General features: G+C 42.6%; 2 protein-coding genes across 7 annotated transcripts; one reads left to right on the top strand and one right to left on the bottom strand.

Moving 5' to 3' along the window:
- Positions 1-5,193: 5,193 nt before the first annotated feature.
- Positions 5,194-7,108, bottom strand: LOC127568547 (uncharacterized). Of its 2 annotated transcripts, none has more exons than XM_052012428.1 (2): positions 7,037-7,108; positions 5,194-6,639 (listed from the first exon to the last, which is right to left on the bottom strand). In XM_052012428.1, the coding sequence occupies exon 2, from the start codon at positions 6,516-6,518 to the stop codon at positions 5,754-5,756; it is 765 nt and encodes a 254-aa protein (XP_051868388.1). In that variant the 5' UTR covers positions 6,519-6,639; positions 7,037-7,108; the 3' UTR covers positions 5,194-5,753. The 2 variants fall into 2 exon arrangements, with proteins under 2 accessions (XP_051868388.1, XP_051868389.1); XM_052012429.1 differs by lacking the exon at positions 7,037-7,108 and adding an exon at positions 6,840-6,927.
- A 155-nt stretch (positions 7,109-7,263) lies between these two features.
- On the top strand, positions 7,264-60,160 carry LOC127568174 (retinol dehydrogenase 13-like). 5 transcript variants are annotated; one of them, XM_052011613.1, is made up of 8 exons: positions 7,266-7,346; positions 8,349-8,407; positions 28,118-28,236; positions 30,615-30,770; positions 42,702-42,806; positions 52,370-52,582; positions 55,509-55,610; positions 58,177-60,160. In XM_052011613.1, the coding sequence occupies exons 2-8, from the start codon at positions 8,403-8,405 to the stop codon at positions 58,401-58,403; spliced, it is 927 nt and encodes a 308-aa protein (XP_051867573.1). In that variant the 5' UTR covers positions 7,266-7,346; positions 8,349-8,402; the 3' UTR covers positions 58,404-60,160. The 5 variants fall into 5 exon arrangements, with proteins under 5 accessions (XP_051867569.1, XP_051867573.1, XP_051867572.1 ...); XM_052011612.1 differs by having other exon boundaries at positions 7,266-7,403; XM_052011609.1 differs by lacking the exon at positions 8,349-8,407 and having other exon boundaries at positions 7,264-7,403.
- Positions 60,161-60,948: the final 788 nt, after the last annotated feature.

The raw sequence follows: 60,948 nt of genomic DNA, 5'->3' as shown, positions 1-60,948 counted from the left end.
TTTGGACTGAACTACAGATGTTTATTTGGAGCAGTCAAATGCAATTATGGCTTCCTTCCCCAAAACCCATTTTGGAGTGCACATTCATCATATGCGTGCAAAATTCTGTCAAAGGCCTTTTCCTGATTCAAGCTGACCAGGCAAATATCTACCCTGCTACCCCAGTGCAAGGCAGTCAGAGATCTGCCTGTCAGGTACAATGTAGATCTGGTCCAGGTGATTCAGTAAGCTCTGCCCAATGTGTTGCAACCTTAAAATGCCTTGCCAAGGTCAAGGCCAACCTGTTGTCTTTGCAGAAGTGCAGCTTACCAAACTTCAATAACTATTGGCAGTAGTTGCAATGGTGATCAAACGGAACAACCAATATGGTCAGGAGGTCACAACTACTGTATCTTCAGCCTAAGTATTCTGCTGCAGGCAGGCAATTTCACCATTGCTGAGGTCAAGGAGGAGATTGGATTCCATCTCCTCACAGGAGATATAACATACGGGAATGCTCTACTGGGGATAACCAATGTGTACACCACAACTTTGAAGAAGCAATGGCTGGGCAACCTCCAGCAGTTCCTGCTGGAAGTATATGGTGCTACGCATCTTAGTTGTTCAGAATCCACGAGGAAGGATATCATCACTCTCATCTGCAAGCAGAAGTGGGAGAGGGAGGGAATCAGAAATTAGCAATTACCTCATGGTTAAACATGCATTATAATATTCTATCCAAGGCTACTGCCAATAGAGCCAAATCTGCCGTGGGGTAGGTAATTCCCCCCCACCAGACCTACGCCATTGCTGACAGTTTGTGTTGTTCAGGGATAACATCACCTACCTGTGGGTTGGGTGTTGGTGTGGCCGTTTTCATGGTTAGTTTGGACCAGGAGAAGGCCTTTGACAGAATATTGCACACTTACATGATGTACATGCTCTCCAAAATGAGCTTCAGGGTGGGAATCAGGAATTGGATCGACTGCTCTACAAAGCCACCAGTAGCACAGTGCAAGTTAAGGGGTTAACTTTTCCATCAAATCTGGAGTCAGGAAGGCTGCCCTCTCTCTTCTGTCTTGTTTATATATAGTATCAAGCCCTTTGCCAAATGTATCAGGAGGGACGGAGGCATGAGAAGGGGGATGATGCCACGCATTGGGGGAACTCAAGTTTAAACCTCCCTGTACCTCACCATCTTCTGCTCAGACCCACTGTCGGTCTGGATACTGATCAGCATATATGTCCAGTTTGAAGGGGCCTCAGGGGTCAGAGTCATTCAAAAGTGAGACCACATTCCCTGCAACTGGTTCAACTGATTTTTTATTCCCTTCATCATCAGGTTTGATTACCAGAAAGGGCAGGAAACTTCCAAAAAAATCCACTTGTCAGGAAAATAATCATACTATGCACATTCACAGCATTTATGAACTTGTAACATATTACATGAAGGAAAACAACTTATAAAGCTAGTTCAGTCATTCAGTACTTCTTATGATGCACTATCTTGATTGTCAGATAGTTTTGCCTCATAGTGCTGAAAAGTTGTCTTCTGGCTTCAAAGTGCCAGCAGATGAGGAAACAGAGTAAAAAAAGAAGCAGAAAGAATTAAGTCAGGAAGAGCAAATGGAGCAGAGGGAAGATATACAGAAAGTGTGAGAAGAAGCAGTTCCAAACAGAGAAATAGAAGCAATAAGGGGAATATGTAAGAAAAAATAATTAATTGAAACCCAAATAGAGAAAGACAGAAATAATGAAAGTGAAAAAGGAGCTACAAAGCGAGACTAGCAACAAGACAACTCTGTGAAGTGGGTAGCATAATTTATTGTATCTGTTTTATGTAATTTATTGCAATCAAGTAGTTTTATGTTTTTCAGTTTTGTCTGCAGATGGGTAAATACTAATGCTCTGGATTTAGCTTATATGTTCTTGAGGTAATAAATTTACTCAATGTCCATCCCAGGTAGTGAACTGGCCGTCTAATGATATCCGCAAAGACTTGTATATTGTGGGATTTGTTCTCCTCAACAACTGCTCTTTAGTCCCAACCTGCTTTGCTTCTTTTGACATAATTTTTATTGATGGCGTATCACAAGATTTAATTCACCAGAATCCTCAACCAGAAACATTAACTCTATTTCTTTCCTTCTCCATAGATGTTGCCAAATTTGTTAGATATTTCCAGCATTTTTGTTTGTTTTTATTTCATCCCACTCTGGAGGCTTGAACACAAAAATTAGGCTGAAACTAAGGGAGTGCCACACTGTAAATCTGACATTAAACAAAGCCCAAAGTGAATATAAAAGATTCCATGAATGATTACAAAGAAAGGCAAATTTCTCCATGGTGTCCTGGCTGACAGTAACTGTCAAAACAGATTACCTGATCATTTATCTTTGCTCCTAGTGCAATCTTCCAAATTTTATAAAAAGCACTCAGCTGCCAGCTGACAATGCTGAGGGCTTAGAAATCTACCTCAGGCTGCATAACTGAAGACGTGTGGTTCTGCAGTGATTCTCAGGTAGAATCTAACGGAGAATCTTTTATATAATTCTCAACAGGCCAGGCAGCATCTGCAGAGAAAGAAACAGAGTTTATGTTTCAGGTTGATGACCTTTCATAATTTCTTGGTTCTTACAACATCTGCAGCACTTTACTTTTGAATTACAGTAAAACTCCAATAATCTGCTATCCAATTTTTCAGAAATTCTGATGATTCAACATCTGGATCACCAGGTGCTGATTTTCATACTCCTATTAATGCACTGGGGCCCTGCTTCTTTTCAATTTCAAAAATAAACTTTACTCATGGAAAGTATATACATGAAATACAAAAAAAAAGTGCATGGCTTTCTTTACATTCATAGCATTGTTCAGTCTATACATTCGGTGTTTTTGGGTCTATGCATTTGAGCATTAGCAGATTCTATGTATAAAGCACCATTGCCACTCATGTGGCCTCTTGGTTGAGAGTGTTTTACAAAGGGTTTAGCCTTTCAATGTCTAGTGGCAGAAGGACCTTATCATCATTAAGTATCATAGAGAGATACAGCACAGAATCAGTCCCCTCAGCCCACCAAGTCCACGCCGATCATCAACCAGCCATTTACTCTAATCCTACATTAATTCCATTTTATTCTCCCCCAATTCCCATCAACTCTCCCCAAATTCTACTACTCACCTACACAATAGGAGCAATTTACAGTCGGCCAATTAACCCACCAACCTGCACGCCTTTGGGATGTGGGAGGAAACTAGAGCACCCAGAGGAAACTCACGAGATCACAGGGAGAACGTGCAAACTCTGCACAAACAGCACCCAAGGTCTGGATTGAACCTGTGTCTCTGGCACTGTGAGGCAGTGGCTCCACCAGCTGTACCACAGTGCCATGCATCAATAGAAAGTCTATCAAAACGAAATCTACACTTATGAGAATGTTCTGCATTGCCACCCCTGAGCCTAAAAATCAAACTATAACATAAGCCTACCTGTTCATCACTATCAAAACTATGCAAATATCTGGCTTCAACAACATTGGCTGTGGTCATTCCCCACAAAACCTTTGTGCTGGCTGCACAAACCTTCAGTGCATCCCTTAGCATGTACTCCTACATCCTGGGATGTGCCAGTCGGCAGCATTCCCTTATGGATATCTCGTTGTACTGAAAGACCATTAAGTTTCAGGCAGACCAAAGTGTGTCTTTCACCAAGCTGATGATCTTCCAAGAGCAGTTGATGATTGTCTTAATACTCATCTCTGGGAACAGCCTGTAGATCAGAGAGTTCTGTCTTATGCAGCTGCTCTGGATGACCCTCCACAAGGACCCTTACATCCTTCTCCAAACCATCTTTGCAAATACGCAGTCTACAAAAAGGTGGGTGATTGTCTTATCCTTATCACAGCTGTCCCAAGGGCAGCTTGCATTTGGAGTGAGACTCTGACTGTACAGAAAGGATCAGACGAGGAGGGCCTCTCTCACTGCCAGCCAAGTGAGGTCTTGGTGCTTGTTGGTGAGCTCTGGCAATGAGGCACTCTGCCAAATGGTTTTGACAGTCTGCTCAGGAAACCATTCCACGAGATCCATTGTGTCCTCCTCCCACAGGACCTGAAGGATGTTCTGTGCTGACCACTGCCTGATGGAATTCTGTTCAAAAGAGTTTTTCTGAAGGAACTTTTCCACGAAGGACACATAGCATAGCAAAGTCCAACTGAATGGGACATTGCGTGGCAATGAGGCCAGGCCCATTTTTCACAACACTGGGGACGTGGAATCTCAGCATGTAAGCACGTAGGTTTGGTGTTTGTGTACTTCGGTTCTACACACAGCTTGATGCAGCCACGCACAAAGGTGGCCATCAGGCTGAGGGTGATGTTGGCTACGCTTTTGCACGTTGTCTGCAGACTTGTGCTTCATGACCTATCAAAAATGCTTCATCTTGGATCCCCAGATGAAAACAGAAAATGGCTCAGGTGACTGCCAAGGAGCAAGGCCACACCTGCACCAAGTGTAGCAAAACCAAGAGAACCTTGCACCTGATGACGAAGTTCTTGCCAGTCATTGAGTGGGAGCACCGCTCCCACAGTCCCAGTTTTCCTTTAACCTTGCCTGTCTGCTACAGCCAATTTTCGTTGAACACTTCAGTCCCTCTGAACCAGATTCCCAGCACCTTCAGGTAATTAGACCTGATGGTGAAGGGGGGTGGTGGAACAGTTGGGCCAGTTCCCAAAGAGCACAGCCTCACTCTTCCTGCATTTGACTCCAGCCCCAGAGGCCAGCCCAAACTGGTGACGATGCTGATTAACCTTCAGACCTACCATAGTTCCAAGCAGAAGAAGGTGACATTGTCCATGAACAGGGAGGTATGTGCCTGGTTTTGTGCTTTCTTTAAACTCACCGGGGCCCTATTCCCTGTACTACCTTGAAACTCAACTAACCCTGTTCCCTGTGATCCCTTTAAACTTAGTAGGCCCCATTTCCCAAACTCCCTTTAAACTCACTGGATTTGCTGGAAAATTTATTATACTACTATGCAACATCTTAAAAAAGAGTGAATTAAAAGTGTGTTATGATATTAATTTGAAATAACATCTAATAATCCAAAAAAATCTGCCAGTCCAGCAGCACCAGCATCCTGACAATGTCAGATTAACAGAGTTTTATTGAATTGCAATGGAATCATTTTAAATACCATCATAATCCCATAATTTTGGTATTGGTTTACTATTGTCACTTGTACCGAGGTACAGAGAAAAGCTTGTCTTACAAACCGATCGTACAGGTCAATTCATTACACAGTGCAGTTACATTTGGTACAAAGTGCGTTGATGTAGTACAGGTAAAAACAGTAACAGTACAGAGTAAAGTGTCACAGCTACGGAGAAAGTGCAGTGCAATAAGGTGCAAGGTCACAACAAGTGACGTGAGGTCATAGTCCATCTCACTGTATAAGGGAACCATTCAATAGTCTTATCACAGTGGGGTAGAAGCTGTCCTTAAGTCTGGTGGTATGTGCCCTCAGGCACCTGTATCTTCTACCTGATGGAAGAGGAGAGAAGGGAGAAGGGAGAATGTCCCGGGTGGGTGGGGTCTTTGACTATGCTGGCTGCTACACCAAGACAACGAGAGGTAAAGACAGAGTCCAAGGAGGGGAGGCTGGTGTCCATGATGTGCTGGGCTGTGTCCACAACCCTCTGCAGCTTCTTGTGGTCCTGGGCAGAGCAGTTGCCGTACCAAGCCATGATACATCCAGATAGGATGCTTTCTATGGTGCATCAGTAAAAGTTGGTGAGAGTCAAAGGGGACAAACCAAATTTCTTTAGCCTCCTGAGGAAGTAGAGGCGCTGGTGAGCTTTCTTGGCCATGGCATCTACGTGATTTGACCAGGACAGGCTGTTGGTGACGTTCACTCCCAGGAACTTGAAGCTCTCAACCCTCTCAACCTCAGCACCACTGATATAGACAGGTGCATGTACACCACCCCCTTTCCTGAAGTCAATGACCAGCTCTTTTGTTTTGTTGACGTTGTTGTCATGACACCATTCCACTAAGCTCTCTATCTCCTTCCTGTACTCCGACTCATCGCTGTTTGAGATACGGCCTACAATAGTGGTATCATCTGCAAACTTGTAGATGGAGTTAGAGCAGAATCTGGCCACACAGTCACGAGTGTATAGAGAGTAGAGGGCTGAGGACGCAGCCTTTTGTGGGGCACCAGTGTTGAGAATAATCGTGTCGGAGGTATTGCTGCCTATCCTCACTGACTGCGGTCTGATTGTTAGAAAGTCAAGGATCCAGTTACAGAGGGAGGTGTTGAGTCCTAGGTCTCGGAGTTTGGTGACAAGCTTGCTTGGAATTATTGTATTGAAGGCAGAGCTGTAGTCAATAAACAATAGTCTAACATATGTGTCTTTACTGTCCAGATGTTCCAGAGCTGAGTGTAGGGCCAGGGAGATGGCATCCGCTGTAGACCTGTTTCGCTGATAGGCGAATTGCAATGGGTTCAGGTTGTCTGGTAGGCTGGAGTTGATGTATGCCATGACCAACCTCTCAAAGCACTTCAGTGGACATCAGAGCCACTGGTCGGTAGTCATTGAGGCATGTTTCCTTGCTTTTCTTTGGTACCGGGATGATAGTGGTCTTCTTAAAACAGGAGGGAATCTGAGATTGAAGCAGGGAGAGGTTGAATATGTTTGCAAATACCTCTGCCAGTATTTACATCAGTATTTACATCAATTTACATCAGTATAATTTAGGAAGGCCACACTCGAGGATCTGCTGGTCACTAAAATTCATTTTTTAAGACAATATTAGGAGACAATAAGACTCCTTTCAGGATCATGGAGGTACAATGAATTTACCTCTGAACTTTCCCAAAGACTTATCTGCTTACTTCCCTGCAAAGAACAAAACTAAATCGAACATCGTCACTTTAAATCTGTTTACAGTAACACACGGCGTCAAACAAAGAGGTAGAACTAATAGAAAAGCAAATAAGTAATGCACAATGCTTTAAATCTCAAGTAAAACCAACGAGTGCTAGAAATGCTCAGCAGACCAGAATAATCTGTGGAGAGAGACAAAGTTCATGTTTCGGGTCGGTGACATTTCAACCAGAGGTCGAGGTCGCGTTGCAGTCTGGGAAGTGCCCCCCCAACCGTGAACTACATCTCCCAGAGAGCCCCCACCTCAATACCTCACTGCGCTTGCGTCTTGGCTTTGGAGCGCCCTGATTGGTCGATTTCCAACGCCAACCTGTGCCTTGAATTTAATGTCCCGGCGGCGACTGATGATGGAGGTCGTTGGGTGCTAGGCCAGGAGAGCGTGTGTTTACTGACGGGGAACATTGGAGCGGGAGCTATGACCAAGTACATATTGCCACTGTCGATCGCGGGCACTGTAATTGGCGGGATGGTCCTAGTCAAGTGAGTAGTTAAGTGGGAGTTGACGTGAGGCGTGGCCGGTAAAGGACAGGTCTCTGATATGATGCCACTTGGTTGCCATGAGGAATGCGTGGAGTGTAGCTGTTGTACTTCGTTGAACTGTAGCCTGCAGGCCCCAAATGAAGAGTAAATACGACTTCACCAATAAGTCAGTGTCTGAAAGTAATTGGAGTTCACATGAAAGTCGGATGGAAGTTGCTCCCTACTTGGATGGCAGTCATCAGGAGAGTCGTCAAAAGCTTAGGTCGAGAGTAGGTTTTGAAGATGATCTTAAACCGTGAGTGTCTGGAGCCGTTAAGGTTGTCAGTTTTGGTTTCCTTGATTCAGATAACAAGGCTCACGATTCATTCTGGAGACTTGAGAACAGCATGTAGGTTTACAACCTGGTGTTGCACTGAAGAATTGCTGCAATAAATAGTGCCAGGTTTAGACAAAATGTTAAACTGGGACCCTTCCTTTAAAGTGCTATTAGTCAACTTAATTCAAAATGTCTAACAATCATTTCTTATATGGTAAATAATATTGTTTTCACTTAAAATAGAGCAGTTTACATAAAGTCATCATTTGTGCTATTCACTCTCAGGAACTCGTGCAACTTTCATTCACAAAGTTAGAATGCACCTAGCTTTATAACACATTATATTTACAGATTGTTAATGTGTCATGGTTATAAGTGTATTTGTTGTATGTCTATCTAAGGAGCTGCCAGCCTCTGTCACATAAAATGATAAGTAGAGATACCATTGGAAAGAGAAAGGCAATGATTCAGATTGATGACCTTTCATCAGAAATGATAAAATTAGAAATTTAACAGGTTTTAAGAAATGCTTAGAACTTTCCAATCTCTATTTTTCTTTTTTTATTACTAGTATAGAACTTTACCAATGGAGTAAAACAGGTTTCTTTTTCTTTTTTTTCTCTTTCCAGTGGGATCAAGGGTGACTTGCCCCCTCTCAAGTTTTGTGGGTTCTGAGGTGGCTGATGAGGTCAGTGTGGAAAGGGCAGAATCCTGCAGATGAGGCAGGATTGCCTGATTGGACTGGTGGGTGGGCAGTTTGTGAGGTGATGTGTTCCTTCTGTTTATACAGGGGTTCTGTGTGCTCACGGTGTATGGACGACATTCTTAATACAATCCCAAATGCTCCTTCTCCATTTTGGATGGTCATGGGCCTGATGTTCCCAATAATTTGTGTGGATATTGTATATTATCAAGGAGGCTTCGAGCACGTCCTTGAATCTTTCTCTCTGTCTGCCTCATAATCTATTTATATGACAGAACTTGAAAAAGAATGTCTGTTTTGGAAGTCTGGTGTCAGGTATGCAAACAATGTGGCCTGCTTAGCAGATCAAACTGAGTGTAATTAGGGCCACTCAGAGGAGTCTCTTGAGGAGGACCTTGGCAGTGACTTTCCCTGTGGCAGTCTGCAGGAGATCCTTCCCTTGTTGTAGATGGTCATGGTTCTGGCATCTCTGATGTCCCTGCTAATATACCTCTTCCCAGATGTAGACAATGGGATTATATATTTGTGACTGAAAATCCTCATTACTGAGGGTTTTTTTTTAGAACTTCAGCAGGGATACAGACTGTTTCCCAGACCTTGTTATTTTTTATTTGGAATGTGGCCTTTTTGACTTATTGTCATTCAGGAGTGGTGGCAAAGTGTGACCAAATAGCTTGCTGTGGGATGGAGTCAAGGGTGCTCGCTTCAGGGATGGAGTTGTAGTTGAGGAGGTCACTAAGCTATTCTTACTGTTGACTGCCTCTCTGTGCCTGATGAGCTCACCCCTATTCTTGGCTCTTGGTGGGATAGAGCTATTAAGGGCCTTAGCAGCGCTGAAAAACCTGCACATGTTATGGCTGTCAGCAAGGTACTGAACCACCTTGCACTGTCCATCCACCATCTGTTCTTTATGTGTTGTATAATCTTTAGATAATACTATAGTTGGTTTTAAAAACTTCAAATTGTAGAAGTGATACTGAGGGATGTCAGGGTTTCAGTTTTGGAGTCCAGAGGAAAAATGTACTAGTGTTAGCGAATGTGTAATGATTTGGATTTTGCCACATTAATGATGGAGAAGAATATGATAAGCTGGAGGTGAATTTGACTTTTTTTTACTTTACAATTTTTGTGCAAACAAGTGTGGGCTATAAACCCCATCTACTGCATTTTTGAAAAAGTATATATTTTCTCTAATCTTATAATACCATCGTCAAATGTAGGAATGACTAGATAGTGAGATAAAAGATGATGGAAATACAACCACCAGATGATGAGCTTTGCATTAGCTACTTATTTGCTTGTCATAAGTAGTTAATCACTATTTTCTAAGACACATCATGAACCTTAATTGTATGTTTTCATGTTGAATATATTACCAACTAACATTTTAGCAAATGTCAAATATTACAATTTTGTTGCTTAGTCTCATTTACAGCTTGGTCTTGGGTCTTAAGTAGGTCTTCACTACAACATAAAATATAGCTGAGAACTGTTAAGACTGTGATCAGAGTGGGAAATGGAAGTAGGAACGTTGATGAATGTGGGGGAAGGGGAACCCTCTGAAAATAAATTGGATGCCCATTAATGGAGGTTAGTGAAGGAAGTCTTGCTCTGCATTTAAGCAGTGTTGCACTTAACCCAGAAAGGCTTAATGTTCTTGATGGACATTAATAGTAATGCAAAAGCTCAGTTCCCAGAGTGACTACATTCTTGCAAGCATAGGCACAAAGAAAAGTAGTTATGCTTTCTGAAATATATTCAGTGAGAATGGGATGTAAAAACCATGCCTAATTTTTTTTTCATATGATTGGCACTTGAAAACCAAACTCAAAGCATACAATTAAAAAATGTTTCTTGTTTAAAAAGTGTATATTATACATCTATGGGTAAAGTGACTCATCTTGTATTATAGCAGTGCTCTTTAGGGAATAGCCTATCTTCTTACGGCCATTTAATGGGATCCTTTTTTAAATGATGGTGAAAAATAATTATTGGCTAGGACACAGGAAGGACTCCTTCACTCTTCTGTGAAATAATGGGATCTTTTACATCTACCGGAAAGAATAGACAGCCCTTGGCTTAATGACTCATCCATGGGTTTTGATGGTTTTCCTTACAATAACCTCATCAAAATCAGTAAAACGTTCCCAAAACCAAATCTTTATTGTATCAGGCTGAGTTTTTAAAAAAATTACCCTTTTAATTATGTTTTTTCAGTATGATGTATTCTTATTCATATTCACTTTTGAATTCTGGTGATAAATCACCACCATTTTCTATTTTGTCATTCATCTGTTGGGATGTAACAGGCCCAGCATTTATTGCCCATCCCTAATTGCCCTTGAGAAGGTAATGGTGAGCTGCCTTCTCGGACAGATACAGGCCTTCAGGCGAAGGTTCTTTCAATTTGCTTGTAAGAATGCTTGTGCAGAATTTCTTGTCTCTGTTGTGCTTAAGGAGTTTCACTTTGGTTTATTGATGTCATATTATGGAGTAGCAAGAAGGGAAAATATCAATAAATTGATCTCTGTCACTGCCAGCAAGAAGCAGAGAGTGGATGTTTTTCCACACACAGCATATCTCTGGATGATTCTCGGTCCAGTAGTTTAGACAGTGACACTGGCAAAATCTGGAAGAAGAGTATCAGCTCGGTATTGTGCTCAGATTTGGTATGTGGGATCAAAAAATTGAAACAGAAAAGGTAACATTAAAAGGTAGAAAATTAATATATTTGCACATTGACCAGTAGAGTGTTAGATTGGGAAGTATTCATTGCACTATAATTTGCATCCTCTTTTTTAAAAAAAAATGCTGTTGTATGGAAAAATTCTAAGTATGATTACATGGAAGAGCAATGCATTAACAACAGAAGAATTAGCAAAGTAGCCCTGCTGGGGCCTCTTGTACTTCTCCATTGCCATGCATTGCAACTTTAAGAACATCACCTTGTCTTTCAGTAGACTCTGCATCCTCACGGACTTCACATTGAGTTTAACCATCTCTGCTAATGACAACTATCCCAATTTCTTTGCGTAGGAGCCAGTTACTCATCCTCTGTACCCATCATCTGTTTTTTTATTGCTTGCGACGTTATCCATTTTGTCTTTGAATCTCTTCTGTCTTTGAGCATTTCACAGACCTTTGCACTTGCATTACACCCACTCCCGTTGGTTTTTTACTTGTTTAAAACCTGCTGGATCTCTAGCGTTTTCCATTTCTAATAAAAGGTGACCTGAATTGTTGACTTTGTTTAACGCTGCAGAGATGCAGTCTTGCTGGCTAATCAGGCCTCATTTGGAGCATAGTGTACCATTCCTGCCCCTACAGTTCAGGATGGATAGCAAGGGCTTGAAGATCCTATAGAGGAGCTTTACCAGAATAACATCAGTAATATGAGAGATTGGAGAAGCTGGGGTTCCTCTCCTTTGAAACTTAAGAGGAGAACTACTGAAGCTATTCCAAATTATGATCAGTTTTGATGGAGAAAATTTCATGAAAATGTTTCCTCTGGTTAGTTGGTTGATAATTAGTTGTCTCAGGTCTACAATGATAACCAAAAGAACTGAAAAATGAATTCTTTCACACAGTTTCTATAATTAGAAATTCATTACTTGGAAGAGCAGTAAAATCATTTTCTCTCTCAAAATTTCAAAAGGTAATTAAACAAATACTTGAAGTAAACAAATTTCCAGGATTATACAAGGAAAGCTGGGGTGTGAAGCTAAATTGGACAGCACAGCACTGATAAGCATGTCATAAAAATCCACTTTTTTTTCAAATTATTTAGTAATCCTGCTAATTGTCTTTAAATACATGTTCAATTCCCTATGGAACTTTTCTAACCTTATTTGAGGAATAAGGAATCTGAAGGTTACCAGGCATGCCAGATGAGTACATTATCATAAAGACAAAATGGTTGCTCAAGAAGCATGGGAAATAACATGGAGAAAACATTATGCAAGTCCATTGTGCCAGAGTTCCAACTTTCTTCATAGATTTGATTGCTTGAAGGCTTCCTCCCAATACAACATGGAGGCTAGCCATAATTGATCTGGATGGGGCAAATGGAGGAAATCCAGATAATCCAATTGATGTTCAGAAAGATAGTTTATGAATCCAAGAAGAACCATCTCAATATCTGATTAATTTTCAGCTCATGGTCCATCACAGTCAAGTGTCTCAGGGACTGCTTTCAGTCTGACAACAATGCACAGGTGAAAAAAACAACCATCCTGTTGCTTTGTTTATAAAATAAATCATTAGTTATCTAAATAATTCATCTTGTGTTTTCAGATAGGAACCCTTACTATCCTGAATCGGTATCAATCGGGTATTGCTTTTAAAGTTGACCAAATTTAAGTCATGTACTTTTCTCTGCATGGGAGAAACCATTTCTTCCACCATCTTCCTTCTCAAAACATCCTTTGTGATAAGAGAATAGTCAGATCTGAAATAGGAATGCTGAGGACTTAAAAACAAAATAGTCTAGTCTTGATTCAATGGGCTGCACGATTGGCACTTGTTTATCCAACCTAAGTCTGGGTATCAATAAGGCATGGTCAGTTTCCCGTTCTTATAGAAGGCAAATGGTAGAAATCAATCCATCATGCTAAAAAGGAAGGAGATCTTTTATGTTCTCCCCAGTTGTGATCAAGGCTAACATTAGAAACATTCAGGAGATTTGGTCTTCATAAGGGCTCATGCATTAGCAAAAGTACACAATTCAATCTTGAACCAAAGCAACTTTGAGCTCTCTTGTTACTGCAAGCACTATTTCTGCTCCATTTTTTGTGTGCCTCTAGCTTTTGAAAGCTTGCCTGTTAAGTCTTTTCAGCTAAATGCAAAAGAGAACTTCAACTAAACTGAACAAGTAGCTGACCTAACTCCTTGTACTTGTTGAAATCTTTGTAGCCTCCACCAGAAATGGCAGCTTTGATTTATTTCAGAAGTAATAAATGCTAACTTTGGAATAGATTGAAGGAGAAGTTGAGCTGTTTGGTTGTTGCACAGTGTGGCTAAGATATTAGGACAGAAAAAAAATCAATTCTGCCCTCCCCACCCCCCATCCAAAGTATGTGTAATACTACTACACAATATCTTTAAATCTCTTGGCTAGCATTTACTGATAAGATCATTCTCTTAGTATTTCTCTTTTTATTTCCTGTTTTAGAGGATTCTATATAAACAATAGTTATGAAAAGCCTTCTCATAAAATAAATTATTTTCAGCATTCAAGGCAGGTATAATTTTAAAACAAGTAGAACAAATTTTAACATATATTAATATTACACATAATTTAAGGATGTTTGAATTATGTTTTTTTTCTCCTAATATATTACTCCATACAGCACAACAACCAGACAATTCCTTGGTTGCTGAGCAAAAACATTCAATTGAACAATGTCTGTCAGCTGGCTATAAGGGAAAAGTATAAGCTATGCTTGTTAAATAAGAATAGTTTTATGTAAAATCCCAAGAAAAATAATACCTTGTACAATACAATATTAAATCAATACCAGATATTCTAACTGAGTCTTGCACAGCCTCAGTACCTGTAAAGTAGAAATCAGTATTTCTGTACATGAATCATTCATCTTTCATGAATAAACAAAATCTGTAACTATTGAAAATTCAAGTGAACTCTCTTTGCAATGAAGTGTTTGTACTTTGTGGTCAGTTCATAATATAACAGAAAAACTCCATCTTATCAGTTTACCCATCTATTCTTTTAGATAAACTCACCAAGCAAAGTGTTTAAAGAAAGATGCCTGTATGTGTCAAGGATGTATTAAAACACCAGTAAATTTGTTGGAATTTTTTAATAGTATTCTTTGGTATATCTTTACATTAGCTCATCTCTTCTTGTTTAAATCATTAAATTTGTTTTTCTTTAATCAATCAAGACACATGAAAGTTATTAGCACAGTTGCCATTTACTGTCAAACCCTAATTGCTCAGTGTACTGAGTAGCTTATTGGGGTGTTTTAAATAGCAAGGAAGAATCATCCATATTGATAGTTCTGGAGTTGCACGCAGGCCAGATCAGGGAAAGATGGTAGATTTCCTTTCTACACTATATTAGTGAACCAGTTGCATTTTTATAACAATCTGATAGTTTCACAGTAGCATTAGTGATACTGGCCTTTTATTCGGGATTCATTCATTTACTTGAATTTGAGTTTCCAGCTGCTATGTTGGGATTCAAACATCTGCAGATCAATAGTCCAGTTTTTGGCTATTAATTCAGTACTTTTACCACTACACTGCCATACCCCCAGAAGAAAATGCCCCTCTATCTCACAGATTGATTTATCTGAATTTGCCTTCATTAGTTTTTTCCAGGCAGGAAAGCTTGGCGCGTTGTCAAAGAATGAAAAATAAAGGTCATACCCGAAATTTGCATTTTGTAGTGTGCAGCTAATGACCACATTTGGGCAAGGTACAGTCTGGGATATTCTTCTATGAGAAGATCAGAGATGGACCATTACATGAATATAAGGGACGTGCTAAACAAACAGGACAACGTCCCAAAAAAATTTCATTTGGGTTGTCTTGGTCATGAAATAACTCCTTGCTGCATTGCAGGCATTATGACATTTAATAGCAGCCAACTGCTGATAGACTGAAACATTTTTATTCAGATCTAATAAGTGCTTTAATTTCACAAAGGAGAAAACTTTTATGAACTAATTTTAGTTATGTTCATCTATCGTTACATAGCAGTTTACTATTTAATAAATTTACTGATTTGAATCTCAGTTTTAAAATTCCTATAATCAGATCTTGGATCAGATGCTGTACTGTTCCCAAGCACTGAAATATGGTGTTATAACAAACTGCCTTCATAAGTTTTACTTCAGTTTAAATTGCATCAGTAATTATTAATTATTAAAAGGATCATGTACTCCATTGAGAACTGTTGTGAAACCATTTCTAGCTAAGACATCAGATGTTAAAGGTTAACTGAAAAAGTTTCCCATAATGCCAATGGATGGTATTATAATAGGATTTCCCCATGTTACTCTGATCAGTGAACTGCCACTGCTCTCATTCTCACTTGAGGTAGAACTTTGGAATGTGATTATCACATGTTATTCCATTCTCTAAAATAAGTAAGCATTTTTTATTAGTCCTTGACAATATTTAAATATTAATCATGTATGCCGAATACTCAGATTGCATTTCTCTGTTTAAAAGTGTGTTGAAATCTCCTGGTTCAGGCTTCAGCTTTGGCAGTGGTGTACAATGTAGGACTTGTGGACCACATCCAGCCATAGGGCTGTTTCTTTCCAACCTGCTTTAGTGGCAGTAATGTAGGGCTTGCTTTTCCCCTACTCATACTTGCCTGCAGCAACAAGGTGGTCTCCAGTGCCAGTTACTGATCTGTGAAACACAGGCCACCCTGTTGTAAATTGAAAGATCTTCTCCAGCAATACATTGACAGCTAAGCCATCAGGTTTACTGTCTGGAAAAATTATCAAAGGCACTTTAGGATTCCGACATTCACAGCTTTGAAAAATATTCAGAAACTATTACAAATGTATTGCTATTAAATTTAAATAAAGATGTTAAATTAAAATACTTCAAATCATCGTAAGATATTGGGCAATAATTAAATGCATTTAAATTAACTGAATTTTTATAAATGTACATTGCTTAAAACTTGCCTCTCTTCCTTTAGCATTAAATCTTGGTTCCTGAAGTTTAAACCTGGCACAGATTTGGTGAGCAGATTTCCCCATGAAACTGAGAAGTTGACAATCTGCTGCTGGACTCCATAAGAGTTCCGGTGTTAGAGCAAAGTCAGATGACAGTGGCAAGCACCTCTTGAAAAGATCAAGATTTCTGAGTTTTTATGAGTGGCCTTGGAGGTGTCTTGAATTGTCAATTTGGCGCTCCCCAACAGAAAAGATTGTGCATCACGGAACAATGGAAAACTGACAAGATCACAAGACAAGGGAGCAGAAGCAGGCCAGTCGGCCCATCGAGTCTGCTCCAAGGAAAGGGAAATAGAAATGAGAAATGGGGAATGGGGGAAGAAGAAGAAGAAGAAGAAAAAAAACTATTCTAATCCCAATTACCGGCCTTATCCTCATATCCCTTGATATCCTGACTATTTAGATATCTATCTATCTCCTCCTTGAACACCCCCACTGATCTGGCTTCCACTGCTGTACGTGGCAAGGAGTTCCACAAATTCACCACCCTCTGGCTAAAGAAATTTTTCCTCATCTCTGTTTTGAAACTGTACCCTCTAATTCTAAGATTGTGCCCTCTGGTCCTGGACTCACCCACCAAGGGAAACAGCCTAGCCACATTTACTCTGTCTTTCCTATCAATATTTTAAATGTTGCTATGAGGTCCCCTCTCATTCTTCTGTACTCCAGCTAGTACAGTCCAAGAGCCGACAAACGCTCCTCATACTTAAGCCCTTTCATTCCTGGAATCATCCTCGTAAATCTCCTCTGAACCCTCTCCAACGTCAACACATCCTTCCTAAGATGTGGGGCCCAAAACGGCGCACAATATTCCAAATGAGGCCTCACTAGTGCCCCGTAGAGCCTCGTCAACACTTCCTTACTTTTATACACTATACCTCTCGAAATGAATGCCAACATAGCATTCGCTTTCTTTACCACCGATCTGACCTGGTGGTTAACCTTTAAGGTATCCTGCACGAGTACCCCCAAGTCCCTTTGTACTTACGTGCTTTGGATTTTCTCTCCTCCTAGATAATAATCTGCCCGCTTATTTCTGCTTCCAAAGTGTACAACTGCACATTTCCCTACATTGAATCTCATCTGCCATTTCCTTGCCCATTCTCCTAAACTGTCTAGGTCCCTCTGCAACCTTCCTATCTCTTCAATACTCCCTACTCCTCCCCCTATCTTGGTGTCATCCGCAAACTTAGCCACGAAACCATTTATTCCATCATCCAAATCGTTAATGTACAAGGTAAAAAGGAGCAGTCCCAACACCGACCCCTGCGGCACACCACTAGTAACCGGTAACCAACCAGAACGAGATCCTTTTATTTCCACTCTTTGCTTCCTGTCAACCAGCCAATGCTCCACCCATTCTGTTATCCTACCCGTAATTCCATGACCTCTCATCTTATTAATCAGTCCATGCCAAAAATGCCAGCATCTGTCTATAGTACCTTTTTAGTGCTGAAGGACAGAAGTTTTCCAGAAGAAACCTGTCACTTTTATGTCAATTGGAAAAATAAAAAGATATAGTGAACCACATTTTGCTGAATTGTACAGTGCTTCCAGCAACTGGGCGCTTGGGTAATTAACTCTTCAACGAGTACTTTATCAGGGAAAAGGCTGTGAAGTGCCACAGGTTGATAGTTTTGTTTTCTAGAGCAGTACTAACATCAAAATCAGATTTACTATCACTGACATATGACATGAAATTTGTTGTTTTGCAGTAGCAGTACAGTGCAAAGATATAAAAATCTATATATTACAAAAATAAATAGTGCAAAAGAAAAGGAATAATGAGCTAGTATTCATGGGTTCATGGATCATTCAGAAATCTGATGGCAGAGGGGAAGAAGCTGTTCCTGAATCATTGAGTGTGGGTCTTCAGGCTCTTATACCTCCTCCCTGATGGTAATAACGAGAAGAAGGCATATCCTAGATGGTGAAGGTCCTTAATGATGGATGCCGCCTTCTTGAGGCACCACCTCTTGAAGGTGACCTCGATGGTGGGGAGGGTTGTGCCCATGATAGGGTTGGCTGAGTCTATAACCCTCTGCAGCCTCTTGCAATACTGTGCATTGGAGGCTCCATAACTGGCTGTGATGCAACCAGTCAGAATGCTCTCCGCTGTACATCTATAGAAATTTGTAAGAGTCTTTGGCGACATACCGAATCTCCTCAAACTCCTAATGAAGTAGAGCCTCTGGCATGCCTTCTTTGTGATTACACCAATGTGTTGGGCCCAGGATAGATCCTCTGAGATGTTGACGCACTGCTTTCCACCACTGACCCCTCAATGAGGACTGGTGTGAGTTCTCCCGACTTCCCCTTCATGAAGCCCATAATCAGTTCCTTGTTCTTGCTGATGTTGAGTGCAAGGTTGTTGTTGCAACACCACTCAACTAGCCGATCTCTCACTCCTGTACACCTCCTCATCGCCATCTGAGATTCTACCAACAAGATGGCAGGGAAGAGATTGTAATCATAACTTACCATGACAATGAGAGCTATAGGATCTGAGCATGGTGTACGGAGTGCTGTTCTTATTTGTGTGAAGTCTGTTGAAGATGCAACACCATGAGAGTAAGGAGTCTTTGTGAAGAAGGTGTTGCTTGAAGAATGTGGCTTCAGGCTGGAGCTGATCTTTGTGCTACAAGATTTCCTTCACTATGAGTACTTTGATGTAACTGTTAGGAAAGTGGATGGCTTCTTAAGGATGCTAAAATCCTTTGAGGAAACAGGTAAAGAAACACCCTTGTCACACCAGAGTGTGGAGGATCTCTTCCCAGTCCTAAAAGAAAAAGCAAACCCTGGTAGTCCAAATGTGCCTGTCCTCGATGTCATCCTGTTCCTCAGAAGATACTTTGAAGTGGACAGAGAAAAGTATAGATATATATCAAGGATATATTAAGACAAGTATTAAAGCCAAGCTGAGGATAGACAAGGATGGCAACTCATCTGCCAGCCATCAAGCATTTCCACTGGCACAAGTCCAGCTATGTAGTTTATGAAGGTCAAACCTGGGGTGAACCTGGGCACAAAAATGGCCTTCTGTGAAGTTATTGTCTGCTGAAACAGCAGAAAGGAGGGCCACTAAACATTTGACGGTAAGGAAGCTAAATGCTGCAACCCGCTAGGGGAGGCTGGTCATCTCTACAAAACTTGCCCAAACTGCAAATGCAGCTAAGCCCAGGCAACAAGACAGGAGGAAACTCAGAAGCAGAGGGTAATGGTCACAGCTATTCCAAAAGAAACTAGGTCTCTTAACTCCATTGTAATCCCTTCCCTCCCCACCCCGCAATGAGCACCAAGTTGAGGAGAAAAGGAAGAGAGCGATAATAGAGATCATGAAGGAACTATGGTACAAGCTTTAAACAACTACCACCAAAACTGGTCCAGAGGCAGCAGAGTAGATCAAAAGTGACCCCAGTGTAGGGAAAGGACGGATCATTCAAGTAAGAAAAAGAAAATATTGCTTGACAAATACAACAGAAATGAGGACATGTTCTTTGTTGGCTGGTCTGACCAATTCTTTGATCTCTTCACCATCTAGTCTGATTACCTGAAGATGCTGAGGATGTGGTACGGAGGAACAAGAACTGGGTGGTGGATCGTAGATACGGTTGGGAAAATACTAATGTACTGGCTCATTGTCAATCACAGGAAGGAACCTGGTTATTGGGTGCAAGGTTTTCTAGATGTTGCTGTCCCTGGTGTGGGTGTGGCCCATAACTTTCAACTGCACTGTAGCAATCATCTGAGACCCTTTGTTTCATCTGGTGTTCAAAAATGGAGTGAATTCCCAGAACATAAGTATATAAACCTCCAGAAAATGGGGTGGGGGTGTGGAAATTTTACACAATGCGGCTTCCATTCTGATGGCTACCTGTGTGTTGACCTTGGATCCACAAATACTAATTGTCTCTGAGATCTCATCTATCTCTAGAGTTGCAAAGGTGGGTCTGTGCAGTTTGTCTTGGAATGTTCCTTTTCTGATTGGACTGTTCCACACCACCTGTTCCTTGTTGAACATTTTATCCAGAATACCTTTGATCACAAATCAATCAAGCCGTAGTTTGATCAGAACCCTGCAGGACAGAGAGACTGTGGGTCTGGTGAGGTGATTTGCTGAGCAGACTGTAAAAGTCATCTTTGCAGAGTGCATCTTTGGTAGAAAGTTAGGGGAAGAGATGCAGGGGTTTTGGATGCTGCTTAACACTGGACTCTGCTGTATGCAACAAAAACAAACTGCTGGAGGAACTTGGTAGGTCTCTTGTGTCTCCTCTGTGCTGTATGGGCTGTTCCCTGGGACACAATTGAGACAAATAAATTCTGGTGGGAAATGGTCAACACAATGAAAGGCTCCCTCTGGTCTGCCCAAAACTTGCTGGTGTTTCAGAGCAAGGTGTTGTCCACAACCAAGTGATGTAAACTGGCAGGCTGTAAACTCTAAGACTAAGGAACAAGCTGAAGCTGAGTGCAAGGCCTTGGGGGAATGACTTCCATTTAAGACTTTGCTGCCACTGAACATAAATTAATTGAAATCTTCCCATTAACTACTTATATTAGAGTTGTAAATGAATGACAACTGATCATATGCTAATGTTAAGTAATGGGAATAAGATGATTTATTAAGAAATGTTGATGTGAGTGGTTTGTATTAGGTTTAATTTTTTTTAATGAATAGAATATATTTTGAAATTTCAAAAGAAAGTATTGTTTATTTTTCACTGCATAATCATTGTACATTTTCCATCACCTGGAAAATTCTATGTTCTATTTCCAAAATTGCTTCCTTGGAACCTTTGCACTTTTAACAACTGGATTAGATACAAATCCTCTTCTGGATTGAATGCTGCAATATACAACAACCAAGCTCAATATTGACACTTGCTCAAACCCTGTTAATTAAGACTATTAACTTCCCCACTCCATCAGTTTTCCATGGGAAACATTGAAGGTCTAATACAAAAACAGAAATGGTGGATTCACTCACCCAATCAAGCAGCATGAGTGGGGAGAGAAACAGGGTTGATGTTTTGGGTGATGGGCCCTTGACCAGATTGGAGAAGTAGAGAAAACAACATGTTTTGATTTGCAAACAGGGGGAGGGAAGAGCGAGAGAGAGAGTGCCATTAATGGGGTGTAGACCAAAGTTGCCAAGGTAACATTACTTTAAAGACCAGCTTTAGAAGTCAGAAAAGAAACACAGTGGTACTGTTACAGACTCAGTGAAAGTCCCTTTAAGATAGAGAGTGTGTGTATGGGGCGTGCTTACGTCAATAGAAGATAAAGGACGTAATGACGTTGTAGAAGTTAGAAGAAGGAGAGAGAGAAGGGGGAGAGACATCAGCCTGCTAGTTTTCTCTATTGATGGATGAGAAACAATAACTGTGTCTGCCACTGAAATCCATGTATGGAAGTTGGAAGTAATCCGGTGGAGTTCACTTTGTTGCTGACCTGTAGAAGGAAACAGGTATTTGTGTGTGTGGACGACCATTTTGTCACGAACCAGCAACAAAAGAAACACACTGAGCATGATTCAGTGTTTAAAAACTATTTTATTAATCACTACTTATGATAATATGTAAAATAAAAGTAAAAATGTTAGTATGTTAGAATTCAAAAATGTTAAACCTTGAACATTAACCCCAAAAACTAAACTGTGTGTGTGTGTGTGGGGCAAAGTCCCAAACTCCAAGTTCAGGAATGGTTCTTAAAGTTCAGTTCCACAAGCCATAAGGTGAAACATGAGCAAGGGCTTCTTCAACAACCACCGTTGTCTGAAGATAAGACGTAGACGTAGAGAAACAGAGAGAGTAAATACGAAATCCAAATGTTCCACGACGGAACCCAAACGACACTCCAGTGTTTACTCGGTAGTGACTTCCTCACCCCGAAAAGCATCCGAATCGTGGTCGTCCACACACATATACCCGTTTCCTTCTACAGGTCAGCAACAAAGTGAACTCCACCGGATTACTTCCAACTTCCATACATGGATTTCAGTGGCAGACACAGTTATTGTTTCTCATCCATCGATAGAGAAAACTAGCAGGCTGGTGTCTCTCTCCCTTCTCTCTCTCCCTCTCTCCTTCTTCTAACTTCTACAACGTCATTACGTCCTTTATCTTCTATTGATGTAAGCACGCCCCACACACACACATACACACACACTATCTTAAAGGGACTTTCACTGAGTCCGTAACAGTACAGAGCCGGATCAGTGGAGAGAGGGGAAAAGGGTGGTTATCTGAAATAGTAAAATTCAACATTGCAGCTCCCAGGTCTCAATATACCGAAGGAAGATGAGGTGCTGTTCTTCAAGCTTATGTTGGGCTTTGTTGGAGCAATGTAGGAGGCTGAAGACAGATCAGAGTGGGAACGGGATGGAGAATTAAAGAGAGGCAACTGGCAGTTCAGGGTTGTCTTTGCAGACTCTTATCTGAGTAGAAGGGTCTGTAATTATTTTTGTCACAAGGATTTCATTAAAAGTGTAAGGGTAAATTTGAGAGTCATTTAGAGACCCACCCCAGATTTGTTAAAAGGTCAAGTCATATAAATAAACATTTTTGTGAAAAGGTAACTAACTTTCATATAAATAAACATTTCTTTTTGTGAAAAGGTAACTAACTTTCTAGATATAGGTCCTCCCCAGCTTGCTAATGCCTGATACATATGAATGAGTGTTTGGGGGACCGGCAGGGTGGATTTGCTGGCTGCTATGAAGCTGCAGACATATTCTGGTATATGGGAACTGGGTTCATGGCCACATTGCCACTTGCAAACTGTTAGAGTTACAAACAGTTCACAAGGATGGGACCCTGCCATATCTTGGACCTGTCATGGAGTGTTTTTGGATGTTTGTTTAACTGGACTCGTGGCCAATCAGAAACACAAAGAGAAAACTAGATTACCCCTGGAGGCAAAGGGCATGGCTGAGACACTAATGAAGTAATTGACCTTGCCCTTCACCAAAGAAGATACCACTGAAGTCTCAGCTAGGGCTGCATATCGGTTGTGAGGGAAGTGAAGGAGGAAGTTCCAGAGACCCTGGCTGTAGTCTTCCAAACATCTCTTAATTCAGGGGTAGCTTCTCAGGATTTGAAAATTGCAATTGTTACATCCTTGTTTACGGCAGTCTGGTCAGTTTAACCTCGGAGGTGAGCAAAGTTCTAAGAAGAATAATCAGGAGTGGAAATAGCAGTTATTGGACAAGTGTGGATTGATTAGGGAAACCCAGCATGTATTTGTCAAAGTTAAATTGTGTTTAATTAACTTATTGAAGTAATGACATCAAAGTCAAGTGATCAAAGTGGTCATAATATTGCTAAACTCTAGTGGTTAGGGTTGTGCTGGTTACTTCAAAAACCAAATGGTTGAAGGGAAGTAGCTGTTCTTGAACCTGGTGGTGTGGGACTTCAGGCTTCTGTACCTCCTGTCTGATGGTAGCTGCAAGGAGATGGCATGGCCTGGATGGTGGGGACCTTTAATGGATATTGCCTTCTTGATAGGGTCAATGAGGAAAATCATGTATATATGGATATAAAGGTACTTAATTACATTTATAGGCTTGTCATAGAATTGAAAGGGCTATATCAGGGCGACTAGAAATATCGGCTAAGGAATAGAATACTGAGTGAAAGTGAAAGGTTGCCTATCAAATTGGAAGGAAGGGTACAGTTGAGTTCCCCAGCAGTCAGTATGAGGACTACTACTTTTCTTATATTAATGATTTGGACTTCGGTGTACAGAGCAGAGTTTCCAAATTTTGAAATGACACAAACTTGGAGGTGTAACGAATTGTAAGGACAGTAATAAACTCAAAGATGATATGGATAGGTGGTGAGGATGAGTAGTGGATGAAATCTGATGCTGGGAAATGCACAATGTTACAACTTGGTAGGAAGAATGAGAAGAGGTGACATAAACTAGAGGACATATCTAAGAGAGAGATGTCAGAACAGAGGTCAAAGGAGATGCATGCATAGTTAATTGTAAGAGGCATGGGAGACTGAGAAAATGGCTTTGCAAGTGAAGACTTGGAACACAAGAACCTGGAAGTTGTAATGAACCTTTATAATACACTGGTTCAGCCACCACTGGAATGTTCTGTCCAATCTACGTGCCACATTTAAAGACTTAGGGGAGGGTGCAGAAGAAATGTACCAAAATGATTCTAGGATGGAGGGACGTCTGTGTGTAGAATGAAAAAGGTGGAATTGTCCTGCTTGGAACAGAAGACATTGGAAGGAAATCTGACAGAAGTATTTAAAATCATACACTGTACCGAGCGATAGACATTAAGGTTGTCAGCCATTCAGGACTGAGGTGAGACAAAAATTCTCTATCAAATGGGTTATGAATCGCTGTCATTTTCTACCCAGAGAGCTATGATGCTTAGTTGAGTACATTCAAGATTAAGAGGGATAGATACTCGAGGACTAAAAGAATTGAGGGATATTAGAATACAGCAGAAATATGCAGTTGAGTTGTTCTCCAATGTTCTTAATGAAAGGCAAGAGCAGGTGAGACAATCCTAACAGCAGATCCTGTTCTTATTTCTCTTATTCTTAGATCCAGAGTGGATAACCTCTGACTTCACATAATTAAACTCCACAGGCCAGAGTCCCACCCCCTCACTTGACCTTTGCAACTTTCTGCTTCTGTCTACTCTATTTACTGTGCCACCTAAAGTATAGGTACTATCACTACTTTTTGCTTCTTCCCTCCATACGGATTCCCTATCAGTCCCAAAAAAAATTTCTTCCAATTCCATGTTTTCATTTTTGTTAACAAATTGGAAGGTAGCAAATGTAATCCCACTATTTAAGAAAGGAGGGGGAGAGAGAAAATGGAGTTGTAAAACAGCAATAGGAAACATGTTGGAACCCGTTATTAAGGAAATAGTAACAGGACACTTGGAAATAATGATAGGGTTGGGGAGAGTCAACAAGGGAAATCATGTGACAATCATGTTGAATGCAGAGGCTTTTGGGATGGAGAGTGAATACTGGGGAGCTCAATCATTCTGGCAGGGAGGAGAAGGGGTGAGAGCAGAGGCACAGGAAATAAATGAGATGCAGTGGTGGGTTGTGTCAATTCCATTAAAAGGGAAGCCATGGTTCAGGACAGAGGACAACATCTCAGAGGCAGAGGTGAGACAGATTCACCTGCACCTCCCTTAATATCATCTACTGCATTCGGTGCTCCAAGTGTGGCCTCCTCTACATTGGTGAGCCCAAACACAGATTAGGTAACCATTTTGCAGCCCTGTCCATAACCACGATCTATATCTCCCTGTTGCCAGTCATTTCAACTCCCCCTCCCACACTATCATTCGATATGACAGTCCTCTGCCTCCTCCACTGCCAGAAGAATTCCAAGCACAAACTGGAAGAACAGCACCTCATTTTCCGTCTTAGAACCTTGCAGCCTAATGGCATGAACACTGAATTCTCCCACTTTAAGTAATTCCCCCCCACCACCACCACCACCATGCTGCTTCTCTTCTTCCCTTTCCTAGCCTCTTTATTTCCTACCTTTTTTTCCCCCTCTCCTTACCTTTGACCCATCCCCCAGTGGATCTGCTCTCCCCTCCTCCCCTGGACCTGCCTATCACTATCTCTTACCTGCATCTGCCTATCACCACCTTGTGCCCACCCCACCTCCACTCTTTTGTCCACCTATCACTGCTCTGCTTTTCCCTCCTATGCATTGGGCTTCCCCTTTTCCTATCTTCAGTCCTGAAGAAGGGTCCTGACCAGAAAAGTTGACCGCCTGCTTTTTTCCCCCCACAGATGCTGCAGGGCCTGCTGAGTTCCTCCAGCATCATGTTTTTCCAATGTCAGGCAACTTTCCACATTTATAGGTATCATTTTTATTTTCTATCTGGATATCCTATTTCTCCCTAAATTATTTGACTTTCTAGCATACAGTCCACAGATATTAGTTACCTTCCATTTAAAAAGTCACTGTCAGTGTTCAAGTTTCTGTTGTTAGGCTGCCTGACGAGATTGGACAGCAAGCTGATCCTGTCCTTCTCTTTTTATATTTGCACTCGGAGCATGTTCCTCTCTAACCTAGGCGCACAGATGCCAGCTGTGGTTCTACTTAATGTTATGCTGGACAAAATCACTTTAAGTAGATGATAAAAATGTGTACTTTCTACCAAGAATTAATTATTCTCTGTGTTAACTTAATAAGATTTAATGCATTTAAGTTTGCCTCTTGCAGTTTTGCTACTTTTTCGAGCAGCGCTGATAGCTTGACATAAATATACCTGAGCATCTTCCCCTTTGGACATTTCATTAATTGGTCACTCATTCTTTTTCACCCCATGTTAAGGATTCAGTAACATTTACTGTTTTTCAGTTTTCAAACAGAGTGCCTGCAATTATGAAACTCCTAAGCTATTAGCCAGAGATGGATTTGTGCCATTTAAGAATTTTTGGGTGAATTGCAATTTTCCATGTATGCTTCTTAATTATTTAGTTCCTGGGCCTTGTGACATTTGCTTTAATGTTTTCCTTGTATTTTTTTCCCCTCCATTAAACATACTTTTCACTTTTGGTGGAAAAGACATTTTGCCGAGGTTTGGCTTCTACTAATATGATCCATGAATTCAGCTTTTTAGGCACCTCTGACAACTTCAAATTTAAATTTTTATTTACAGCGTGGTGACAGGCCCTTCCAGCCCAACAAGTCCGCGCCACCCATTTTAAACCCAAATTAACCTACCCATACGTCTTTGCAATGTGGGAGGAAACTGGAGCACCCGGAGGAAACCCACGCAGACACGGGAGAACGTACAAACTCCTTACAGACAGCGACAGGAATCGAATCCCGATCACTGGTGCTGTAATACTTCATTGACATTAACTACCAGGACCTGCTGAAATGTCATCAATTGATGATTGGGATAAATTAGAATGTGATCTTGGTATCTTGCTCAAACATTAGGGCAATGAGTTTTTGACTATCACAATTACCAATCCATTTTGCTTAAAACTTTTTTCATGTCTTGGTTGTTGATTTAAATCATCTCTTAAGGGAGTGCAGAAGGAGTATTATTTTGACATTCTTTTCCTATCATTTTATGAAGACACTGACTATTGCTTAGATGTGGTTCAGCAGCAGGCTTGTGATGTGAGTTTAGTAAATACTGAATGTCGAAGAGTTTTTTTTTGACCAGTTAAGACGTGCCCAGTCTCACCATCCTCCCATGTCCTCCACAAATTTGCACTTTCCAACAAGGTCACCAGAATGTATTAGCAAATGGAAACCATACTTTAAATTATTCTTCTTGTTAGCCAAAGGTGTTCAAGTCATTAAACAGCATTCCAACAACTGCTTCGGTGAGAATACTTGGATTTAAACCTGGGAGCTTCTGGTCTTTAATGCTGTGATGTGGTTTACACTTATTTACTTAGACATTGAAGGATCTCTGTCGAGGCTATTTAAATAAGCTCTCAGAATGATATAATCCAGGCAGTAAAGTACTTCATAGATTTAGGAAAGGAAAAGTTTGTGGAAGATTTCAACTGTACTTGAAATGGTAGTTGCAACCAGGGGAATGTGTACATTCATTCACCAATTCTATTAACCAAAGCAAAGTTTGAGGGGCAATGCAAAAAAAACAAAATTAAGTTTATATACATTTTAGTTAAAGATAGTGAAAAGTTTAAAGATGTTGTTTGTACCTTAGGTGAGGGATTTTAGGTCTGGATAAAGGAACTCCTATTTCAGACACTGACTGTGTGCCAAATGCGTAATTCCCCATTTGGGCTATTTGGGCCTTTACCATTGGTTCTGCTAATTACAATTAGTACTTACATAGATCCCCATCTATTAAAATCTTTACTTCAATATGAATAAAAATGTTCTGAAATAAACTGTGCACATTACTAATGGAATAAGTTTTCAAGTTATGCTTGTGTGATAGTACATGCCAGGTAATCATTCATTCTGTGACTTATTTGCATTTTAGAGATTATGTAACTGGTGGAAATTGTCCAAGTACAGCAACTGTCTCAGGAAAGACTATAATCGTAACTGGAGCAAACACTGGAATTGGAAAAGAAACTGCTCAAGAGCTGGCCAGAAGAGGTAAATAGAAGTGGGGAGAGTGGAGAAAAGGAAGCTCATTGTCTTGAATCATTATCATTGTTTTTAATCACTGTTAGTGCCATTTGTTAAGGTGATGTATTAATGAATGGCCAATATTTGTGTACAACATTTAACAGCTTATTTCCAAATCTTAAATCCCCAGTGTTAAGTGTTACATTAGAAATTAAGATGTTATAATGCAAAAACAATCTGTTTGGCCCACCTTCAAATTTAGTACCTGCAATTATGAAGCTCCTAAGCTATTAAACAGAGATTGGATTCCATTCAATAAGAATTTTGGGATGAATTGCAACTTTTCATATACACTTAATTTTATTTCCTGGACTTTGACTTTAATGTTTTCTTTGCATTTTCTCTCCCTTATTTGTTTCTACTTTATTTCTGTAATATTTTGCCATTTCTTTAATCCAATCTATTTTTGACAATTTCTGCCTCAACCACTAATCCTAGAAATGAATTAGTCTCAAAATTTGATGTGTAATACAGATTTGATTATCAGCTGGACAGCAATCATTCTTGTAGTCATGGTTGATTTATAATATAGTGGCATTTAAATTACCAGTCCCTCCATTACCAAGGGACTGTTCTCACATTACTACAGCAATTCTTAATTACTTTTTCACCACCTCCCAAACCCATGACCCAGGAAGACAAGGAACACAGATAAATGAGTCCTAGTTCCCCTCAGTTGCACACCATCCTGATTTGGACACATGTCACCTTACCTTCACTTGCACTGGGTCAAAATCCCTGTCAACTGGCATTGAGAGAGTACCATGACAAAACAGACCCCAATGGTTCAAGAAGGTCCCCCACTACCTTAGTGATGGGAAATAAATTCCATCCCTGCCAGTGCCCACATGTTCATCCTTGAGTCTTGGGTCTTCATGCTCATCATGTGCTTTTCACACATGTTGAGGGCTTTGTCCTCTTTCACCACCCCACAAGCAGCAAGCTGCAGTTATTGTTTAGGTGAATAACCATTTTGTCATCTGTTACTTCTACCAACTAACAAATTGATGTCCCATAGTTGTCAACCTCTGTCATAGAAAATGGCTTCTGCCTGTCCACTCAGCTTGGGTCTCTAATTTTCTATATCTCATTTAACTCTCCCTCCAGTCTCCTTTGTTCCAAAGAATCTCAACCTAGTTATTCTCCTCACAACTATGATTCTCCAGTCATGATGCATTCCCAAATCTCTTCTGCACACTCTTGATGTGATCCCCTGTAATGTGGTGACCATATCTGTACATTGCACTCACGGCCTAACTCTTGTGTTATAATCTCCCTGCTCTCATTCTTAGACTGGGGCAATAAATACAAGAATCTCATGACTTCTTAACCACCTTCTGTACCTGTCCCACTGCTTCAGAGAGTGGTTGAAACTGGGTCACTGACAGCATTAAAGCAGCATGTAGATGAGCACTTGAATTGCTTAGGCATAGATGGCTACAGACCAAGTACTGCACGAAGGGATTAATACAGAATGATGCCCACTGGTTGGCATGGACGAGTTGGGTGAATGGCCTGTTTCCATGCTGAATGACTGATTCTATGATGTGTGGACATGCTCTCCCAGACCCCTCTGTTGTTCTTTTCTTAGTATTGTACCATTCATCATGTATTCCCCTGCCTTGTTTGAGCCACACAAATGCATTCTCTCAGTTCTCTGGATCAAATTCCATTTGCCAATGTTGTGCCCATCTATCTGGTCCATTAATATTTTGAAGCAGCTGAAAACTCTATGAAAAGCTCTCTTCCTTGCCATAAAAATACATCCTTTTTCACTAGCAAATTTTAAAATCCTTTTGAGAAGTACCACAGGTAGTTGTCAGATAATATGCAGATTGAAGCTGACAATTATGTTCATAAGCAAAAAAGGTTGCCAAGACTGATTATCCATTTAAGCATGAAGAGTGGTCACTTGAATGGCTCACTGTGGCACAGCAGGAAGAGCCTCATAGCTCCAGTGACTAGGGCTTTCCCCTGGATGCACTGGTTTTCTTCCACTTACCAACAATGTGCTGGTTAGTAGGTTAGCTGGCCACTAAATTATCTGCAATACAGTTGGGTAATCAGACAATCATGGGAGTTAATGGGCAAGTGAGGGAGAATGGGTTACAGGGAAAGGGGTTGGTGGGATTGTTCTAAAAGCTGGCATGGCCTTGCTGGGCCAAACAGACACCTCCTATATCATAAGGAACTATGGGAGCTATGAGATATACATGGAGTGAGGGTGGGCTCCTAAGATCAGTAAAATTTTATCCAAGTAGGAGTTAGTACTTTTAGGAAAATAAAAAAAACAGTAATGGGCAAGGCCTAGGAAATTGTTTTACATGCCTTTTATCTCCATTTAGGTGGAAGGATCATTTTGGCATGTCGGAATATGGAGAAATGTGAAGCTGCAGCTCGAGAAATTAGAGGAGAAACCCTGAATCATCAAGTCTACGCCAGGCACCTGAACCTCGCATCACTTAAATCAATTAGGGAGTTTGCCAAGAAAATAACTGAAGGTGAAATGTTGATTGCTTCTGTTAGCTGTTTGGCACTAGTACGTACAGTGGGATTGAAGGTAGCTCAAAGTCAGCAATAGAGCACATTCAGGCCCTTCGGCCCAACCAGTCCATGCCAAACATGTTGTCCACCCAGCTAGTTCCAATTTCCTACATTCAGCCCATATCCCTCCAAGCACCACCCCTATGTGTGCCTGTCCAAGTGCTTCTTAAATGATGCTATTGTACCTCCCTCAACCACTTCCTCCAGCAGCTCATTCCATATACTCACCACCTTCAGCATTGAAAAACATTGCCCCTAAGGTCCCTTTTAAATTTTTCCCCTCTCACCCTAAACCTATGACCCCTAGTTTTGGACTCTGCTACCTTGGGGAAAAGACTGTTGCCATCCACCTTATCTATGCCTCTCCTAATTTAAAACACTCCCATAAGGTTGCCCCTCATTCTCCTATGAGAAGGAATAAAGACCTAGCCTGGCCAACCTCTCCCTATAAGCTCAGGTCCTCTAGTCCTGGCAACATTCTCATCTTTTCTGCACTCTTTCCAGTTTAACCATGTATTTCCTATAACAGGGTGACCAAAACTATACACAGTACTCCAAGTGTGGCCTCACCAGTGACTTGTACAACTGCAACATAATAAGACCATGAGATATACGAGCAGAATTAGGCCATTCGGTCCATTGAGTCTGCTCTGCCATTCGATCATGGCTGATTTATTTTCCCCTCAACCCCATGCTCCTGCCTTCTCCCCACAACCTTTGACACCCTTACTAATCAAGAATCTATCAACCTCTGCTTTGAATATACCCAATGACTTGGCCTCCACAGCCATTTATGGCAATGAATTCCTTAGATTCACCACCCTCTGGCTCAAGAAATTCCTCCTCATCTGTTCTAAAAGGACGTCCTTCTATTCTGAGGCTGTGCCCTCTGGTCCTAGACTCTCCCACTGCTGGAAACATCCTCTCCACATCCACTTTATCCAGGCCTTTCAATATTCAGTAGGTTTCAATGGGATCCCTCCTCATCCTTTAAACTCCAGTGAGTACAGGTCCAGAGCCATCAAATGTTCCTCGTGTGTTAATCCTTTCATTCCCAGGATCATTCTTGTAAACCTCATCTGGACCGTCTCCAACATTAGCACATCCCTCCCTAAATATGGGGCCCAAAACTGCTCACAATACTCCGACTGTGGTCTGATCAATGCCCATAATGCCTCAGCATTACATCCATGCTTTTATATTCTAGTCCTCTCGAAATGAATGCTAACATTGCATTTGCCTTCCTTACTACCGACTCAACCTGCAAGTTAATCTTTAGGGAATCCTGCACTAGGGCTCGCAAGTCCCTTTGCACCTCCGATTTCTGAATTTGCTCCTCATTTAGAAAATAGTCTGTCTTTATTCCTTCTATTTAAAATGCATGACTGTATCCCTACACTGTATTCCATCTGCCACTTCTTCCCCCATTCTCCCAACCTGTCTGAGTCCTTCTGCAGACTCCCTACTAACAATTTGAAAAGTAGCAAACCCAACAACCCCTGCGAAACCCCACTAGTCACCGGCAGCCGACCAGAAAAGGCCCCCTTTATTCCCACTCTCTGCCTCCTACCAGTCTTCTATCCATGCTAGTGCCTTTCCTGTAATACCATAGGCTCTTGTTTAGCAGCCTCACGTGCAGCACCTTGTGAAAGGCCTTCTGAAAATCCAAGTAAACAACATCCACTGACTCTCCTTTGTCTATCCTGCCTGATACTTCCTCAAAGAATTCCAATAGATTTGTCAGGCAAGATCTCCCCTTAAGGAAACCATGCTGACTTCGGCCTATTTTGTCATGTGCTTCCAAGTACCCTGAAACCTCATCCTTAATAATGGACTCTAACATCTTACCAACCACTGAAGTCAGGAAATTATAGGCCAGTTAGCCTGTCTTTTGCCTCCCTCTCTTCTTGAAGAATGGAGTGACATTTGTGTTGAAGCCAGGTGGGCAAACAGACACTTATGTCATAAGGAAACTACCTCATCTACCCTCAAACCTTTGTTTCCCAAGCACCTTCTCCTTAGTAATAATGACTACATTCAGTTCTGCCCTGACCCTCAAATTTCTGGCACATTGCTGGTGTCTTCCACAGTAAAGACTGACACAAAATGCTTATTCAGTTCATCCGCCTTTGTTATTTTCCAGTGGTCTGATGTCCACTTCTGCCTCTTTTACTCTTTACGTATCTGAAAAAACTTCTGGTATCCTCATGTTATTGGCTAGATTACCTTCATATTTCATCTTTTAAGACCATAAGACAAAGGAGCAGAAGTCAGCCATTCGGACCATCAAGTCTGCTACGCCATTCTATCATGAGCTGATCCATTCTCCCATTTAGCCCCATTCCCCTGCCTTCTCACCATAACCTTTGATGCCCTGGCTACTCAGATACCTCTCAATCTCTGCCTTAAATACACCAAATGACTTTGTCTCCACAGCTGCCCATGGCAACAAATTCCACAGATTCACCACTCTCTGGCTAAAATTCCTCCACATCTGTTCTGAATGGGCACCCTTCAATCCTGAAGTCAGTCCCTCTTGTACTAGACTCCCCTACCATGGGAAACAACTTTACCACATCTGTCCAGGCATCTTAACATTCGAAATGTTTCTGTGAGGTCCCCTCTCATTCTTCTGAACTCCAACGAGTACAGCCCAAGAGCCATCAAATGTTCCTCATATGTTAACTCTCTCATTCCTGAAATCATTCTGGTGAATCTTCTCTGAACCCTTTCCAACATAAGCACATCCTTTCTTAAGGAAGGAGCCCAAAACTGTGCACAGTACTCGCAAGTGAGGTTTTACCAATGCCTTATAGAGCCTCAACATCACATCCCTGCTCTTATATTCTATTCCTCTAGAAAAGAATGCCAACATTGCATTCGCCTTCTTCACCACTGACTCAACCTGGAGGTTAACTTTTAGGGTATCCTGCAGGAGGACTCCCAAGTCCCTTTGCATCTCTGAATTTTGAATTTTCTCCCCATTTAAATAATAGTCTGCCGTTCTATTTCTTCTACCAAAGTGCATGACCATACATTTTCCAACATTGTATTTCATTTGCCACTTCTTTGCCCATTCTCCTAGTTCATTCAAGTGTCTCTGCAGACTCTCCATTTCCTCAACACTACCTGCCCCTCCACCTATCTTTGTATTATCAGCAAACTTAGCCACAAAGTTATTTATTCCATAATCCAAATCTTTGATATACAACGTAAAAAGTCGTCACCCCAACATGGACCCCTGCAGAACACCACTGGTAACTGGCAGCCAACCAGAATGGGATCCCTTTATTCCCACTGTTTCCTGCCAATCAGCCAATGCTCTATCCAGATTCGTAGCTTTCCTGTAATTCCATGCGCTCTTATCTTGTTTAGCAGCCTCATGTGCAGCACCTTGTCAAAGGCCTTCTGAAAATCCAAATACACAACATCCACTGCATCTCCTTTGTCTAGCCTGCTTGTAATTTCCTCAAAAAATTGCAATAGGTTTGTCAGGCAGGATTTTCCTTTAAGGAAACCATGCTGAGTTCAGACTATCTTGTCATGTGCCTGCTGGTACTCTAACCTCATCTTTGACAATCTACTCCAACAACTTCCCAACCACTGATGTCAGGCTAACAGGTCTATAATTTCCTTTTTGCTGCCTTGCACCCTTCTTAAATAGCAGAGTGACATTTGCAATTTTCCAGTCCTCCAGAACCATGCCAGAATCTATTGATTCTTGGAAGATCATTACTAAAGCCTCCGCAATCTCTGCAGCTACTTCCTTCAGAACACGAGGGTGCATTCCATCTGGTCCGGGAGATTTACCTACCCTTAGACCATTCAGCTTCCTGAGTACCTTCTCTGTTGTAATTGTGACAGCACACACTTCTCTTCCCTGACACCCTTGAGTGTCCGGTATACTGCTGATGTCTTCCTCAGTGAAGACTGATGCAAAATACTCATTCAGTTCCTCTGCCATCTCCTTGTCTCCCATTACAATTTCTCCAGCATCGTTTTCTATCAGTCCTATATCTACTCTCGCCTGTCTTTTACTCTTTATATACTTAAAAGCTTTTAGTATCCTCCCCTTTTCTCCCCTTATTGCTTTTTTAGATACCTTCTGTTGGTTTTTAAGCTTCCCAATCCTCTAGTTTCCCCACTAATTTTTGCAATATTGTATGCCCTCTTTTGCTTTTATGCTGTCTTTGACATCCCTTGTCAGCCACAGTTGCCTCATCCTTCCTTTAGGATGCTGCTTCTCCTTTGGGATGAACTGATCCTGCATCTTCTGAATTACTCCCAGAAACTCCTGCCATTGCTGCTCTGCTGTCATCCTGTGAGGGTCCCCTTCCCGTCAACTTTGGCCAGCTCCTCTATCATGCCTCTGTAGTTACCATTATTCAACTGTAATACCGATTATGTCAGATTTTAGCTTCTCCCTCAAACTACAGGGTGAATTCTATCATATTTGATCACTGCCTCCAAAGGGTTCCTTTACCTAAGCTCCCTAATCAAATCTGGTTCATTGCACAACATCAGATCCAGAATTGCCTTTTCCCTAGTGGGCTCGACCATAAGCTACTCTAAAAAGCCATCTCATAGGCATTCTACAAATTCCTTCTCTTGGGATCCAGTATCAACCTGGTTTTCTCAATCTACCTGCATATTAAAATCCCCCATGACCACCATAACATTGCCCTTTTTACATGCCTTTTCTATCTCTTTTGTAATTTGTACCTCACATCCTGGCTACTATTTGGATTGGGACATTATTTTTCACCAGTTGCAGCAGCCAGAGCAGCAGAGGGGAGGAGCTTGTATACAACTCCCATCAGGGTCTTTTTACCCTTGCAGTTTCTTAACTCTACCCACAAGGATTCTACATCTTCTGATCCTAGGTCACTTACTGCTAAGGATTTGATTTCATTTTTTACCAACAGAGCCACCCCACCCCCTCTGCCCACCTGCCTGTCTTTTCAAAAGGATGTGCATCAATGGATGTTTAGCTCCCAGCTGTGATCTTCTTTCAACCACGACCCTGATGCCCACAACATCATACCTGCCAATTTTCTATCTGCGCTTTGAGCTCATCTACCTTATTTTGTATACTGTGTGCATTCAAATATAACACCTTCAGTCTTGTATTCACCATCCTCCTTTTCAAATTTGCCTCCATGTTGCCCAGTTAAATTCTTATCCCTTTCTCAACTTTGTCTTTTTCTTTATTTCTGGAGACTTTAGTAACCTCTCCTGCACTCTCCTTCCCTTTCACTTTATCCAATCTGTTGGAACCCACCCCCAACTATTTAGTTTAAAGCCCTATCCATAGCCCTAGTTATGAGATTCACCAGGACCCTGGTTCCAGCAATGGTTCAGGTAGAGCCTGTCCCATCAGAACAGCTCCCTCCTTCCCCAATATCCCACAAATTCAAACCCACTTCTCCCACATCAATCTTTGAGCCCTGCATTTACTTTCTGGTCTTATTGACCCTGTGCCAATTTGCACATGGCTTAGGTAGCAATCCAAAGATTATTACCTTCTTGGTTCTGTTTTTTAATTTAGTCCCTATCTGCTCAAATTCCCTCAGCAGAACCTCATTCCTTGTTCTGCCTACATCATTGGTACACAAATGGACCATGACAACTGGATCTTTCCCCCCATTCCAAATTCCTCTGCATGTCAGATGAGATGTCCTGAACCCAGGCACCAGGCAGGCAACACAGCCTTTGGGATTCTCAATCCTTGCGACAGAGGATTATGTTTATTCCCCTGACTATACTATCCCCAGTTACAACTACATTTCTCTTCTCTCCCCCCCCCCCCCCCCCCCCCCCCCCCCCCCCCCCCCCCCCCCCCCCCCCCCCCCCCCCCCCCCCAAGTGGCTCCCTGAACCACAGTGTTATGGTTCAGTTGCTCATCCTTCCTTCAGCCCCCACTCTCATCAACACAGGGAGCAAGAATCTCAGACCTGTTGGACTAACTCAAGGGCTGAGGCTCCTCCAGCACTACCTCTTGGATCCTACTTGCCTCACACAGTCACCCTGACCACAGACCAAATTTGAAGTTATTCTAATGGGTGCAACTGCCTCCTGAAACACAGTGTCCAGGTAACTCTCCCCCTCCCTGAGGTGTCAGTGTTTGAAGCTCAGATTCCAGGTCATCAACTTTGAGCCAGAGTTCCTTAAGCAACCAACATTTGCATTTGCTGCAGATGTGGTCACCAGGAACCACAATGGGGTCCACCAACTTCCACATCATGCAGCTACAACACATCACCTGATCCTGCATCCCTACTTCACTTAATTAGTTGTAATTTGGTGTCTTTTTATTTAACTTTTCTTAAAAAAAAATTAACTGTTCTTACCTGCTACTCACCCATGTCTTCTCATCAAAGCCTCAGATTCCCACTCACACACTGACCACTCTGCTTTACCCTACCTTACTTTTATTGGCTGAGTTGTCACACACTTAGCCAATCACACAACTTTTTTTTAAGAAAAGCTGCAAGCTCCTCCCCTCTGCTGCTCTGGCTGCTGCAATTGGAGAAAAATAATATCCCAGTCCTATACTCAGTGCCCTGACTGATGAAGACCGGCCTGCTAAGTGCCTTTTTCACCACCCTGTCTACCTGTGACACCACTTTCCAGCTCAGCCAGGATGGTATAGTTTTTCTAATTTGAGTGGAAAATGTTTGTCTTTTATTCATAAAACTAAGTTGCAAACTTAATTTAATTTGAGGAAACAAGAGTTTGTATAACTCTTGGGGAATTTTTTAAAATCATAGAATCTTTCAGTACAGAAGGAAGCCATTCAGCCCACTTAATCTATGCCAGCTCTTTGAAAGAGCTATTTGGTTAATCTCACCTTCCTGTTCTTTTCCTGTTGCCTTGCAACTTTATCAAAAGAATTTATCTAATTCCCTGTGAAAGTTATAATTGAACTTCCTGGTTCCATCCTTTGTTTGATCTTAATAATACTATTCTTTTGCCTTTAAATTTGTATCCCCTGATTACTGGACCTTCTGTCAGTAGAAACAATTATGCCTAATAATTTGAAAAGCCTGAATTAAATTTCACTAAACCCAACTCTGAGATCAATGCCAACTCTTCTAGTCCGTTCACTTAACATAACAGCAACTTTCACTTCCCACTGCACCTTCTCCAAGGCCTTGATGTCCTTCCAGAAGTGCGTGCCCCAAGATTGGCCTTCATGTGAAGCCTAACAACTAATCTTATAAAGGTTCATTATAAGTTAGTTTTATTCTCCTTGGAACCAGGAGAGAGCAGTTGGAAAGGGGTGATTTGTGGATCGAACATCTAGAAATGTTCTGAATTATCTCAGCATGTATATCACTCAGTGGGCCACCATATTCAAAAGTTGGCTGTCTATGGAGCTGGGAAGCAGGACTGGGCAGAGGGCCAATAGCAGTTAGTCCAGCTGGGGTGATGATGGGTGAGGGAGGGTTGGGCAAGCTATATGTTGATGTTCAATGATAACCCCATTCTCAGAGTGGGAGACAGCCAGTCCTGAGGGTGGGTCCAAGAGGGGGGAAGGCTTGATGACAGAGTAAGGATGGGAGAAGCAATCCTGCTTTGATCTGCTTGGTTTCCACATAAATCAGTCTGCAGAAGTGATAAATGAAAAGCTTTTTAAGTTGGAAGCATGGAGCCTTGTTAAATGTTTTGCTGATGGCCATCCCTTGGACAGGTTATTGTCGAGTTTCACTTTTCTTTATTTTGAGCTTCACTTGGCTGGGATGATGGGCTACAGTTAAAATTACCGCTTGCCTCTGTTTATAATGCCAAGGACCCATATGTTTTTAAGAGCCTTGTTATTTTGCCCTGCTATTAGTACGTAAATCCCAAAATCACTCTCTTTCTGTCCCTTTTCAGTTTATTTGCATCTCCTCTTACTTATCATCAAAATGCAAGACTTTACAATTTACTGCATTGAAGTTAGTTGCCCATATGCTTGCCAGATACCTGCGTGAATTCTATTCACTGTTTACTGCATTTACAAGTTTTAAAATTCAAAACTTGTAAATTCAAATCCAAAGACTTTGAAATTATGCTCCATGTACACATGTCTGATCAGCCATGATTTTATTAAATGGCAGAGCAGACTTCAGGGTCTGTACGACTTAGTCCTTCTGTTTCTTATGTTAGGTCCAGGTGATTAATAGATATCAAAAAGAGTTGTGCTCCCAACACTAGCCCCATGTGGACATTACTGTGCAAATTTAACTATTTCATTAAAAAAAATTCACAACCATATATTTATGACTGGCATTATTTTACAATTTGACAGTGCATTCATTTTTTGTGATACATAAAATTATTTTTAAATACACCATGTAGATGTCCTCTCATACAGTATGTGAAAAGGAAGTCTTGGGGAGTTCATATTAACAGCAGCCTTTCCCACTGGTCATTTATATAGTTGTACCCTCCTGAGTGCATTCTGCAGTATGTGCACAATGTATTGGGTAACATTCAGTTGAAAACAGGTCCTTAACCTGGAATGGATTTGAGGTGCACCACAGGACCTCCTTTTCACAGAGATGCTGATCTTTCAGCAGCAACTGGTATCTGTCCCAGTGTATGATGTGTAGAGTACAGATACCAAGAGACAGATACTGAGATAGATACCATGCATCTCTCTCCTTAGCTTCTGTGCAAAGAGGCATTCTAGGAAAAGTCACATGATGGACTCTCCCTGCTGCAGCTTCAAAGTCAGCTTATAGTGGCACAGAGATCCTAAGCATGTTGGAAGGATCACATGGAGCACTTCCTCTTCGACATCAGGACTATATACTAGTGCCTGCTGGACAGTTCTGGTAGCAGGGTGTTTTACTGAATAGCATCAACTAAGAGCTCAGGGAAGAGCCAATTGGGTCTACTCTGTCCTTTCATCTTTAGCCTAAGCACATTCTGGGATGAGCATTGCCTGACAGCTTTGTGGTCAAAAGGATTCTTCTTCAGGAACTTTTCTATCTAGAAAAGGTGATGGATGAGGAGACAGGTGTGGTTCAGCATCCCAGGGTGTCCTGTATCTGCTCAGCCTACTCGATGGGGAATAGGTAGATCATCACACTTCTTGTTTGTGTACCTGGGCTGTATACACCATGTCAGCCAGCCAGACACAAAAGAAACCATCAGGATCAGTGTGGGGATGCTCTTCACCCATTTCTCTGGAACCTTTTGCATAGTGCCCAGCAGAACATGTTCTAATTTGGATCTCCAGGTAAAATAAACAATTGCTCAGGTGATTGAGATATGGGGTTGCAGCATTGGCATCTGGCCAATTACTGCTGTCTGTCACCAGCAAGGTAATGGAAGGTATCATCAGCAGTGGTACGAAGCAGCATTTCTTCACGAATAACCTGCTCACCAATGCCCAATTTGGGTTTCACCAGGACAACATGGCTCCAGACTTCATCACAACTTTGGTCTATGTGTGGACAAAAGAGCTATTGCAGAGGTTAGATGAGAGTGACTGCCTTTGACAACAAGGTGGCATGTGACTGTGTGTGGCATCAAGGGGCCCTGGTAAAACTTGTCCAACACACCAATGGTTGGATAATACCTTGCACAGAGAAGGTGGTTGTGGTCATTGGTTATTCATCCCAGCTCCTGGACATCATTGCAGCACCTCCTTAGGGCAGTGTAGTAGGCCCTTCTGCCATAAGAAGAGAAGTTGAGATGTTTGTTGATGATTTCAGAATGCCTAATCCCATTTTGCAATTCCCCAGAAAATGAAGCCGTCCTCGCCTTTATGCACAAGACCTGGGCAACATTAAGGAGATGGGTGGCAAGTAATGTTCAGGCCACAAAAGTACCTGGCAATGGCCACTTCCTACAAGAGAGAATCTAACATCCACACTTTACAGTGCCAGTGACCCAGGTTCAATTCCAGCCACTGTCTGTAAGGAGTTTGTATGTTCTCCCCATGCCTGCCTGGGTTTCCTCCTGGTGCTCCAGTTTCCTCCCACATTCCAAAGACGTATAGATTAGGAAGTTGTGGGCATGCTATATTGGCGCTGGAAACGTGGTGACACTTGTGGGCTACCCCTAGAACTCACTACACAAAAGATGCATTTCACTGTGTGTTTTGATGTACATGTTACTATCTTATCTTATATTCAGTGGCATTAACACTGAATCCCTCACCATCAACATCCAAATGATCACTACTGACCAGAAACTCTTGTAGACCAGCCACATAAATACTGTGCTTACAACGACAGTGACTCTGCCATTGACTCACTTTGTGACACCCCAAAGCCATTCCACCATCCATAAGGCACAGATCAGGAATACCATCCATTCCCAGGATAAGTGAAGCTACAAAACTCAAGAAGCATGATAGCATAGAGAACAAAGTCACCTTCATGTTAACAATCCATCCAGCAACCTAAATATTCACACCCTCCATCACCCTCATACCATGACTGCAGTGGGTGCAAGCTACAAAATGAACTGCATTTACTAGCCAGCATCTCCCTAACCCATGACCTCCACCATTAAGAATAACAAGGGCAGCAGCCATCATGGAAACACTGCCACCTGCAGGTTCCCTTCATTATCACTGCATCTGAATCCTGCAGTTCCCTGCCCAGGATCCCTGTGGGAGAGTCTTCACCAGAAGGACTGCAGCAATTCAAGAAGGTGGCTCACCACAGCATCTCATAGGTAATTTGGGACGGTAATAAATGCCTGCTTTACCAGTGACTCCTGCATTCCAAAAAAAAAAATTATTAAATAAAAAGGAGCAGACTCGGACCACTCAGAGTAACATTGCGAGATCTCAACCTTCCCAACAAGTTCCTGCCACTTGTTATATAGGGTGCCTTACTCACTTACTGAGCTTCTCTTTGGCTTTGAAGACTTGTTCCTCCCTGTTGTAGAGGGAGCTCTAGGACCACCCCATACTAAATCCCCTCTAGCTTCAGGACCTGATGCTAAGGGATTCAAAGGATCATGTCACACCTCCACCAAAAAACATGGCTTTACTCTTGCCCAAGTTCATTCCAGCTTAAAGTGGTCACAGATGGTCAAAATGGTTAGCTCAAAATGGTCACAGATAACCTTGAGCAAAAAAGAAAATGCTGGAAGAACTTAGCGGGTCAAGCAGCATCTGTGGAGGCAAAGGGATGGTCGACACTTCGGGTCAAGAACCTGCCTCAACATCAACACAGAGTGTAGTGGGAAGATGGCCAGTGAGAGGGAGGGGTGAGACAGAGGCTGGTAGGTGATAGGTAGAACCCGATAAGGGAGGGGTGATGGGCAGGTGGAACCAGGTGGGGGAGGGGGATCGGGAAGGTGAACCAAGGGAGAAGAAACCCAGGTAGATGGGTATGTGAGTGACGGGCAGATAAAACCAGGTGAGGGAGGGTAATGAGTCCAGGTATTTGGGGGGGGGGGGGTTGGGGAGGAGGAGGAATAGAAAAGGTGAACCGAGAGCCTGGGTGAACTGGTGGGAGTGTGAAAGGAACATGAGAGGTCTGGGTTACCTGAAATTCAAAAATTCAGTGTTCATACAATTGGGCTGTAAGCTACCCAAGCAGAATATGAGGTGTAGTTTGCATTTGACCTCAAAATGGCAGTGGAGAGGGCAAAGGACAGACAGGGCTATGTAGGAAGAGGAGTTGAAATGACCTGCAAGATGGCCACCGCTGATAGATCACAGATTCTGGCATCTGCAGTCTATTGTATCTCCAGATTACCATGAACCTATGGAGCAAATGTGGAGTTAACATTAACTTTCAGCTTAACGTTTATACTGAATCACATTTAAGGGCATAGTTGCATTCCAGGGATTTCATTAGAAACTGCTGCAGAGTACATCTGTTATAAGTTTGTGTGAAGTTTCAAAGCCTGATACTGTTTTTTTGTTTATTTAGAGGAAGAGAATATAAATATCTTAATTAATAATGCTGGTATTATGAGGTGCCCTCACTGGCAAACAGAAGATGGATTTGAAATGCAGTTTGGTGTAAATCACCTTGGTAAGTCTGCACTTTTTTTCTTTTCAGCTTTGTATTGATGAACTTGTTTTATTATTCCTTGTGAAGATGTAAATAAAAATCTACACCTGCGTTATGGAATCAAATAGGTCATGCATTTTGCACCCTCAAAATTTTAAATTTTTTATTAGCTTTGGGATAAAATTATTCTCTTTTTAATGATTTTATTTCCTTCCATTTCCTCTTTGGGTGCCCCTGCAGTGATCCCTGGTTGAAAGACAGGCTCTGCTGCTGCTTTGTGAAGAACCATCAGAAAATATGCAAGAATTAGGTTGCTTATTAATATTTCCCCCTGTCCTGGCTAAAGCCCAGCAAATGCTGGAAACACACTGTGTGGGAAACTGTTGGTAGTTTCCTACGGCTGGCAAGAATTCCATTTCTCCAATTGTGGAAGTGAGAATTTCACACTTTAAAAAAGATTTGATGCTTAGTCAAAGATATGCAAAAATGCTTGGATAATTTAGCTTTGAACTAATGCTGTTACCTAACAATGCTGAAATTAATGATGAACTCAATAAGGTGGTCTGGATTTTGTGATCAGCAGTGAAAGGAAGGTGTCATCATTGACTTCAAATAGCCTGTTGACAAAATGTAGTGGGCTTGGAGCATAGATTTGGTCCAAGTTGGTGATGTGGCCTGGAACCAAGAGGTCCTTGCAAAACTTAAATAGGCTATTGATGAGGCGATGCCAGTTGAAAGCACTGTTGATGACACCCTATATCACTTTTAAAATGTACTGGGTGAGTGGATTGGATTATCCATTTTATAAACAGGATGTACCTGGGCACATTGTCAGGTAGATGTCAGTGTTGTAACTGCACTGGTGCAGCTCGGCTAGTGCCACAGCTGGTTCTGGAGCATAGGTGCCCAGCATCCCAACACTTCAGCTGGGATGTTGTCTGGTCCCATGCCCCTGGCTGTGTCCAGTGCTCTCAGCTGATCCATGATATCATATGGAGTGAATCGAATCAGCTGAAGACTGGCATCTGCGATGGTGGGGATCTCAGGAGGAAACAGAGTTGGCTCAACCTCTCAGCACTTCCAGCTGAACATGAATGGGAATGTTTCAGCCCTGCCTCCAGCACTCACGTGCTGGGCTTTGCCATTGTTGAGGATGGGAATGTTTTTGGCACCACCTCCTCCTGATAGCTGTTTAATTGCCCCCCACTATTCATGACAAGGTGTGCAAGGAATGCCAAGCTTTGATGTGATCTGACGAATCTAAGATCACTTAGCTCTGTTCTTTCCATGCTATTTTTGTTGTTTAGTGAATATGTCGTCCTGCATTGGGTCTTCACTCATCTTAGGTATGTCTGGTGATGCTTCTGGCATCATCTCTATGCTTATCATTAAACCAGGTTTGATTCCCTTGGATTAATAACAATGGTAGAGTGAGGAATGTGTCGGGCCATAATGTTACACATCGGGGTATCACGTTGTCCTATCCAGGGAGGCTTAACAGGTTGGGTCTATATTCTTTGGAGTTTAGAAGAATGAGGGGGTGATCTTATTGAAATATATAAGATCCTCAGTGGGCATGACAGGGTAGATGTTGAGATGTTTTCACTAGTGGGAGAATCTCAAATGAGGGGACACAGTTTCAAGCAAAGGGACCAGTGATTTAAAGCTGAGATACGTCAACATTTCTTCCTTAGAGCACTGTGAATCTCTGGAATTCTCTACCCCAGAGAGTTGTGGAGGCTAAACCATTAGAAATATTTAAAATAGAGGTAGATAAAGTTTTGAAAGATTGGGGGATTGAGGGCTGTGGGGAACTGGCACGGAGAACAAGTAGAGGCCTGGGGTAAATCAGTACTGATCATATTGAATGGCAGGGCAGGCTTGAGGGACCAGACTCCTGCACCTATTTTCTTGTGTGCTCTTCTTGTGTGTTGTGGTATACATTAATGAGGCAGTATAAGCAAAGTACTAATGTATTAATGCCCAGTTTTGATCTGCCTGATCTCTCCCAAGTCTACTTAATTTAGAACCATTTGTCTGCCACATAACATGATGGAGAGTGTCCTCAAATTTTATCTCCACATAAAACGTGTGGTAATTAGTTCCACCAGTACTGTCATCTGTGGATTGATGAGGATGAGGTCAAATAGGTTTATCCCTCATGGTGGTTCACTTATTACATGTCACAGACCCAGTCTGGCAGCTATGTCCTTCAGGACTCGGCCAGCTTAGTTTGGGTTTGGTTTGCTCTTTGGTTGCAGTTACATTTTAGTTTTGGCCTTTGGCTGATTTAATATTTGCATGTTTTCTGAGGAAGTGCCCTCCTTTGCTGACTAAAGTAAACAGTCCTGAAGTAAAATGCTTTAGCATTCTTAATTTCACCTGAAGCCTAGGTGTAATCTGAAATGATTGGCATGCATTCTGCAAATATCCCTTATGTTCCTTCTTCCAGGCACCTAGTCATAAGTTGGAATGTGTTGTTCTGCCGCTGTTGTTTTTGTTTGAGTTTAGGCAGATGTATCACCACACCAACAACAGGTGCAGGCAGCAGCTAAACCCAGTCTTCCCCTTACCTTAATAACCTGCAACAAAGATTTTTTTTATTTCAAAAATAAACTTCATTCATAATAAAAAATATATACAAAGGAAGAACACAGTGTAAAATACAAAAGCTTAACATTCATGATTGTTACATTCAGTAGTGTAAAACTTTAAGAAAAAAAACACACAAACAAACGTAGCACCATTGCTACTAAAGTGGCTCCCTGAGGTGATATCCCTTTCATTGTTCAAGGGGCTTCCCCACCCAATTCTGCCCCTCCATGTGCAGTAGCAGAAGGAGCCTAGACTGTGGTCCTTCCCCACCGAGCTTCAGTGCGTCCCTCAGCACATACTCCTGCAGCCTGGAATGTGCCAGTCGGCAGCATTCCCTTACAGACATCTTGCTGTACAGGAAGACCAACAAGTTTCGGGCAGACCAAAGGGTGTCTTTCACCGAGTTGATGATCCTCCAGCAGCGCATAAGATAAGATATCTTTATTAGTCACATGTACATCGAAACACACAGTGAAATGCATCTTTTGTGTAGAGTGTTCTGGGGGCAGCCCGCAAGTGTCGCCACGCTTCTGGTGCCAACATAGCATGCCCACAACTTCCTAACCTGTACGTCTTTGGAATGTGGGAGGAAACCGGAGCACCTGGAGTAAACCCACGCAGACACGGGAAGAACATACAAACTCCTTCCAGACAGTGGCCAGAATTGAACCCGGGTCGCTGGCGCTGTAATAGCGTTACACTTGATGTCTGTCTCGGTGTGTTTCCCTGGGAACAGCCCATAGATCAGAGAGTCCTCTGTTACGCAGCTGCTGGGGATGAACCGAGACACAGACCCTTGCATCCACCTCCACACCCTCTTTGGAAATCCACAGTCTACAAAGAGGTGGGTGACCGTTTCTTTCCCACTGCAGCTGTCCCAAAGACAATGTATATTAGGGGTGATATGTCGTCTATAGAGGAAAGCTCTGACTGGCAGGGCACCTCTCACCGTCAGCCAAGCAAGGTCTTTGTACTTGTTGGTCAGATCTGGTGATGAGGCATTCTGCCATATGGTTTAGACTGTTTGCTCCGGGAACAAACCCACAGAATCCATAGTGTCCCTGTCCCGCAGTGTCTGCAGTGCATTCTGCGCTGACCACTGTTTGATGGACTTGTGGTCATGGGTGTTTGCTTGGAAGAACTCTCCCACAAAGGACAGGTAGTGCTGTAACCTCCAGCTGACTTAAATGTTGCGCGATAGAGGGGCCAGGCAATCCTCCGCAACACCAGGGACAGGTAGGACCTCAGCATGTAGTGACACTTGGTGCCCACGTGCTTTGGGTCCACACACCAGCTGATACAGCCATACACGAAAGTGGTCATGAGGATGAGGGCAACGTTGGGTACAATTTTGCCCCCATTCTCAGGGGACTTGTGTAGTGTGATACATCGGACTCGCTCCATCTTGGACCCCCAGATAAACTGGAAGATGTCCCGGGTGATTACCGAGGCAGACCAGCAAGGAACAGGCCATGCCTGCGCCAAGTACAGCAGCCCTTAGAGTACGTAGCACCTGATGACCAAATTCTTCCCAGTTATTGACAGAGAACGCCATTTCCTCAAACCCAATTTTTGTTTTAATTTCCCAGTCCACTCCAGCCAATACTTGTTATGCACCTCAGCCCTTCCAAACCAGATCCCCAGCACCTTCAGGTAGTCAGACCTGATGGTGAAGGGGATGTTGGATCAGTCAGGCCGGTTACCGAAGAGCATGGCCTCACTCTTCCTGTGTTAACTCTGGCCCCCGATGCCAACTCCAACTGGTCACAGATACTAAACAATCTGCAAACTGACCGTGAGTCCGAGCAGAAGACGGCAACATCGTCCATGTACAGTGAGGTTTTGACTTGTGTGCCTCCACTACCTGACAACGTCACCCCTCTTATGCTCTCGTCCTTTCTGAGGGATTCGGCAAAGGGTTCTATGTAGCACACAAACAAGACAGGGGAGAGTGGACAACCCTGCCTGACCCCAGACTTGACGGGGAAACTATCTGTCTCCTGCCCATTGATCTGACCTGCACTACAGATATCTGTGTGGAGCAGCTGGATCCAATTTCTGATTTCCCTCCCCAAAACCTATTTTGGAGAGCACATCCATCCTGTATGTGTGGGATGTCCTGTTGAAGGCTTTCTCCTGGTCCAAGCTGACCAGGCAGGCATCCACCCTTCTGTCCTGCACGTAGGCAATGGTATCTCTGAGTAACAGAAGGCTGTCAGAGATTTTCCTGCCAAGTACAGCACAGGTTTGGTCCGGGTGGATCATCTGTCCCAAAGCAGACTTGACCCGGTTGGCGATGGCCTTGGGCAGGATCTTATAGTCCACATTCTATAGTGAAATGGGTCTCCAATTCCTAATGTCCTCCTTCTCTCCTTTCTGCTTGTTGATGAGGGTGATGATGCCTTTCCTCATGGAGTCTGACATCCTGCCAGCCAGAAGCATAGCATTGTACACTTCCAGCAGGTCCGGGCCCATCCAGTCCCACAGAGACAGGTACAACTCAGCCGGTAAGCCGTCATGAGTTTTACTCGTGCCAAGGGAATGGATGGAGCCAGTCATCTCCTCCAGGGACAATGGCTGATCCAGGCTTTTCCGCTTGCTCTCGTCTAGCACCTCCATGATAGAGGACAGGAAATTTTGGGAGGCTATGCTGTCTGTGGTCTTACTGTCATACAGACCGGCATAAAATGATCTGCAGATCCTCAGTATGTCCGTCTGTGAGGATCTTCCTTAAGGCTGTAGATCACAGAGCTCCCCCTGTGAACCTCTTGGAAGAAGAAATGAGCACATCTCACCCTTTTCCACAAATTGGACCCTGGATCTGAAGATGATCTTCAAGGATTGAATGAAAGGGCTTACCTGGAATGAAAGGGCTTACTTATGATGAGCGTTTGTCAGCTCTTGGACTGTATTCATTAGAGTACAGAAGAATGAGAGGGGACCTCATAGAAACATTTAGAATGTTGAAAGGAGTGGACAGAGTAGATGTGGTTAAGCTGTTTCCCCTGGTGGGTGAGTCCAGGACTAGAGGGCACAATCTTAGAATTAGAGGGTACTGGTTTAAAACAGAAATGAGGAGAAATTTCTTTAGCCAGAGGGTAGTGAAATTATGGAATTCTTTGCCACGTACAGCTGTGGAGACCCAATCATTGGGGGTGTTTAAGGAGGAGATTGATAGGTATCTAATTAGTCAAGGTGTCAAGGGATATGGGGATAAGGCCAGAAATTGGGGCTAGATAGGAATAGTATTAGTTTAGCTCATGGAGCAGACTCGATGGGCCAAATGGTCTACTTCTGCTCCTTTGTCTTGTGATCTTGTGTGATCTTGTGATTCAGAGGCAAAGGGCACAGCTTGCTGGCTCTTCACCTCTTGGAGTTCCTCTCTCACATCCACCCCCTCAACTGCAGAAGGAGAAGTTGCTGGAAGTCTGTCTGGAGTTGGCCCAGTTCCCTCTAACTCTGTCTTGCGTTCTGAACACGTTTGAGGATGAAGAACCTGTTGATGTTCTCCTTGGTTCCTTCCCACCAGTGAATTGGGGAGTCACAGGGGCTTCCCAGTTCTCCAACCTGAGTACTTCCTCTTTAGTTCCTTGATGTTCTCTGGAGTCAGCAGCTTGACATTCAACTTCCACATCCCCCTGCCTGCCTTCAGGTCCTCCTGCAGGTGACAGGAGGCACGAAGGAGGCAGCGGTTGGAGAAGAACACTGGCATGATGTCGGTGAATCTGACTGTGACCGTACTGAGCTGTCCATTCCAAGCCAAGTGTATTGTGGCTGTGCTCCACCTGCAGGGGTCCTGAAGGTGCCGCACAACTTTGCACCTTTAACCGTTTCCATCAGCCACAAGGAGTGGCCCCACCACCTCTTTGACTTCAGTGATAGAGAAGTTACTTCCCCACAGCAGAATCCCCAGGCCGGATGCATGACTATCATTCCACCCCGCGCCCCCCCCCCGATCATACAGACAATCCCTGGGGCCACCATCGCAGCCACCTCCAATAGTTACGGAGGTGAGGCAGCCCACACTCCTGTAAAAAGGTTACATCAGCCTTGACCTTGGCAAGGTATTGCAAGCTGTTCACACATTGCACAGTGCTCTTCACCCTGCGCATGTTTAGAGATGCCAGTTTTATCTCTACAGTTGTTTGAGTTCAGGGATCACAAATACTGTGTGTTGTCAATCAGCCTGAGCTCACATGCCAACAGCCTTGGTGAACTAGAGAAACAAAGGACTGCAGATGCTGGAATATAGATGAAAAACACTAGGATGCTGGAGGAACTCAGCAGGCCAGGCAGCATCCGTGGAGAAGAGCAGGCGGTCAATGTTTCGGGTCAGGGCCCTTCTTCAGGACTGAAGATAGGAAAGGGGGATCCCAATATATAGGAGGGAAAAGCAGAGCAGTGATAGGTGGACAAAAGAGGGGAGGCAGGGTGGGCACACTGTGGTGATATGTAGATGCAGGTAAGAGATAGTGATAGGCAGGGGTGGAGGAGGAGGGGAGAGCAGATCCACTGGGGGATGGGTCAAACATAAGGAGAGTGATGGGAAAAGAAGGTAGAAAAAAAAGAGGCTAGGAAAGGGAACTGCAGCACTTTTTTTGGGCTCAGGTACTGGGAATGGTCCTCCCCAGGGTGTGGCGATGCTGGTGGTGTCACTGGGGGGAGATTAGTCTCTGTTCTGCCCTCTGGCTCTGTTTGTTCTGTACCCCCCACCTCTCGGAGCTGGAGTGCACCAGACATCATGCTGCTCCTGGAGCTGGGGGTGGGCAGTTTCTGTGCTGCTCCTGGTCTCCCAGAGCTGGGGTGCACTGGTGGCCTCTGTGTTGCCCTCAGTCTCCCGGCATTGGGGGGTAGCAGGCTGAATTTCTTCCTCACCTCTATTAGTCTGTGGCCTCTCCTCCTCCTTTCCCCTCCATTTTGGCACTTCCTCTGCTTGCATCGACGGTTTTGCATGTTGGCTTCATCCTCTGACGAGGAGAGGTTGCTGGCATCTGTGTGTTATATCGCCCTTTTCTTCCCATTACCTTTACTCTCTGCAGCCCGTTGTCTCTCTGTTGGTCTGTTCTGGGACTTTTTTCTTTTCACCACCTGCCATTCGCCTTCTTATCCCTCTGCCCTCCCCTCTTCCATTAACTTCTCCTCTTGGGAAAGGGCCTAGGGTTTTGTGGCTGGTGTTTGGAAATGTCTGCTTGTCATGATGAATAGTGTCCCTATCCCGCAGTGATCATCGATGATCAGGAGGGCCAAGGTTCCAGGGCGGTAATCACAGAGATAGATTTGCGGGTGAACCCGAACATTGACATTGAAGAAGAAGGAAAACCACGGTGACTCTTCATGATCAAATGGCTGCCTGATGAGAGCTTAACCTGCTGATGTAGGGGTGAATCCTAATGCTGATTGGGAAACAAATCTAACACCCCTTTCCAGCAAATTACGTGCTATAACCATTCAGCTTCATCAGGATGGCGGCAGTGACGAGTGCCTCAGGAGGAGCACACTGGATCCAAAACACTGTCAGGGTCACGATGAGGGACCTCACTGAGGGAAATCCCTTCACCAGGGACCTCTTCATCAAGAGGGTTCTCCTGGAGTGCTGCAAGTTTGAGGTGAAGGACATCTACTGCCTCCAGGATTTCCCAGGTAACGGGTACTTTGACGTTACCTTCAAGTACCTGGCGGGATGGCAGAAGATGCTACATCGAGGGAGCAGGAAGCTGCATGGATATCAAAGACCTGTTTGGGATCTGGACCAGCAAGCGCCAGGTGAAGGTCAAGCTAAGGGTGGATGCTAATGGTGCCATCATCCACTCTCCCTCAGTGTTTGCCATCGGAGGGAACCATGGTTACACGGTGTATATGCAGGACAACCCAGACTGCGCCGTAACTGCAACAAGTCTGGACATGTGGCAGCCCAATGCAGTGCAGTCATCTGTAAGAACTGCCCAAAACGTGCCTGTACCTATGCAGAGGCAATAAGAGGGAGAGCTGGTACCAACAAACCCCAGGGGAATGCCGACATACCCCCTACCAGTGCAGTGGCCCCAGCAGAGACTGAGACCAGGGCTGAGGAAAAGCCAACTGCCTTGAGCTCCCTAACCTGCAACAAAGTGCTTTTCAAAAAAAAAGGGGCCATGATCAGAAATGCAGTATGGCATCTGTAGGTGTGTTTATCCCTCTACTCCAGTCCAGTTACCCTGGTTCAGTATTTGGACCATTGTGCTGTTTTGGCTGGGATTAGATAACATAGATCAGGGGTTGAACTTGGAGCTTTCTGGTTCATATAACTTAATGTTATAACATATGGTGTGTTTAATTACAAAATCATCAGGGACTTTCCATAGCTCCAGCCTCGGTCCCAATGTCTTATCTACATTCTTATTGTGTGGAGTTCTGTTGCACTCTTGCTAGAGGTGCTTTCTTTTACTGCTAGCTGTGAGATGGTTGCCAACCAACATGCATGTGGATCCTAGCAACAGGGTGAATGGACACAAAAACTGATGGAAAAATTGCAAGGAATATCTTGTTTGTCAAAGGCATGTCCCTGACCTGTTCTGAGGTTGCTGGTAAAGTGCTTTCTAACTTGGTGCTAAGGTTGAGTTCTTGCACTTCAGTTCTTAACTTCATGCAAAAAGAGTGTCTTTAACTTAAGGATGTTTCCTTACCTTAGACAGCTGTTTTTGTTTTAATTGTTCAAATCTTTCCAAAAACAATTAGGAGTGAGGGTGCTCAGAAGTATCCAGCTAATACTATTAGTCCCAAAATCAAATGAGCCACTGTTCCATGGTTTTGATCATTTCAAAATTAGAGCTTTTTATAAAGCAAGATAACAGTGTACACAAAATGTTCCAGGTACCAGAGTTAGGGGAAACATTTTTTTTTCGAAAAAGGCAAAGAAACAGGTAGTGAAGCCTGTAAGCAGATTAATGATCTTCATTTGTGAAATCATTGTTCATAACATTTAATGATGATGGATTTCCTTTATTATACAGGTCATTTTCTGTTGACAAACCTACTGCTTGACAAGTTGAAGAACTCTGGAAACAGTCGCATCATAAATGTATCTTCACTGGCTCATGTTGTGGGGGAAATTGACTTCAATGATCTCAACTGGGAGAAGAGAAAATATAACACAAAGGCAGCATACTGTCAAAGTAAACTTGCAAATGTGCTATTTACAAAGGAGCTGGCTAAACGGCTTGATGGTAAGATGGGTTGAATTGTAATTTGTTAGCCCCTGAAATATATGAGGTCCGGCCACGTAATGCACATATAATAGCTTATTCAATTCAATTCTTTCTAAGCAACAGATCTGACGGAAGCAAGCATTATTGTTTATTTTAGATAGATGAATTAGCAGTATAAAATGACGTTACATGTTGAATACATAAAAGTAGTAAATATGCAATTTTATTTTTCTCTGGAGAGGAAGAGGTAATCTCAAACTGAGCACACTAGTTAGTAAATTAAATTTGTCAGGTTTTCAACTGTTGGCAGAGAGATTTAAATATGTATTGAGAACATGACCATCACTACTGTTCTGTAAGAGGTATAATTAGACCACTCTCTACCTGTCATGGAAGGCTTAAGCCAATCAATGTCTATACCTCTCTTAAAAGGTCCCTGAAGCTAGTACATAGCCTTTGATCTGTGACCGAGTGACATTTGAACATCTTTGTGGATAGTGCTGAAAACTGGCACACTGGAAGGTCCAGGACTATGTGCTGAGGGGTGCACTGAAACTTAGTGCTGTCATTGCAAAGGCCCAGTTTGGAAGGCCATAGTTTAGTGCCCTCCTGCCACTAGGTCAATGCAATCTGTATTACAACCCCATGAACTATTTGCTCAACGGTTACATGACAACTGAATACCGTAACTTGTGAGTAAAATGTTGAAATGTATATTCCACAGTATATACATCTGAAAACTTTGTGAATGAAGTATATTTTGAAATATAAAACAAATCCCTAACGGCACAGACCACTGCATCCTTGCAGGCATATCTAACTTGAAACTTGAACTGTCCTCCACCTAACAGTCCATGTTAATGAAGAATGTTCTTCCCAGCTTGTAAGAAGTGGAACTAACATGTTCACCTTTGAGGAATGATCTGTTTAACTCAAATACACCATCTCTATTCAAATGAATAATGAATTAGGTTGAGCAGCATGTTCAACCTGAATTTAGGACCCCTGGAAGCTCCTCATTAAAAAATATCTGAACCACTGTCCACAATGCCAATGGTGAAAAAACTGAGATTGAAGAAAAATGTTCACATCTGCCTGGAGAAGCAGTGATCAGGTAGTGGGGGTTATTGGCTTTTTCAGCAGCGAGGCACTGCCTTGACTCAATCTACAATCCCACCAATACTGCTCTACCTGTCAGTATGTGCTTAGTAACATATGATACTCAAGTTCCAGTTGGAGGGGGCCAATATGCTGAGAGAGGTGAACGTTTCTCTTTAGTACCACACACCATTCACCTATGACTCTGTGCTGGGAATGGGAGAGAGGATTTCTTTTGAAGGTTGGTGGTTTCAGTTTGAAGCAAGAGGCTCACACAGGACCAAAGTCAGAGTATGTCTGGGACTTACAGCAGACTGTAACTTCTTGAAGGCTCATCCCTTGGCATTTAGCAGTGTGTTGAGTGATGTGTTCCACCACGCATAGGTGTTATTGAATTAACCCAACTACCTGATGCTCTTGCCTCTCTTCTGATGCACCTCTTTGCAAACATCAATTTGCAAAAACAAGCTGTTGAGAAATAACAAAGGCAATAATAAAAATAGGAAAAATAATAAAGTAAGAAGAAATAGAACTGGAGAGCAGAGACAAGGAGGAATTTGAAAAGAGATGGGAATGATAAAAGCGGAGGAGAGATTCCATAACATTATAACAAATAAATGCCTTTGTGGTACTGACCAGCATTTTCTTACACCAAATAAAGTCTGGATGAATATTCTGGCTATTCCCAAAAGGTCTCAGTTAGTAAGTGGGTGTTACACTATACTATATCACCTGGAATGATACCAGTCTGTCAATCCTTTGCAATAGGGATAATTAATCTGCATGTCCTGGGGAAATAGCAGTGATCTCTATCTTCCCATCTGCTTCTGAGAACTGGACTGTCTATTGCAGGCACCTTGAGGCTTTGAACCATCAACACTGTCCCAGCAAAATCCTCTAAATACACTGCAAGGTTATTAGTCACATGTACAGTGAAATACACCTTTTTGCATAGTGTTCTGGGGGCAGCCGCAAGTGTCGCCACGCTTCCAGTGCCAACATAACATGCCCACAACTTCCTAACCTGTACATCTTTGGAATGTAGGAGGAAACTGGAGCACCCAGAGGAAACCCACGCCGATGCAGGGAGAACGTACAAACTCCTTGCAGACAGTGGCCGGATTTGAACCCGGGTCACTGACGCTGTAAAGTGTTATGCTAACCGCTACACTACTGTGATAAGCAAACCAATGTCAGGTGTCCTCTTCCAGGACTAGTGTTGAGGTCCTACTTATACTTGGCCAGATGTGTTGGGCAGGCTATGTCACTTGTCTGCCCAACCAAAGCTCCCAGAACGCTCCATTTCGAGCTCTGTCATGACAAGAGATTACCAGGCAGACAGAGGAAAAGGTTCAAGGATGTGCTCAGAGCTTCCTTGGGGGAAATGTGCAATATTCCCTCCGACTTCTGGGAATCTCTGGCCCATGAATGCTCAGAGTGAAGGACCATTGAAGATGCTATTGAGAACTTGGAGTCCATGCATTAGGAGCACACAGATGCGCTGCAAAAATAGCAGAAGCAGTGCACCACCTCACAAACTACCCACCTGCCCACCACATCAGGCACCTTCTGCCCATGGAAGAGTCTGCGGCTCCCACATTGGTCTCTTCGGCTACCTTATAACCCACCGAATCAGTGGAAGCAAGTCATCCTCAATCTTGAGGCACTGCTGAAGAAGAGAACATGTGACTCGTGTGAGCCTCAACATAACCATAATGCCTTCTGAACAGATCACCATGCAGATATCCCAGCTGTTCACTAAATTACTTAACAATTACTTGACAAGGTCATTTCACTTTTGATACTCTAAATTTAATTTCATGAATGACCTTTTCTTTAAATCAAGGAACTGGGGTAACCGTCAATGCTGTGCACCCAGGCGTAACTAACACAGAGCTCGGCAGACACACAGGAATGCACAAATCAAGCTTCTCTAGCACAGTACTGGGTAAGTGAGGTCAACTGCTCTTGTCTCACCTTATAAGTAAGTGTCTTTCCTGATAAACAGTTTGAAAAATGGGTTGTTATTGAACACAGCTTACCTGAACACTAATATGTGAGATATTCCACAGCCTCTGGTAAATGTTTTCTTGTGAGCTTTATTGGAAGGATCTGCAGAGCAGCATAGTAGTGGCAGGCAGGGGAGAGACTGCATCAAGAGTGGTTCTCCCAGGGTGTGGATACATAGCTGGCAGGGGAAAGACTGATCTCCCAGGAGCCACTCAATCAACTGAGCATAGAATATAGAACAGCACAGAATATAGAACAGCACAGCACAAGACAGGCCCTTCGGCCCACCATGTCTATGCTGATCATGATGCCAAATTAAAGTAATCCTATCTGCTGTATCTCTCCTTCTCTTTCATGTTCATTTGTCTGTCTAAATGCCTCTTAAACACCACTATCATATCTGCTTTCACCACCACGCCTGGCAGCATATTCCCACACTCTCTGCATAATTTAATAAAAAAATTGCCCCACACATCTTCCTTAATTTTTCCCCTGTCACTTTAAAGCTATGCCTGCTCGTATTTGAGATTTCTACCCTGGGAAAGAGACTCTGACTGTCTACCTTATCTATGCCTCTCATAATTTTGTAAACTTCTTTCAGGTCTCTCTTCAGCCTCCAGTGCTCCAGAGAAAACAATCCAAGTCTGTCCAACCTCTCCTTATAGCTAGTGCTGTCTAATCCAGGCAGTATCCTGGTGAACCTCCTCTGCACCCTCTCCAAAGCCTCCACATCCTTCCTGGCATGGTGTGTGGAACGCCATGTAACTGCAAGTAAAGTGAGCTGAAGCCAATGCACTGTAAGACTGAGACATTTTTGTAAAGAAAAGAAGATAAATACATTGACTCAATTAATCCGAGAAAATATAAATTGCTTGAAACATAGAAACATAGAAAACCTACAGCACAATACAGGCCCTTCGGCTCACGAAGTTGTGCCGAACATGTCCCTACCTTAGAAATGACTAGGCTTACCCATAGCCCTCTATTTTTCTAAGCTCCATGTACCTATCAAAAAGTCTCTTAAAAGACCCTATTGTATCCGCCTCCACCACCATTGCCATTCCACGCACTCACCACTCTCTGAGTAAAACCTTACCCCTGACATCTGTGTACCTGCTCCCCAGCACCTTAAACCTGTGTTCTCTTGTGGCAACCATTTCAGCCCTGGGAAAAAGCCTCTGACTATCCACACAATCAATGCCTCTTATCATCTTATACACCTCTATTAGGTCACCTCTCATCCTCCGTCACTCCAAGGAGAAAAAGCCGAGCTCACTCAACCTGTTGTCTTAAGGCATGCTCCTCAATCCAGGCAACATCCTTGTAAATCTCTCCTGCACCCTTTCTATGGCTTCCACATCCTTCCTGTAGTGAGGTGACCAGAACTGAGCACAGTGGGGTCTGACCAGGGTCCTATATAGCTGCAACAATACCTCTTGGCTCCTAAATTCAATTCCACGATTGGTGAAGGACAATACACCGTATGCCACCTTCACCACAGAGTCAACCTGTGCAGCTGCTTTGAGCCTACTATGGACTCTGACCCCAAGATCCCTCTGATCCTCCACACTGCCAAGAGTCTTAACATTAATACTATATTCTGCCATCATATTTAACCCTACCAAAATGAACCACTTCACATTTATCTGAGTTGAACTCCGTCTGCCACTTCTCAGCCCAGTTTTGCATCCTATCTATGTCCCGCTGTAACCTCTGACAGCCCTCCACACTATCCACAACACTTCCAACCTTTGTGTCATCAGCAAACTTACTAACCCATCCCTCCACTTCCTCATCCAGGTTATTTATAAAAATCACGAAGAGTAAGGGTCCCAGAACAGATCCCTGAGGCACACCACTGGTCACCGAACTCCATGCAGAATACAACCTGTCAACAACCACTCTTTGCCTTCTGTGGGCAAGCCAGTTCTGGATCCACAAAGTAATGTCCCCTTGGATCCCATGTCTCCTTACTTTCTCAATAAGCCTTGCAGAGGATACCTTATCAAATGCCTTGCTGAAATCCATATACACTACATCTACTGCTTTTCCTTCATCAACTCATCTTTCTCCCTTGCATCAGTTCCATTGAAAATAAGGGAGCTGCTGAACCTTCATCAGGTCCAACCAGGCACAGACTCAATCGGCAAATTTCCCCAGTGTAATTGCTGGTGGATTGGAGGAAGTTGGCACTCTGTTGCTGCTCCAGTGTTAGATCACAATTGGGAAGTCATCAGTGCACAGGTCTGAGGAGGTTTGGGACTTCTACGTTCGTTTGCTAACAAGTAGTGAGAGAAATGCTGTCAGTTCCACGTGGAGCTGCTGACATCTCTCTGGAAAGTTCAGCTTTGTGTTTCTTTTTGCTTCTAGAAGCTCAGTGGATGTTTTCTTAGACCCGCCACCGGTATCTCATGCAGGGAAATGCTTGACCAATTGCACTAGAGCTAAAATTGTAAAGATTTACCTGTAAATGTAGATGTTCAATAATATTTGTTCTCTTTCAGGGCCTTTATTTTTCCTTCTTGTGAAATCCCCCAAGCTGGGAGCACAACCTTCCGTGTATTTAAGTGTGGCAGAAGAATTGGAAGGAATATCTGGAAAATACTTTGATGCCATGAAACAGAAGGATCCAGCCCCACAGGCAGTGGATGATGAGACAGCCAGGCGCTTGTGGGAAACCAGTGCCAGATTAGTGGGGCTGGAAACCAATGAAGCCACAACACCTCATTAATTCCACTACTAATATAAACACTGTCGGAACACTCAAATGCCATTGATAGCAAGGCAAATGAAGAGTATATTACCTTTCAATACATGATTATATATACTGTGCATCATATGCTAGTGAATTTTTTAAATTATTATTGCTTTTCATTACCTTATAAATGTTCACAATATTTCACTGTGGAGCATTTTGTTTACCTTGTCTCCATTTCCCTATCCATCTGTGCATTTATCCAGATAAAGTGCAATTTACCATGAATTACACAATTCCTTTTTGGAGTTATAGAGAGTAATACAGTACAGAAATGGGCCCTTCCATCCAACTCATCCATGCAGACCAAGATGCCCATCTAAGCTCATCCCATTTGTCCGCCCATATCCCTCCAAATTAGAATGAAATTCAAATGAAATATTACTCCAACATATTGATGGACTGAAGAGTTCTTCCCGAGTTCTCCAAGTTTTGAACAACCAATTCTGCCAGTGTTACGATAACCACAGTACTGGTGGCTTCCTGATAGAAAGGAAGTAACTGAAGGATGAGTCACTCTTGGTTGCTTTTGGTAGCTTTCAGTAGAAGACTGGGTGCAAGTCACATGCATGCCCTCCGACTCCTTCAGAGGATTATACATGAAGAAAGTTAGTAGAAATGAGGAAATGTTCTCTAAACTGAGTTTAAATTGCTGCAATGTTTTTCCAACATTGAAGTGAGCTGCTGTCGTTCTAAGCATAAACGTTGTTACAGTTACTAATTTTACCAACAGGTGTCTCACTTTTTGATCTTTGTATGTTTTTTTATTAAAAGTGAAAGTGCCCAGGTATTCTGTTTATGAAATAAAGTATGAATGATCTTGTATGTTCTGGGATCAGGCCAATTAGACTGCTGCAAATGAAACATAAAGTGATTTTCCAACTCCAAAAGCATGTTTTCATATTGGTGCTACATTTCTGTGATTCATCCAGTGGAGAGGTTTAAATTCTTGATTTCAAATTCTGATTGCTTCTCTGAAGTTTTAAAGATCTTTAAATGACATAGCAAGGCACAGTATAAATGCAGATTCTTCAAGCTATTAAGAGACAGTTTTGCAAAAAAATTGTTCCAGCTACCAGTATTAACATTTTGTTTCCAATCAACTTTATGTAAAATATATGAGCGCTTAAATTCAAACCATAGACTGCAAAATCAACCAAAAACTTCTCTAAGTCACCAATCCCATTCCCTTGATGAGCATGACTGTTGCAATGATCCAATTCCACAGACAAATTATATCCTTCAAGCACACATTCAAGGGGCCATTCAGATCCAGATGGTGACTTGCTATTACATTATGGAGGCATCGTGTCTAACCAAATGACACATGCAACCGGGATTCAAAAGTAAAATACTGCAAATCTGAAATAAAACAGGAACTGCTGCATTTTTTGGTTTTTTTTTCAACGTGGATGGGAACAGAGTCTCCTGCTTAAAGATTCTACTGAACAATTTTACAACTAGAAAAGAATTTAAATTGAGTGAAATTTTGGTCGTGGTGGCCATCTATAGGATAATCGCTTAAGTGCATGATTGGCACTGAGCTGCAGACCTACCATTGACCAACAGATGGAGTGAGATAATTTACTGTTCCCGTGTTATCAGGTCACAAAAACAATTGCATGAAAAGATTAAAAGTTTAGAAGTGATAGTCAAAGTTGAGTTTATTGTCATATGCACAAGTACATGTATGCACAGGTGCAATGAAAAACTTACTTGCAGCAGCATCACAGGCACATAGCATCATATAAGCAGCATTCACAAGAAAAACATCAATTAGACATAAATTATACACAATTTTTACAAGAAAAAAATCACAATTAGAACAAAAAGAAACAAAGTCCATTTTAGTGCAAAGTGATCAGAGCGGTCATAGTGTTGCTAAACTGTAGTGGTAGTGACCATCTTAATGAGGAAAAGCCTACTTTCTTCTCTCTCCCCTCAGGACTCAATACATTCTGGGCCAACCATTGCCTAATGGATCTCTGGGCCGCACTTCAGGAACCTCTCCACCTGGAGGAGATAACAGGGTGCAGTCCACCATACCAGTACATCCTATGTATGACCAGAACATTCAGACAATTAGAGCATCACATGTGGGCACATTGCGTTTGTATTGGAGTCTTTCTACTTTCTGAAGCAGCCAACCTGAAAGTGCCATCAGGATTAGCATGGCATTTGTGGGGTGACCGTTTCTCCCTTTTGTGGGGGATCTTGTGCATGTTTTCCCAGCAGATGTGTTCAATATGAACCTCCAGGCAAAGTTTTTATTGACTTCAAAAATAAACTTTATTCATAATAAAGAATATATACACAGGAAGAAACAGTGCAAAAAGCTTCTACATTCATGGTTATGTTCGGTAGTGTAAACATTTTAAAGAAAAACAAACATAGCAACATGCCACTCATGTGCCCCCCCCCCCCCACTCCCGGGGTGATACGCCCTTTTCATTGTTCAAGGGGCTTGCTCATCCAACTCTGCCCCTCCCTGTGCAGTAAGGGAATGCTGCCTGGACTGTGC

Source organism: Pristis pectinata, chromosome 3, assembly GCF_009764475.1.
Source record: "Pristis pectinata isolate sPriPec2 chromosome 3, sPriPec2.1.pri, whole genome shotgun sequence".
Lineage (NCBI taxonomy): Eukaryota > Metazoa > Chordata > Chondrichthyes > Rhinopristiformes > Pristidae > Pristis > Pristis pectinata.
Note: the sequence above shows the minus strand (reverse complement) of the source record. Positions and strands in the feature narration are given on the sequence as shown.

Excerpts from the sequence above, each read along its gene's own strand:
- LOC127568547 (XM_052012428.1), bottom strand. The coding sequence starts at position 6,518 with ATGGCATACATCAACTCCAGCCTACCAGACAACCTGAACCCATTGCAA.
- LOC127568174 (XM_052011608.1), top strand. The coding sequence starts at position 7,541 with ATGAAGAGTAAATACGACTTCACCAATAAGTCAGTGTCTGAAAGTAAT. Across the intron at positions 42,807-52,369 it reads GTTTGGTGTAAATCACCTTG|GTCATTTTCTGTTGACAAAC; the intron begins GTAAGTCTGCAC and ends TTTATTATACAG. Across the intron at positions 52,583-55,508 it reads GCTGGCTAAACGGCTTGATG|GAACTGGGGTAACCGTCAAT; the intron begins GTAAGATGGGTT and ends CTTTAAATCAAG.